This window comes from Triticum urartu, chromosome 3 (genome assembly GCF_003073215.2).
Source record: "Triticum urartu cultivar G1812 chromosome 3, Tu2.1, whole genome shotgun sequence".
NCBI classification, from domain to species: Eukaryota; Viridiplantae; Streptophyta; class Magnoliopsida; order Poales; family Poaceae; genus Triticum; species Triticum urartu.
In genome coordinates this window covers 214,362,043-214,434,131 of record NC_053024.1, presented here as the reverse complement: position 1 = coordinate 214,434,131, position 72,089 = coordinate 214,362,043, and the positions used below count along the sequence as shown (strand labels likewise).

The 72,089-nt window shown below is 48.1% G+C and overlaps 1 protein-coding gene across 1 annotated transcript; it reads right to left on the bottom strand.

The window, feature by feature from the left end:
* Nucleotides 1–31,431: 31,431 nt before the first annotated feature.
* Nucleotides 31,432–34,169, bottom strand: LOC125543653 (tonoplast dicarboxylate transporter-like). Its single transcript, XM_048707070.1, has 6 exons — nucleotides 33,637–34,169; nucleotides 33,056–33,548; nucleotides 32,866–32,909; nucleotides 32,655–32,750; nucleotides 32,041–32,551; nucleotides 31,432–31,911 (listed from the first exon to the last, which is right to left on the bottom strand). The coding sequence occupies exons 1-6, from the start codon at nucleotides 34,078–34,080 to the stop codon at nucleotides 31,877–31,879; spliced, it is 1,623 nt and encodes a 540-aa protein (XP_048563027.1). The 5' UTR covers nucleotides 34,081–34,169; the 3' UTR covers nucleotides 31,432–31,876.
* Between the last annotated feature and the right edge of the window lie 37,920 nt (nucleotides 34,170–72,089).

Below are 72,089 nucleotides of genomic sequence, written 5' to 3'. Positions count from 1 at the left end.
CTAGATCATACTAAAACTTTATGCTACTAGATCAAGATATTAACAAAAGGATCGAACTAAGAAAAATGGTAAAGATAGAGTGATGGTGATACGATACCGGGGCACTCCCCCAAGCTTGGCAGTTGCCAAGGGGAGTGCCCATACCATATTATGTCTCTTTGTTGGTGAGAAGGTTGGAGTTGTTGATGATGGACTTGTCGTCCCTCTTCCAAGTTCTTCCAAGGCATAGGCTCACCATCATAGAAAGATGATCGAGTCTCCTAGATCCTCAAATCTGCAGCCAAACTCATCCTTTTGAATCTATATTCATACTCACAGTTTTGGTTTTGCAGGTCATAGATTTGGGCTTGGAGGTGCTCGATCCTCTCGTGAAGCTTGAATATGGTCTCCCCAATGTTCTTGGCATCCAGCTTGTGGTTGTTGGTGAAATCCACGATCATCATGTGATTGGAATCGAGTCCACGCTCCACCATCCCCTGACACTTGAAAACTTCTTGCTCCAATGCCTCGAGCCTTGCCTCCGTGCTTCCGGTCTTCCTTGGTCCCTCAACATCATGGATGTGCAACAACCCCTCACGCATCTCAATGGTTTGAGGGTGTTGCAGCACTTCCGCGAGGTAGGGGTTGATGACCTTCTCGAAGAACTGGTCCTTGGGGTCACTTGAAGACGACATGATGACCTGGATCTGTCAGAAAAATAGCTCGAAACAAAGACAGGAGATTTTTGCGTGATACGGTGGTCAAAACCTTCTAGAGGTTATATAATGAATTTTTACTGACCAAAATACGTGTTGTGTAAGAAAATAGAGTCCGGAGAGCACACGAGGTGCCCACGAGGTAGGGGGCGCGCCCAGGGGGGTAGGGCGCGCCCTCCACCCTTGTGGAGCCCTCGTGTCCTTCCCGGACTGCTTCTTATTTTTCTATTTTTCTAAATATTCCAAAATGGAAGAAAATTGCCATTAGAACGGTTTTGGAGTCGGTTTACTTACCGTACCACATACCTCTTCCTTTTCGGATTCTGAAACGTTCCGGAAAGTGTCCCTTATGTATTCCTCCGGGGTTACGGTTTCAATAACATTGGTTTCAACATTTATAGGATTACCTGGGATATAATGTTTGATTCGTTGACCATTCACCACCTTCGGATTTGTGCCTTCGAAGTTGTTGATTTTTATGGCACTGGAACGATAGACCTCCTCAATAACGTAAGGACCTTCCCATTTAGAGAGAAGTTTTCCTGCAAAAAATCTTAAACGAGAGTTGTATAGCAATACATAATCACCTACATTAAACTCACGCTTTTGTATTCTTTTGTCATGCCATCTTTTAACTTTTTCTTTAAATAATTTGGCATTCTCGTAGGCTTGGGTTGTCCATTCATCGAGTGAGCTAATGTCAAATAACCTCTTCTCATCAGCAAGTTTGAAATCGTAATTGATCTCTTTAATAGCCCAATAAGCCTTATTTTCTAGTTCGAGAGGTAAGTGACATGCTTTTCCATAGACCATTTTATACGGAGACATACCCATAGGATTTTTATATGCAGTTCTATAGGCCCACAATGCATCATCAAGTTTCTTGGACCAATTCTTTCTAGATTTATTAACAGTCTGTTGCAAAATTTATTTGAGTTCTCTATAGCTCAATTCTACTTGACCACTAGACTGTGGATGATAAGGAGATGCAATTCTATGGTTAACATTATACTTAGCAAGCATTTTACGGAAAGCACCATGAATAAAATGTGAACCACCATCAGTCATCAAATATCTAGGGACTCCAAACCTCGGGAAAATAACTTCTTTAAGCATCTTAATAGAAGTGTTATGATCAGCACTACTAGTTGGAATAGCTTCTACCCACTTAGTAACGTAATCAACAACTAAAATATGTGTATGTCCATTAGAGGCAGGAAAAGGTCCCATATAATCAAAGCCCCAAACATCAAATGGTTCAATAACAAGTGAATAATTCATAGGAATTTCTTGACGTCTACTAGTATTACCAATTCTTTGACATTCATCACAAGACAAGACAAACGTACGGGCATCCTTGAAGAGAGTAGGCCAATAAAAACCGGATTGCAATACCTTGTGTGCAGTTCTATCTCCAGCATGGTGTCCTCCATAAGCCTCGGAGTGACACTTGCGTAGGATCTGTTCATGTTCATGCTCAGGTACACAACGTCTAATAACACCATCTACTCCTTCTTTATAAAGATGTGGGTCATCCCAAAAGTAATGTGGGCAGGGTGTGGCCCCCCTGTGGAACTTCCTGTGCTCATTATTTATTATATATTCTGAAAATGACTTCCGTGAAGTTTCAGGACTTTTGGAGCTGTGTAGAATAGGTCCCTAATATTTGCTCCTTTTCCAGCCCAGAATCTCAGTTGCCGGCATTCTCCCTCTTTATGTAAACCTTGTAAAATAAGAGAGAATAGGCATAAGTATTGTGACATAATATGCAATAACAGCCCATAATGCAATAAATATCGATATAAAAGCATGATGCAAAATGGACGTATCAGTAGATATGGTGAACTCATCTGGAACAATTTTGGTTTAAGGATTTTGGATGCACAAGCAGTATTCCCGCTTAGTACAAGTGAAGGCTAGCAAATAGATTGAGAAGCAACCAACTAGAGAGCGACAACGGTCATAATCATGCATTGCGAATAATTTACATTGAATACTAGCATGAGTAGGATATAAACACCCTGAACATAAATATCGTGAAGGCTGCATTGGTTTTGAATCAACTATATGTGTGAACGTGTGCCAAGTCAAACCACTTGAATCATTCAGAGGAGGATACCATACTAACATACTACATCAAAACCATTTTAATGCATGTTGACATTCAAGATAAACCATCATCCACTCGTTACTACTTAAGCATGGCATGAGAAAATGTAGTCTCTAATTGTCATCACAAACATTTTTACTCATAATATGTTGAATCATGGATACTGAGTTAAACATATTTACAAAAACAAAAACAAGAAGAGTTCATACCAACTTTTCCTTTCCCCGGCCACGTCATCAAATCATCATCATCATTGCCTTTCACTTGCGCGACTGAATGATGTGAAAATAATAATAGTGCAGGAGTGTCGTGCACTAAGCTAGAATCTACAAACATTTTATTCAAAGGATAAGACAAGGTAATATTGGCTCTTCGTTAGATTGCCAACAAAGCATATGAGGGCCACTCAACAATTTCATCGTGGTCTTCTCCCTCCAATGACTCAACAAAAAGAAAAGAAATTCATAGAAACATAGTGAAATATTTTTGGATTTTTTAGTTTTTCTAAAGAAGTAAACTAAAGAAGAAAACGAAAATCAAGAACAACTATTTACACGTGGTACTCCCAACAAACAGCAAAAAGAACAAACGAGAAATCTTTTGGGGCTTTCTTTTAATACTACGAACTAACTAACAAGAAAGAAAAACCGGAAAGAAGTGAGAAATATTTATGGATTTTCAATTTTTTTCAAAACACAAAATAAAACAAAAATAAAAGTAAGCATGAATATACAATGAAAGAGGATGAACACTGACAACTGGAATGAATGTGTGAACATGAATGTAATGTTGGTGAGAAATATGTACTCCCCAAGCTTAGGCTTTTAGCCTAACTTGGTGATCACCATCTGTAGTATCCATCAGGCCCGATAGGAAAGTGGCTAGGCTGCGACACTCGAGCATCCCAGGTTGTACATCGTTCTTCGTCGTAGCTAGCTCGTTCATGTAGGCAATGATATACGATGGCATGATGGTGTATCCATGCCTGGCATGAGAGTCAAACAAAGAAGGTGCAAGCAACAAAATAATATCACGAGTATCCTCACTAAATACCAAGTTATAATGAATGCGGTGAGGAGGCTTAGGGTTATCGAAAATGGTGATATATCATAGACTGGTGGTCTAAATAAATCCTGGGTAGCAAATAATCATTATGGCGTATATCGACAAGGAAACGTATCGCTTGGCGAGTAGCGTAAATACCACCATGAATGTTACCCCTAGTCCTGTTAGTGTGCAAGCGGCGTGCAATCCTAGACTATAATTGTTATCACCGTGAAGTGCACAAGAAAAATGGCGAGGTCGGGGGCACTGAGCGTACCACCTTCCTCCCTGGTAGTCAAGCATTTCCCTATGAATAAACCAAAGTAGTGCACAGCAAGAAAATGCAAACTAGTAACTCACGCTCTTGGCACGCCCCTATATTCTCCCACAGTTAAAGTACAAAATAAATCCTTGAACTCCTCTGGTCGAGGCTCCCTTGGTTCCGCATCAGAGGGAATCGAACATATCCCACAAAATTCTGCAAGTGGTATCTCAAAATTTTCAGCATATAAATCAAAGTGTACCATGCGAATATCTAGCCTAGGCAAGAAAATAGAAATTTTGCATAAAGGAATTTGTGAGGAGGTGGTACTGGTCATACTCATCTGCGAGGAAGTCGGTCAACCCATCATTTACAACGAATTGCGTAAACTTGGTGAAACTCGGCTTCATTCATGAAGGCGTTGTGTGGCCATTCGCACGGTCGAACCTTCTTCCTACGCGGAAGGTGAAGGTCAAGGTTCGGGGTACCTCCGGTGACTCCCTTGGTACTTCGGCTCGGAGAACCTCTCCCGAAGAAGTTCATTTTCCTAAGTACAAATTTCTAAAAAAATTGGATCACAAAATGATGTCAATAAAACTTCACAAGATTGATAGCGACTACTCATACAAGTGCCTATAGGCTATATCAAGCATTCAAATTACTTAGAACTCAAAGAATTCAATCAAGCTCATTTTCAGTGGCACCAATAGTAGCAAAATATAAACCACTAAAGCAAAAACTAATTGGAGAAATGGAAGAGTCACATACCAAAGAGCAATTCCCCAAAATAGTTTCAGAAATGGAGCTTCGAGCAATGAGATCGAAAATCTCAGGTTTGGGAGCAAGAACATGAGAGAGAGAGAGAGCAACCACAATTTTTTATGGAGGTAGAAGATGAAGTGGGCTGAAAAGATAAGTGAGTGGGGTCATGTGGACCCCATAAGGTATCTTGGCGCGGCCAGGGGATGGCCGCACCCTGTTGCCTTGTGAGCAACAGGGGCACCCCCTGGGATGTATTCAGTGCGAAAAAATCTTAAAAATTCTAGTAAAAATCACGTTAAAAAATTTACGATACTCTGAGCACTTTTATTTTTGTGCCACTTTTTATTGCAAGGATAATTCAAAAAACAGGATAATCATGGCATTTTACTTTATTAAACTACAAATAACATATAGAAAACTATAGGAATAGTAGGTTGGGCTTACTAAATTCATCGACCACATGCCTCTAAAAAGAATCCATTAATAAGGTTGATCAAGTCTTATTAACAAACTCTTTTTGAGTAACATGAAACCGAAGAACTTTCGTATAACACTAAGTTACCTCAACTAGGATATGCATCTCCCCAACAATAAGAGTTTCATATTTATTTTTGATGGTAGGAAGAGGGAATTTGAAACCTTCTAATAGTGACTATTGAATTTTTTTCAATATAGTTGATACCATTCACCGCACTTTGTTTCTTCAGAAAATAAAGTGTATGCTCATTACCATTGACATGAAAACTAACCTTGGTTTTGTTGCAATCAATAATAGCCCTTGCTATATTAAAAAGGGGTCTCCCGAGGATAATCAACATGTTATCATCCCCGGCCATATCAAGAATAACAAAGTCAGTTAAGATAGTAACATTTGCAACGACAACAACAGGCACATCCTCGCAAATTCCAATTGGTATAGCGGTTGATTTATCACCCATTTGCAGAGATATCTCAAAAGGTGTCAACTTATTCAAATCAAGTCTTATATATAAAGAGAAAGGCATAACACTAACATCGGCTCCTAAATCACATAAGGTAGTTTTGACATAACTTGTTTTAATGGAGCAAGGTATAGTAAGTATTCTCGAATCACCTAACTTCTTAGGTAGTTGATGCGTCTCCAACGTATCTATAATTTTTTATTGTTCCACGTTATTATATTATCCATCTTGGATGTTTTATATGCATATATATATATGCTATTTTATATTATTTTTGGGACTAACCTATTAACCTAGAGCCTAGTGCCAGTTTCTATTTTTCCTTGTTTTTGAGTTTCACAGAAAAAGGAAAAATACCAGACGAAAACTTTATGACAATTTTTTATGGACCAAAAGAAGCCCATGGAGTATCGAAGATGGACCAAAGGAACCACGAGGCATCCATAAGGGTGGAGGGCGCCCCCCTAGGGCGCACCCCCCTGCCTTGTCGTCGCCTCATGGACCCCCCTAACTTGTTCCCCCCGCCAAAAATTCCTATAAATATAGAAACCCTAGAAAGAAACTTAGATCAGGAGTTTCATCACCGCAAGCCTCTGTAGCCACGAAAAACCAATTGGGAGCCTGTTCCGGCACCCTGACGGAGGGGGAAACCATCAGCAGTGGCCATCTTCATCATCCCGGCGGTCTCCATGATGAGGAGGGAGTAGTTCACCCTTGGGGCTGAGGGTATGTACCAGTAGCTATGTGTTTGATCTCTCTCTACCGTGTTCTTGATTTGGCACGATCTTGATGTACCGCGAGATTTGTTATTATAGTTGGATCATATGGTGTTTCTCCCCCTCTACCTTCTTGTGATAAACTCTCTATGTCCTCTGTCCCGTTTAACCCCTTTAAGCTAACCTAGCTGCGATGGCCCTGCGACTAAGTCCTTCAGCTAGGGCATCTGCTGTGACAATTCCATGACAGTTGGCGCCCACCGTGGGCTGGCATCAATACCACCCCCAACAGATCTACAAGTTACACGCCTTTCTTCATGGTTTACTGAGCAGAGGCGGTTCTCCCTAGTGACATCCGTCACGACTCTCCCCGTGTGGCGGCTTATGTTGAAGCTGATAATGAAAAAGCACGTCAGGATGCTATTGACCTGTTAGATGAGGAATGTGACCTTGCGGCGGCTCGTTCAGCGATTTACCAGCAAGATCTGCGCCGTTATCACAGCCACTGGGTTAGAACTAGGACCTTTCAAGAGGGTGACTTGGTGCTCCGGCTTATCCAGGATCAAACTGATATGCACAAGCTATCCCCACCTTGGGAAGGGCCCTTCTTGGTCAACAAAAATCTGAACAACGGGTCCTACTATCTTATCGATGTTCGAGACCACAAGGCCTCACGCATGTCGGAGGAGGAGACCCGCCGGCCGTGGAATATTGCTCATCTTCGGCCTTACTACACCTGAGCCACCGGCTCTTGTGAAGTACATATTTTGACAATGTATATATTATGATGAATATTATAAAGCCAGCATCCCTGATAATTCAGGGCTTCTGTCGTTTCCTTTCTAAGAATATGAGTCTTTTATATAAAATCATAAGAGCATAACTCTGATTACCTCGGTAATCTGGCTATCAAGCCCATATTATTAGAGCATAGCTCTGATTACCTCGGTAATCCGGCTATCAAGCCCATATTATTAGAGCATAGCTCTGATTACCTCGGTAATTCGGCTATCAAGCCCATATTATAAGAGCATAGCTCCGATTACCTCGGTAATCTGGCTATCAAGCCCATATTATAAGAGCATAGCTCTGATTACCTCGGTAATCTGGCTATCAAGCCAATATTATAACTTCATATGAGCACATCTCTGATTACTTTGGTAATCCGGCTACCAAGCCAATATTATATGAGCATAGCTCTGATTACTTTAGTAATCCGGCTATCAAGCCAAAATTCTAAATGAGCATAGCTCTGACCTACTTGGAAGTTTACTGCCCGGGTTATAGGGACCAAAGAGAGTCTGTTGCAAATCATAGCTCAAACATAGGTACCTGGCCTTAACAGTTCAAAATACATCCCTTTGGGGCTCTTTGATTCACAGAACATAGTTTTGATAACCCTTGCTTGGTTTCAAATGCGAGGAATATGATGAACCGACGGTATGACCAAAAATATCACAGGTATGATATTTGGTTATTATTATATAAGGTTATCATTAAACCGGCCTTGGTTATGGACAGAGTAAGTCCCCAGTGGTTTTTATATGGGGTGTTGTGACCCTCCCTGGGGTGAACCGCCAGAGCACTTGTGATATGTTTGTGTGCAGGAAACATAGTAAATCTGATCTGCATATTTTATGAGATCATGAGCATAAGTGGCAGATCTTCAATTGACGGGTCAGCAGTGTTATGCAGACAAAATGTGCATGATGGCACAACAGATCAAAAGTTTTAACCAGCCTATTACAAGGCATACAATGGCCTGAAGAGGATAAGTGTTTTTAAGACGCAAGTATCAAGTTCTTATGGTTCATAAGCCAGTTCATGACTCCTCACGGGTTAAAGCCTCTAGGTCATCTTGTGCTTCTTCTTCTTCAGCTCCTTGATTATCCATCAGCTGGAAGTCAGTCATAGCCCAGTTGATACTGGTCAACGCTCTAAACACAACTTCATCATCAATAAGGTTGGATGGATCAATGTCAGGAGCGAAGGTGTGCTTACGAGTCGGCGGGATGAGATCCGTCTCCTAATGAATCAGCGCCTTCACCTTTTTATTATTAGCATCATAAGCCGCCTGATATTGAGATAAATTGGTTTATTCAGCCAGCCAGGTTGCTAACGAACGCATTGGTCTTACTATATCTGCAAAGTCATCTGCACTGAAGGGTGACCATCTTCGTTTACACTTGGGCAACCATTGTCCAGGTCTTCCGAATCAAGATCTGCTTGCCAGGCTTTGGCCCGGATTAAAGCAGTTAAAGCACCGGCTCTGGCGGAGGCTCGCTTAAACTCTCTAATCCTTTTGGGCACCACTGACAACCTTTCCAATGTATCTTTGATAAGAGTGGGTGGCTGTTTCTTGTGCAGAGTGGCAGCAATGGTCCATTGAGCGCCAGTATATAGTTGTTCTACAAGAGCGTAGACGACCTTCAACCTGATGCGCATGTCTGAGCCCAGCTTGACGCTCTGAGAGCCTGTGTCAGTTCATTTATTGATAAGCCGGCAGATGTTTATAATAGGTTCATCGGTATGAATGTAGTCGTGATCAATACTTAATGAAGATAGCCAATGACATGTTATTGATTTGCTGCTTTAAGCCGGACAGTTCACCAGTCACCAGCTTAAGCGCGGCTTCAGCTTCTTCTTCTCTCTTCAATAGAGCCGCCTTTTCGGTCTCCCAGCCATTCTTATCAGTGTTGAAATTTTGTTTAAGCTGCTCAATGCTCTCCAAAGCAGTTTTCAGTTCTGACTTGGCCTTGGATGTCTCGGATTGCTGACTTGTCATGTTGGACTTTAGATCATTGAGTTGTGAGTCCTTCTCAGTTAATTCAGCCTGTGACATGAGCACACGTGGAGAGTATTACAATCATTATCTTTGAAATCCCAAAAACAATACAAGTATTATCCTTGGCACTTGGGGGCTAATGCATATTGCTCTTTATAAAGACAAATCTTTGAAGTCCCAAGCACAATACAAGTATTATCCTTGGCACTTGGGGGCTAATGCCTATTGCTCTTTTTAAAAGATGAACTTATCTGATGACTTGGGTGAAATGATATAATCCAGTTTATCAAGATTATTGAAGTTTGATTTGTTAATGTTGGTAAGTCATGTTTTAACCTAATAAGTTTAAACCGGCCTTTGGGGGTTACAGATGCAAAGTTGAATCTTGATATTTCAAGTCCCAGCTTAGCATGATGATTAAGCCGGCCCTTGGGGGCTACTAGTGATGAAATATTTCTACTTTGCGACTATTTGAAAGTCTACAGCATATTCCATCATATCATACTCTATAGACTTGGTGGCTGATGGAGATATAATGGTGAAGAGAATTGTGATGGATTACCTCATAGCGTTCCTTCATCAAGTTGACTAAGCCGCCTACAAAGTCACGGCTTGTGTGTAGATGGTTTAAATAACCAGAATGGATTTCTTGAGCGCTAAATTGTGAATAGCTTTCCAAGTCCATTTTCCATTTGCCTTTATCAGCAGTGGAAAACTCTTCTTTGGCGTTGTGCTTGGACAGAGCAGTGGGGTTACCCGACGCAGTATACCCAAACCCAGTGACAACAACATTGTCAGTCTTTGCTTCTGAAGGCTTGATGGGACTCAGAGGATTAGGAATGACCGGCTCAACATCCATTTGATACATGGTAACTTCATGCTCCTCTGGTGGCGGATCATCAATAATATATTCAGCAATTGGATGAGAGAGTTCAGGTTGTTGTTGTTACGGCTCAGACGGGTTGGCATCGTCGGCCGGTTTATTCACTTTTTCCTTTTTGCTGGGTTTGGCATGGCCCCTAAAAATAAGTACATAGATGTCAGCATATTAGCCAATTATGAGGTTTGATGGATTAAATACACCCTTACCCAGGCACAGTCTTGAAGGCTGGGATCTGAGTTCCTATTGAGTCGCCGGAGGAGGAAAGAGACGTTCCCTGATAATTTGAATCAAACGCATTAAGAGGTTGACGGAAATGACCTGCTTTGAGATAATCTAAGTCAGAAGTGTTTGGAACCTCCGGTCGATGTTTGCGAGGTGCTGGGGTGTTGGGTAAGCCGGAGGATAACACTCCACCGCCACTATTCCGGGTTGTGCAGCGAACTTCATGTTGTTGCTTCTTCAAAAGAAAGTTGGGATCCAAGTGAGCTAAAGGGTGAGAAAATCTTAATTTCCGACTTGCTTGTCGAGTTTTCTGTGTTGGCAGAGGTTCTGAGCCGAAGGAGGAAAGAATAATTACCTCTGCATCACCTGCATGGCTGACTTCCGCTTCATCCTGATAACATTCATTGTCAATAAGATGTACAAAAAACGAGCCAAGGGAATCGAGTTCTACCTCCGACTCATCATCATCATCTTTCTCATCCAAATTGAACAGCTCGATAGTGTTGGATTTCTTCTTGGCAGGCCGTTTGGTGGCCTTAGTCTTTGTCCGGGTCTTCTTTGGTTTTTCAGGCATTTTTTTGTCCGAGAAAGGTGAGTTGGCCTATAAACAAATGGATAAGTATGAGCTAGCAGCAGAAACGAAGGTATGAGTTAAATAGAGGCTTGAAACTTACAGCTAGCGGCTTATTCAGAATACAGAAAGGACTCAGTCCGAATTGATTGCAGTCTTCCAAACTCTCATTCAATAGAGTCTTGGTCATATTATTGATATCTTCTTCAGTTATTTCGGTTCGACAATGGCGCTGAGAATCAGTTAGCTCGCCAGTATACTTGCACATTAAACCGGGCCGAATGGTTAGAGGCAACATTCTCCAGGCAACCCAACAACGAACTAGATCAATTTTGGTCAAGCCGTTGGCCATCAGAGCTCAGATTTTGCAATGGTTAGTACATATTTCTTCCGTTCTGCTGTACTAATATGATCCAGAAGAGGGTGTCTGCTGCTAAGCCGGCTGACGCGGTAACCCGGCAGGGGATTTTCCCCTTCTGGTGAGGTATCTTGGCAGTAAAACCAAGTCTGGTTCTAGTCCTTGGGGTGACTGGGCGGGTTAGCTGCGGGGAAGATGGCTTCTTTTCGGCGTATGGATATGCCGCCTAGTTCAAGGCTAGGTCCATCTGTGAACTCATTCTGCCGGTTAAAATAGTAGAACTCCCTGAACAGTTCCAAGGTGGGCTCCTATTGAAGATACACCTCGCTGAACACTTGGAAATTGCAGATATTTGAAACGGGGTTTGGACCGATATCTTGTGGATGTAGTTTGAAGAAATGCAGCAGATCACGGAAGAATCTTGTGCCGGGGGACTAAAGCTCCGGACCATATGATCCATAAAAACCACCACTTCACCATCTTTGGGCTCAGGGCGAGTTTTATTACCCGGAACCCTCCAGTGGATAGTTTCTTTCTTGGCTAAAATGCCAGTCTGAACGTATGTATTCAAATCTTCTTCCATCACCGGGGAAACAACCCAGTTGAAGGCGGTGACGGTCTTGACCATCTTCGAAAACAAGGTGCTAAATGAAGAAAACTTACCAGTTTAAGGTCATGCGATTAAACTGGATCATTGATTCAAAGGTAAGGTGCTATGAACAATTGACAGATTAAGTCGGGCGATGAACATTGAAGTACTGGCAGCTTAAAAGGGGACTAAGGGTACCTATCAGATTAATGATTTTGTTGTTAAGCCGGACAGAGTTTAACAGTCAAGATATACGTTGCAGAATTAAGATCATGAGCAAGCATGGTTAAGCCGGAGTTATATTGTCGGGTCAGGCAAAGTTCTAAAGTGTATGGTGGTGGTTTAACAAGATTTAGTGCTTTAAGATGGATCATGGTTTGCGGTATAAGCCTCCATAGCAGTTATGGTACTTCAGATTTGGCTAAGTGTTGGACAAACATATTTTACAAGATGGGGCGATAATTTTGGATCTACCACAATTCTGAAAAGGCAGTAAAATTCTAAACCTCAGGTGGCGACAGTGGAAAGTGTGGATGTTTCAATGAGATCATCCATGGGGATATGTTCTTCTAATGATAAAAACGAATACTAAAATTACTTCTCTGCAAGGTTTGTAGTCTATCCAGATTAAAAGCTGCTAAAGTTGAAAGAAACAGCGAAGAATAGTAAGAAACGCCAACAAACAAGCCTGAACCCTAATATAGATCTGAAGTGGAGGGGGTAAAGTGCTTACTGTTGCAAATGGACTGCGGTGGCTCGCCGGAGTTCTCTGGTCGAATCAGGTTGATGCAGCGGCCTGTGTTGTTGCAGTGGTTGGAGATCGCGGCGGCGGAGTTCGATCACTAGAGCGGCCGTGCGAAGGAGGAAGACAAAGGAGGAGACGAAGGGGAAAATGATAAAGACCCCGTGTCCCTATTTATAAGGGGGTGGTTGCAAGGCATGCGTGGGAATCGAGGAGGCCGAAATCGTCATATGGCTATATGGACGCCTTGATTCTCGGGACGTTTATTAAGATAAGGATCAATTAAAGATGTTCTGGGCCACGTATGAAGTTAATGTGAAGTGACGTCATGGTGGCTTAAGAAAATTCTGTGTGCTGACATCATGGTGGTTTATAGCAAGGTTTATCAAATAAAGGCGACACGAGATTTTGACAGGTCAGGTATTGAAGATTGACATGAACAAGTTCAAATCGACGTGGGGCCTAATGTTGGGGATATGACTATCGGGTATGAACCGCCCAGGAGGGGTCAGGTCATAGCACTGGCGGTTTATCAATGAAGATGGCGGGTCATATAAGCCTGTTGAAGGTCCAAGGCCCGGAAGAGACTTGAGGCTCGAGAGGATGAACCGCCATGTATGTATGACTTGTGTTGTAAGGTATGCGTAGTTAGTCACCGAGCCGGACACGTTATGTATGAGCCAGCCGGGAATCTGTGAACCGCCGGGCGCCAACCTGTGTATATAAAGGGATGACCCGACGACGGCTTAGGACAAGAAACAAGAGACCGAGAACTAGGTCAAGCGTATTCGCTCCCTGGTAATCGGAACCCTAGCAATACAATCCCAAACTGGAGTAGGCCTTCACCTTCACCGCAAGGGTCCGAACCAGTATAAACTCTATGTGTCCTTTGTCCCGTTTAACCCCTTTAAGCTAACCTAGCTGCGATGGCCATGTGACTAAGTCCTTCAGCTAGAACATCTTCTGTGATAATTCCACGATAGTATGACCATGGAGAAGTTGGAATACAGTAGATATAACACCAATATAAAATTAGAATGAGTTCACAATAGTACCTAAGTGGTTATTTGCTTTATTATACTAACTGAGCTTACGAGTTTTCTGTTGAGTTTTGTGTTGTGAAGTTTTCAAGTTTTGGGTAAAGATTTAATGGACTACGGAATAAGGAGTGGCAAGAGACTAAGCTTGGGGATGTCCAAGGCACCCCAAGGTAATATTTAAGGACAACCAAGAGCCTAAGCTTGGGGATGCCCCGGATGGCATCCCCTCTTTTGTCTTCAATCCATCGGTAAATTTACTTGAGGCTATATTTTTATTCACCACATGATATGTGTTTTGCTTGGAGCATCATTTTATTTTATTAGTATTTGCTTTCTGTTATTTATAGTAATGTTTTGCATCTTTCAGTTCAATTAAAAGGTCAAGTATAGCCTTTACCATGCTTATTTTGCAAGTCTATATGTTGCTGTTTTGAAAACAGGAAGTTTTCTATCATTGTCTGAATTCTTCTGGAAAGTTAGGATGTGATAAAATCTTGAAATTTTTACACAATGAGTAAAAACAAATTATCTATAGTGTGGTAATTTTTCAGAATTTTTGGAGTTAAAGAAGTATGATTCCTCTTGCATTCTTTAGAGACTATCCTGTTTAGACATATTGCTGTTGTGATTGCATTGTTTGCATATGTTTGCTTGTTTAATGATTCTATTTGAGGATAGGAGTGTTAAATATGCAGAGGCATTTAGTATGCAATGCCAAATTATAATTTTAGTGATTTTCGACAGTAGAGAATGATAAGGTTTAGCGTGCATTTATACTAACTTATCTCACGAGTTCTTGTTGAGTTTTGTGTGGATGAGGTTTTTAAAAATTAGGGAAACCGTGACATGAGAGGAATTAAGGAGACACAAAATCTCAAGCTTGGGGATTCCCAAGGCATTCCTAGTTAATATTCCAAGAACTCTCAAGCATCTAAGCTTGGGGATGCCCCAGTAGGCATCCCACCTTTCTTCTTCAAGAACTATCGGTCAGTTTTGGTTGAGCCTAAGTTTTTGTTCTTCACATGATATGTGCTATCCTTGAAATGTCATTTTATTTTATTTTGCTTGCTGCTTGAATAATATCCTAAGATCTGAAATTCTTAAATTTTAGAGAGTCTACACATAGTTTCATAATTATTCGACTACTCATTGATCTATATTTATATCTTTTGGAGTAGTTTGTCATTTGCCCTAGTGCTTCACTTATATCTTTTTAGAGCACGACGGTTGTTTTATTTTGTATAAACTTTTGAACACCCATGCTTCACTTATATTATTTTGAGAGTATTTAAACAGCATGGTAGTTTGCTTTGGTTATGAATTTAGTCCTAATATGATAGGCATCCAAGAGGGGTATAATAAAAACTTTCATATAAAGTGCATTGAATACTATGCGAATTTTGATTACTTATGATTGTTTTGAGATATAAAGATGGTGATATTAGAGTCATGCTAGTGAGTAATTGTGGATTGTAGAAATACTTGTGTTAAAGCTTGTGATTCCCGTAGCATGCACGTATGGTGAACCGTTATGTGATGAAGTCGGAGCATGATTTATATATTGATTGTCTTCCTTATGAGTGGCGGTCGGGGATGAGCGATGGTCTTTTCCTACCAATCTATCCCCCTAGGAGCATGCGCGTAGTACTTCGTTTCGATAACTAATAGACTTTTGCAATAAGTATGTGAGTTCTTTATGACTAATGTGAAGTCCATGGATTATACACACTCTCGCCCTTCCACACTTGCTAGGCTCTCTATTACCGCACAACTTTCGTCGGTACCATACACCCACCATATGCCTTCCTCAAAACAGCCACCATACCTACCTATTATGGCATTTCCATAGCCATTCCGAGATATATTTCCATGCAACTTTCCACTATTCTGTTTATTATGAGACGCTTCATCATTGTCATATTGCTTTGCATGATCATGTAGTTGACATCATATTTTTGGCAAAGCCACCGTTCATAATTCTTTCATACATGTCACTCTTGATTCATTGCACTTCCCGGTACACCACCGGAGGCATTCATATAGAGTCATATATTTGTTGTAAGTATCGAGTTTTAATTCTTGAGTTGTAAGTTAATAAAAGTATGATGATCTTCATTATTAGAGCATTGTCCCATGCGAGGAAAGGAGGGTGGAGATTATGATTCCCCCACAAGTTGGGATGAGACTCCAGACGAAAAAATAGGCCAAAAAAAGAGAGGGCCCAAAACAAAAAAACAAAAAAATGAGAGAAAAAGAGAGAAGGGGCAATGCTACTATCCTTTTTCCACACTTGTGCTTCAAAGTAGCACCATGATCTTCATGATAGAGAGTCTCCTATCTTGTCACTTTCATATACTAGTGGGAATTTTTTGTTATCGAACTTGGCTTGTATATTCCAACGATGGGCTTCCTCAAATTTCCCTAGGTCTTCGTGAGCAAGCAAGTTGGATGCACACCACTTAGTTTCTTTCTGAGCTTTCGTAAACTTATAGCTCTAGTGCATCCGTTGCATGGCAATCCCTAATCACTCACATTGATATCTATTGATGGGCATCTCCATAGCCCGTTGATATGCCTAGTTGATGTGAGACTATATCCTTCGTTTTGTTTTCTCCACAACCACCATATTTTATTCCACCTATAGTGTTATGTCCATGGCTCACGCTCATGTATTATGTGAAAGTTGAAAAGGTTTCAGAACATCAAAAGTATGAAACAATTGCTTGGCTTCTCATCTGGGTTGTGCATGATTTGAATATTTTGTGTAATGAAGATGGAGCATAGCCAGACTATATGATTTGTTAGGGATAAACTTTCTTTGGCCGTGTTATTTTGAGAAGACATAATTGCCTTGTAGTATGCTTGAAGTATTATTGTTTTTATGTCAATATTAAACTTTTGTTTTGAATCTTATGGATCTGAAAATTCTTGCCACAATAGAGAAGATTACATTGATGAATATGTTAGGTAGCATTCCACATCAAAAATTCTGTTTTTATCATTTACCTACTCGAGGACGAGCAGGAATTAAGCTTGGGGATGCTTGATACGTCTCCAACTTATCTATAATTTTTGATTGTTCCATGCTATTATATTATCCATCTTGGATGTTTTATATGCATTTATATGCTATTTTATATTGTTCTTGGGACTAACCTATTAACCTAGAGCCCAATGCCAGTTTCTGTTTTTTCCTTGTTTTCGAGTTTTACAGAAAAGGAATACCAAACGGAATCCAAGCTAGCTGACTTTATGACGATTTTTTATGGACCAAAAGAAGCCCACGGAGTATCGGAGATGGACTAGAGGAGCCATGAGGCATCCACAAGGGTGGAGGGTGACCCCCTAGGGTGTGCCCCCTGCCTTGTCGTCGCCATGTGGGCCCCCCTGACTTGTTCCCGACGCCAAAAATTCCTATAAATATAGAAACCCCCAAAAAGAAATCTAGAGCGGGAGTTTTGCCGCAACAAGCCTCTGTAGCCACGAAAAACCAACTGGGAGCCCGTTCCGGCACCCTGACAAAGGGGGAAACCATCATCGGTGTCCATCTTCATCATCCCGACCGTCTCCATGACGAGGAAGGAGTAGTTCACCCTCGGGGCTGAGGCTATGTACCAGTAGCTATGTGTTTGATCTCTCTCTCTCTCTCTCTCTCTCTCTCTCTCGTGTTCTTGATTTGGCACGATATTGATGTACCATGAGCTTTGTTATTATAGTTGGATCATATGGTGTTTCTCCCCCTCTACCTTCTTGTGATGAATTGAGTCTTGCTCTTTGCGGTGTCGTTATGTTGGATTGAGTATTGGATTTGAGAACACTTGATCTATGTCTTGCGATGGAATATTTGTGGTGACAATGGGATGTTCTATTGATTCACGTGGGGCATGTTTAGTTTCATGGCTCGCACCTGGCTCGTACCCGCCGTGCATTTTCCTCCCTGTTTGGTACGTTGCATGCCTCCCTGGGCCAGGCCCGACGGATGCAAAAAGAGGCTCACAGCCAGGCCGAGTGGAAACGTAGGTTTCGGGCGTTTCCGCGAGCCTGCATCCGCGGCTGCACCCACGCAAGCAAAGGGCTCGGGCTTGTCTGTCGGCCGCCTCCATTCACGGCGCTCTCCTCACTCATCTCCTCTCTCCCGCGACTCTGGATCTTGCCGCCCCTTCGCCTTTGTCCGCATCGCCGGCGTGCTTCCTCATGTTCGGTGGATGTAGAGATCCCCTCCTCCCCCCCCGCCATCTGTCCACATCCTTCACTTTCCCCTCCCATCCCCAGCTCTCTGGCGTTGGCGCTGCTCGGATGCGTGGGCAGATTGGATCGGCGGCCTTCCGTCTAGGGATGAGAAGGAAGGCAAGACGAGGCAGGTTCGCATGCTTGGGAAGGTCCACAGACGGGATGATGGTTGGCACCGATGCGTGCTTATCCCATAGCCTCCACTCTTCTTTTTTTATTTAGTCTGAGATCTGTCCCCAACCTCATTTCCTCCTATGGATTTGGTTTGTTTATATATTACATGGCTATTTATTAGCATGGATTAGGCTGCGATATGTCCCAAGCTCAAATTCCCCTAGGATTAGAGATGGCTGGTGATCAGCATTTAGGCTAAGATTTGTGTGATTTGTTCCTTCACAGATAATTTCTACATCATTTTTATGTAAATAGGTGCGGCACCATTGCTTATATTCTTTGCTAAATTTACCCAACAAAGCTCTGCAGATACTCCCACTGCTTCAAAGATGATTGTCACCGTTTCAACATGCACGCATAAGCATCTATATTCAAATTGCACATTTGTCATATTATTTGGCCTTATGCAGCCTACCAAAAAAAATCTGAGGCGAGCCTGGGCCATATCATGCGATACACCAAACACACATCTCAACTCCTTCTTGCACTAGCTCAACCAGGCCGGTCCAAGCCAAGCTCGTGCATGCAATGCAGCCTAGGTGCGCCCAGGGAACCAAACACGCCCTTGATGTATGTTTTGGCATTCAACTTGCGGATTCCCGTGGTGACATTGGGGTAATCTATGCATAGGGGTTGATGCACGTTTTCGTCCTATGTTCTCCAATAGAAACTTTGGAGTGATTCTTTGTTGCACATTGTGGGATTGTTATACGATCTAATTATGTTATCATTGTTGAGAGAACTTGCACTAGTGAAAGTATGAACCCTAGGCCTTGTTTCCAAACATTGCAATATCGTTTCCACTCAGTTTTACCACTTGCTACCTTGATGTTTTTATATTTTCAGATTACAAAAACCTATATCTACCATCCATACTACACTTGTATCACCATCTCTTCGCCGAACTAGTGCACCTATACAATTTACCATTGTATTGGGTGTGTTTGGGACACAAGAGACTCTCTGTTTTTTGGTTGCAGGGTTGTTTGAGAGAGACCATCTTCATTATATGCCTCCCACGGATTGATAAACATTAGGTCATCCACTTGAGGGAAATTTGCTACTATCCTACAAAACTCTGCGCTTGGAGGCCCAACACTAGTCTGCAAGAAGAAGGTTGCGTAGTAGACATCAGTAGTCCACCCTTATAAGAATAATTTGCAAGCATGGTGGAAATTTCAACTTCAGGTATCTTTCTTTTATTAGTGACAATATCTTTCATGTATTTAGCATATGGAGACATTTTCAAAATATCATTCAAACATGTGTGCAAAAATACAGGTCTAAGCATTTCGAAAAAGTGCACAAAATATTCCACATCCTTAGTAGTAAAAGGCATAGGTTTTTGAACCCAAGGTTCTCTTTCTTTACCATGTTTTCTAGCAATGAAATCACTTTTATCACATCTTTTGTTCGTAGGTGGTGGGTTATCAAGATCAACATCATGTTCTATTTCTACATCCTTATCAGGTTCTTTGTCATTGTCTGGTTGAGCATCAACATGAACATCATTATTTTCATTATCACTAGGTGGATGTTCATTACCAGATTGTGTCTTAGCATCAGAAATAGAAACATCATTATGCTTATGAGAAGGTTTTTCTACCATAGGTTCACTAGAAGCATGCGAAGTTCTACCATTTTCCTTTTTTTAGATCAACTAGGTTCATCAATATTAATTCTCCGAGAATCTTGGTTAATTCTTTTGGTATGACCTTCTGGATATAGGGACTCCTGAGTCATTCTACCTCCTCTAGTCATTACCCTAACAACATGATCATTGATTTTGTTGTTCATCTCATTAAGCAAATCATTCTGTGACTTGGAAACTTGTTCTAACTGGGTGTGAACCATGGATGAATGTTTACTTAAACCTCTAACATCATTAGCAATTCTAAACATCAAATCACTCAAACAATCAATCATGATGGCATTACATTTCAATTGATTGATAAAGATAGATCAAGACGCTTGATACGTCTCCAACGTATCTATAATTTTTGATTGCTCCATGCTATATTATCTACTGTTTTGGACATTATTGGACTTTATTATCCACTTTTATATTATTTTTGGGACTAACCTATTAACCGGAGGCCCAGCCCAGAATTGCTATTTTTTGCCTGTTTTAGGGTTTCGAAGAAAAGGAATATCAAACGGAGTCCAAACGGAATGAAACCTTCGGGAACGTTATTTTCTCAACGAACAAGACCAGAGAGACTTGGACCCTACGTCAAGAAAGGAAACAGCAGGCCACGAGGTAGGGGGCGCGCCTACCTACCCCACGCGCGCCCTCCACCCTCGTGGGCCCCCTGTTGCTCCATCGACGTACTCCTTCTTCCTATATATATACCTACGTACCCCCAAACAATCAGATACGGAGCCAAAAACCTAATTCCACCACCGCAACTTTCTGTATCCACGAGATCCCATCTTGGGGCATGTTCCGGAGCTCCGCCGGAGGGGGCATCGATCACGGAGGGCTTCTACATCAACACCATAGCCTCTCCGGTGAAGTGTGAGTAGTTTACCTCAGACCTACGGGTCCATAGTTAGTAGCTAGATGGCTTCTTCTCTCTTTTTGGATCTCAATACAATGTTCTCCCCCTCTCTTGTGGAGAACTATTCAATGTAATCTTCTTTTTGCGGTGTGTTTGTTGAGACCAATGAATTGTGGGTTTATGATCAAGTCTATCTATGAATAATATTTGAATCTTCTCTGAATTCTTTTGTGTATGATTGGTTATCTTTGCAAGTCTCTTCGAATTATCAGTTTGGTTTGGCCTACTAGATTGATATTTCTTGCAATGGGAGAAGTGCTTAGCTTTGGGTTCAATCTTTAAGTGTCCTTTCCCAGTGACAGTAGGGGCAGCAAGGCGCGTATTGTATTGTTGCCACCGAGGATAACAAGATGGGGTTTTCTTCATATTGCATGAGTCTATCCCTCTACATCATGTCATCTTGCTTAAGGCGTTACTCTGTTTTTAACTTAATACTCTAGATGCATGATGGATAGCGGTCGATGAGTGGAGTAATAGTAGTAGATGCAGGCAGGAGTCGGTCTACTTGTCTCAGACGTGATGCCTATATACATGATCATACCTAGATATTCTCATAACTATGCTCAATTCTGTTAATTGCTCAACAGTAATTTATTCACCCACCGTAGAATACTTATGCTCTCGAGAGAAGCCACTAGTGAAACCTATGGCCCTCGGGTCTATCTTTATCATATTGATCTCCTACTACTTAGTTATTTCCTTTGCTATTTACTTTGCCTTTATTTTACTTTGCATATTTATCATAAAAATACCAAAAATATTATCTTATCATATCTATCAGATCTCACTCTCGTAAGTGGCCTTATAGGGATTGACAACCCCTATTTGCGTTGGTTGCGAGGATTTATTTGTTTTGTGCAGGTGCGAGGGACTCGCATGTAGCCTCCTACTGGATTGATACCTTTGTTCTCAAAAACTGAGGGAAATACTTACGCTACTTTGCTGCATCATCCCTTCCTCTTCGGGGAAAACCAACGCAGTGCTCAAGAGGTAGCAAGAAGGATTTCTGGCACCGTTGCCGGGGAGGTCTACGCAAAATTCAACATACCAAGTACCCATCACATACCCTTATCTCCTGCATTACATTATTTGCCATTTGCCTCTCGTTTTCCTCTCCCCCACTTCACCCTTGCCGTTTTATTCGCCCTCTCTCTCTATTCTCCCTCTCTATTTGCCTCTTTTTGCCTACTTGCTTTCTGTTTGCTTGTGTGTTAGTTTGGTTGCTTGTAATTATGGCTAGTCCCTTATCTTCTTCGTTGTCTCCCGAGAATGAAATTCTAAACTTTAAGCAAATGGAGGGAGAAAATCTAAAAGATGCTTGGTATAGAATTTGCAATGCTCAAAATAGATCTACTAGGAAGCAATCTACTTCCGTTCTCCTTCGCAATTTTTATGTAGGCATTACTCCTTGGCACCGTTATGTTCTTGATACTATTACTGGAGGGAACTTTTTGGGTAGCCATACTTTTGATTCTTATAATGCTATGTTAGATTTATTTGGCTCACCCCCTCTCTTGGTTAATGGAACTATATTAACTTTGGAGCATGTAATGCAAAGGCTTGAAATTATTGAAAATAAGATTGCTACCATAGAGTTAATTGAAAATTAGGATAAAAAGATCCACAGCCGAATCTCTCAATATGGATCTAAAGTAGGAGTTACTTTGAAAGATATTAAAGAAAAGGAACCCATAGTTAATGAGAAAATAAATCACGATTCCGTTAGGATCGATAAACTTGAGAATATTATTACCAACTTGGAACCGCTTTTTCTTCCGTAAATAATTCTCCAAGTCCTTCCACTAAAGTTGCCAAGCTTATATGCGTTCCTAAAAATAAGGGTGAATCCCCTAGTAAGGATGCGGATATCAAATCTATAAGTATTCATCCCAATCTTTTTGCTATCATTAAGGAACCATTTTTTACGAATGAATTTTTTGATCTTGTGCCTAGAAGTTTGATAATTAATAAAAAGAAATAAATTCCTAAAGATGGTAGATGCCTCATTGAAGAATTGCCCACCAAAGATGGCAATACCTAGATCTATTCTTGCTTGTTATGCCTAGCTAGGGGCGTTAAACGATAGCGCTTGTTGGGAGGCAACCCAATTTTATTTTTATTCCTTGCTTTTTACTCCTGTTTAGTAATAAATAATTTATCTAGCCTCTGTTTTGGTTGTGTTTTTTGTGTTTAATTAGTGTTTGTGCCAAGTAGAACCGTTGGGAAGACTTGGGGAAAGTCTTGTTGAACTTGCTGTAAAAAAAACAGAAACTTTAGTGCTCACGAGAACTGCTGTCATTTTTATTTGGAACGTGCTATTTAGTTAATTCTTTTTGTAGATGATTAATAGATAAATTCCTCACGTCCAGAAATTTATTGAATTTTGGGGGTTCCAGATCTTGCGCTAGCTATAGATTACTACAGACTGTTCTGTTTTTGACAGATTCTATTTTTCGTGTGTTGTTTGCTTATTTTGATGAATCTATGGCTAGTAAAATAGTTTATAAACCATAGAGAAGTTGGAATACAGTAGGTATAACACCAATATAAATAAAGAATGAGTTCATTACAGTACATTGAAGTGGTCTTTTATTTTCTTTTGCTAACAGAGCTCACGAGATTTTCTACTTTAAGTTTTGTGTTGTGAAGTTTTCAAGTTTTGGGTAAAGATTTGATGGATTATGGAACAGTGAGTGGCAAGAGCCTAAGCTTGGGGATGCCCATGGCACCCCCAAGATGATCTAAGGACACCTAAAAGCCAAAGCTTGGGGATGCCCCGGAAGGCATCCCCTCTTTCGTCTACTTCTATCGGTAACTTTACTTGGAGCTATATTTTTATTCGCCACATGATATGTGTTTTGCTTGGAGCGTCTTGTATTATTTGAGTCTTTGCTTGTTAGTTTACCACAATCATCCTTGCTGTACACACCTTTTGAGAGAGACATACATGATTTGGAATTTGTTAGAATACTCTATGTGCTTCGCTTATATCTTTTGAGTTATATAATTTTGCTCTAGTACTTCACTTATATCTTTTAAGCACGGTGGTGGATTTGTTTTATAGAAACTATTGATCTCTCATGCTTCACTTAGATTATTTTGAGAGTCTTAATAGCATGGTAATTTTCTTAAAATCCTAATATGCTTGGTATACAAGATTAATAATAAAACTTTCTTATGAGTGTGTTGAATACTATGATAAGTTTGATACTTGATAATTGTTTTGAGATATGGAGATGGTGATATTAAAGTCATGCTAGTTGAGTAGTTGTGAATTTGATAAATACTTGTGTTGAAGCTTGAGATTCCCGTAGCATGCACGTATGGTGAACCGTTATGTGATGAGGTCGGAGCATGATTTATTTTTTGATTGCCTTCCTTATGAGTGGCAGTCGGGGACAAGCGATGGTCTTTTCCTACCAATCTACCCCCCTAGGAGCATGCGCGTAATACTTTGCTTTGATAACTTGTAGATTTTTGCAATAAGTATATGAGTTCTTTATGACTAATGTTGAGTCCATGGATTATACGCACTCTCACCCTTCCACCTTTGCTAGCCTCTCTAATACCGCGCACCTTTCGCCGGTATCATACACCCACCATATACATTCCTCAAAACAGCCACCATACCTACCTATTATGGCATTTCCATAGCCATTCCGAGATATATTGCCATGAAACTTTCCACCGTTCCGTTATCAAGTTGTAATTGTTGAGTTGTAAGAAAAATAGAAGTGTGATGATCATCATTATTAGAGCATTGTCCCAGTGAGGAAAGGATGATGGAGACTATGATTCCCCCACAAGTCGGGATGAGACTCCGGACAAAAAATAAAAGAGGCCAAAGAAGCCTAAAAAAGAGGCCATAAAAAAGGAGAAAATGCCCAAATAATAAAAAATGAGAGAAGGGACAATGTTACTATCCTTTTACCACACTTGTGCTTCAAAGTAGCACCATGATCTTCATAGTAGAGAGTCTCTCATGTTATCACTTTCATATACTAGTGGGAATATTTCATTATAGAACTTGGCTTGTATATTCCAATGACGGGCTTCCTCAAAATGCCCTAGGTCTTCATGAGCAAGCAAGTTGGATGCACACCCACTTAGTTTCTTTTTGAGATTTCATATACTTATAGCTCTAGTGCATCCATTGCATGGCAATCCCTACTCACTCACATTGATATCTATTGATGGGAATCTCCATAGCCCGTTGATACGCCTAGTTGATGTGAGACTATCTTCTCCCTTTTTGTCTTCTCCACAACCACCACTCTATTCCACCTATAGTGCTATATCCATGGCTCACGCTCATGTATTGCGTGAAGATTGAAAAAGTTTTGAGAATGTCAAAAGTATGAAACAATTGCTTGGCTTGTCATCGGGGTTGTGCATGATTTAAATATTTTGTGTCGTGAAGACAGAGCATAGCCAGACTATATGATTTTGTAGGGATAACTTTCTTTAGCCATGTTATTTTGAGAAGACATAATTGCTTTGTTAGTATGCATGAAGTATTATTATTTTTATGTCAATATGAACTTTTGTCTTGAATCTTTCGGATCTGAATATTCATACCACAATTAAGAAGAATTACATTAAAATTATGCCAAGTAGCACTCCGCATCAAAAATTCTGCTTTTATCATTTACCTACTCGAGGACGAGCAGGAATTAAGCTTGGGGATGCTTGATACGTCTCCAACGTATCTATAATTTTTGATTGCTCCATGCTATATTATCTACTGTTTTGGACATTATTGGGCTTTCTTATCCAGTTTTATATTATTTTTGGGACTAACCTATTAACCGGAGGCCCAGCCCAGAATTGCTGTTTTTTTGCCTGTTTTAGGGTTTCGAAGAAAAGGAATATCAAACGGAGTCCAAACGGAATGAAACCTTCGGGAACGTGATTTTCTCAACGAACAAGACCAGAGAGACTTGGACCCTACGTCAAGAAAGGAAACAGGAGGCCACGAGGTAGGGGGCGCGCCTGCCTACCCCAGGCGCGCCCTCCACCCTCGTGGGGCCCTTGTTGCTCCACCGACATACTCCTTCCTCCTATATATACCTACGTACCCCCAAACGATCAGATACGGAGCCAAAAACCTAATTCCACCGCCGCAACTTTCTGTATCCACGAGATCCCATCTTGGGGCATGTTCCGGAGCTCCACCGGAGGGGGCATCGATCACGGAGGGCTTCTACATCAACACCATAGCCTCTCCGATGAAGTGTGAGTAGTTTACCTCAGACCTATGGGTCCATAGTTAGTAGCTAGATGGCTTCTTCTCTCTTTTTGGATCTCAATACAATGTTCTCTCCCTCTCTTGTGGAGAACTATTCGATGTAATCTTCTTTTTGCGGTGTGTTTGTTGAGACCGATGAATTATGGGTTTATGATCAAGTCTATCTATGAATAACATTTGAATCTTCTCTGAATTCTTTTATGTATGGTTGGTTATCTTTTCAATTCTCTTTGAATTATCAGTTTGGTTTGGCCTACTAGATTGATCTTTCTTGCAATGGGAGAAGTGCTTAGCTTTGGGTTCAATCTTGTGGTGTCCTTTCCCAGTGACAGTAGGGGCAGCAAGGCACGTATTGTATTGTTGCCATCGAGGATAACAAGATGTTTTTTTTCATATTGCATGAGTTTATCCCTCTACATCATGTCATCTTGCTTAAGGCGTTACTCTGTTTTTAACTTAATACTCTAGATGCATGCTGGATAGCGGTCGATGAGTGGAGTAATAGTAGTAGATGCAGGCAGGCAGGAGTCGGTCTACTTGTCTCGGACGTGATGCCTATATACATGATCATACCTAGATATTCTCATAACTATGCTCAATTTTGTCAATTGCTCAACAGTAATTTGTTCACCCACCGTAGAATACTTATGCTCTCGAGAGATGCCACTAGTGAAACCTATGGCCCCGGGTCTATCTTTATCATATTGATCTCCTACTACTTAGTTATTTCCTTTGCTATTTACTTTGCCTTTATTTTACTTTGCATCTTTATCATAAAAATACCAAAAATATTATCTTATCATATCTATCAGATCTCACTCTCATAAGTGGCCTTATAGGGATTGACAACCAATATTTGCGTTGGTTGCGAGGATTTATTTGTTTTGTGCAGATGCGAGGGACTCGCGCGTAGCCTCCTACTGGATTGATACCTTGGTTCTCAAAAACTGAGGGAAATACTTACGCTACTTTGCTTCATCATCCCTTCCTCTTCGGGGAAAACCAAGGCAGTGCTCAAGAGGTAGCAACGCTTAATTGGAATTTCACAAAGCACATACCTTGATAAAGTTTTGAAGAAGTTCAAAATGGATCAAGCTAAGAAAGGGTTCTTGTCTGTTTTACAAGGTGTGAAGTTGAGTAAGACTCAATGCCCGGCCACTGTAGGAGATAGAGAGAAAATGAAAAAGTGTTCCCTATGCTTCATCCATTGGTTCTATTATGTATGCAATGTTGTGCACCAGACCTGATGTGTGCCTTGCTATTAGTTTAGCAGGGAGGTACCAAAGTAATCCGGGAGTGGATCACTGGACAACGGTCAAGAACATCCTGAAATACCTGAAAAGGACAAAGATATGTTTCTCGTTTATGGAGGTGACAAAGAGCTCATCGTAAATGGTTACGTCGATGCAAGCTTTGACACTGATCCGGACGATTCTAAATCGCAAACCAGATACGTGTCTATATTGAACGGTGGAGTTGTCAGTTGGAGCAGTTCTAAACAAAGCGTCGTGGCGGGATCTACGTATGAAGCGGAGTACATAGCTACTTCGAAAGCAGCAAATGAAGGAGTCTGGATGAAGGAGTTCATATCCGATCTAGGTGTCATACCTAGTCCATCGGGTCCAATGAAAATCTTTTGTGACAATACTAGTGCAATTGCCTTGGCAAAGGAATCCAGATTTCACAAGAGAACCAAACACATCAAGAGACGCTTCAATTCCATCCGCGATCAAGTCCAGGTGGGAGACATAGATATTTGCAAGATACATACAGATCTGAATGTTGTAGACCCGTTGACTAAGCCTCTCTCATGAGCAAAACATGATCAACACCAAGGCTCCATGGGTGTTAGAATCATTACTGTGTAATCTAGATTATTGACTCTAGTGCAAGTGGGAGACTGAAGGAAATATGCCCTAGAGGCAATAATAAAGTTATTATTTATTTCCTTATTTCATGATAAATGTTTATTATTCAAGTTAGAATTGTATTAATCGGAAACATAATACATGTGTGAATACATAGACAAACATAGTGTCACTAGTGTGCCTCTACTTGACAAGCTCATTGATCAAAGACGGTTAAGTTTCCTAACCATATACATGAGTTGTCGTTTGATCAATGGGATCACATCATTAGGAGAAAGATGTGATTGACTTGACCCATTCTGTTAGCTTAGCACTTGATCGTTTTTGTTTACTGCTATTGCTTTCTTCATGACTTATACATGTTCTTAGGACTATGAGATTATGCAACTCCCGAATACCAGAGGAACACTTTGTGTGCTACCAAACGTCACAACGTAACTGGGTGATTATAAAGGTGCTCTACAGGTGTCTCTGATGGTACTTATTGAGTTGGCATAGATCAAGATTAGGATTTGTCACTCCGATTGTCGGAGAGGTATCTCTGGGCCCTCTCGGTAATGCACATCACTATAAGCCTTGCAAGCAATGAAACTAATGAGTTAGTTGTGGGATGATGCATTACGGAAACGAGTAAAGAGACTTGCCGGTAACGAGATTGAGCTAGGTATTGAGATACCGACGATCGAATCTCGGGCAAGTAACATACCGATGGCAAAGGGAACAACGTATGTTGTTATGCGGTTTGACCGATAAAGATCTTCATAGAATATGTAGGAGCCAATATTAGCATCCAGGTTCCGCTATTAGTTATTGACCAGAGACATGTCTCGGTCATGTCTACATAATTCTCGAACCCGTAGGGTCCGCACGCTTAACGTTCGGTGACGATCGATATTATGAGTTTATGTGATTTGATGTACCGACGGTAGTTCGGAGTCCCGGATGTGATCACGGACATGACGAGGAGTCTCGAAATGGTCGAGACATAAAGATTGATATATTGGACGACTATATTCGGATACCGAAAGTGTTCCGGGTGATTTCGGAGAAAACGGGAGTGCCGGAGGGTTACGAGAACCCCCCGGGAGAAGTAATGGGCCACATGGGCCTTAGTAGAGACAGAGAGAGGTCCGGCCAGGGCAGGCCGTGTGCCCCCTCCCCCTATGGTCTGAATTGGACTAGGGAAGGGGAGCAGCGCCCCCCTTTCCTTCTCCATCCCCTCCTTTCTTTCCCCCTCCTAGTAGGAGTAGGAAAGGGGAGTCCTACTCCTACTAGGAGGAGGACTCCTCCTCCTGGCGCGCCCTGCAAGGGCCGGCCGGCCTCCCCCTTGCTCCTTTATATACGGGTGCAGGGGGCACCCTAGGACACACAAGTTGATTGTTCTAAGCCATGTGTGGTGCCCCCTCCATCATAATCCACCTCAATCATATCGTAGCGGTGCTTAGGCGAAGCCCTGCGTCGGTAGCAACATCATCACCGTCATCACGCTGTCGTGCTGACGGAACTCTCCTATGAAGCTCTACTGGATCGGAGTTCGTGGGACGGCATCGAGCTGAACGTGTGCTGAACTCGGAGGTGCCGTACGTTCGGTACTTGGATCGGTCGGATCGTGAAGACATTCGACTACATCAACCGCGTTCTCATAACGCTTCCACTTACGGTCTACGAGGGTACGTGGACAATACTCTCCCCTCTCGTTGCTATGCATCACCATGATCTTGCGTGTGCGTAGGATTTTTTTTTGAAATTACTACATTCCCCAACAAAGATTACCAGCACTAGCATTATCTTGAGCATCTTGTGGATGTTGAACAAAGGGACCTAGAAAGACATGTTGATTAGGATGAGAATGTGCTTTCTCGGGAATGGGGTGGGGATTTCCATTGGCTGAGATGGGGCCTTCATATGGAGGACCTTCGCCAATTGGTTTTTGATGTACAATAACCACATGAAAGGACCAGGATTCACCAAGAAAGCTTTCAGTGCATGATAACAATACTAGCGGGTATATCCATTAGCTCTTAAACCTTCACTTTAATCATAATCCCTGCCTCACTACTTCTCCTTTCATCCCAAGCTAGCAGGATAGCAAAGGACTTGACTGCATTATGGATTTCAATCAAGTTATGCAGATCTACATGGAAAACCGCAACGAAGAGCCAAGATTCTCTACTAGGATGAAACTTCCTCCAATTTTTCCTTCATCATGCTTCTCAACAACTATGAAAATGTCATCATATCAATGCAGACTGTTGGCTACAAGACCATCACGGACGAAAATGCTTTGAAACTAAACAAAGGCCCGCCCCATGGGACACTTCACAGTCTTATGAAACCCAACCCTCTTATGCATAGTGATGAACCCGAAGAGAATTTCTCTTACATTGGCAACATAAACTTGCCCTTCTAGCATGGGGAGGAATGAAGCAATCGCCAGGGTTTCATGTCGCCTATGAATGTGCCCGCAAACCACATGGACGCGCGCCGGACGGTCTTCAACTTGCACATCTTGATGGTTGTCAAGGAGAAAGGGGGAGGATCGAAAGGGAAGTTAGACACGGCTGGCTGAGAGTGGTGATTGTCGTCTGCAGCTTGTGGTTGGAGCGGCGGAGTAGGGGCAAGGCCGCGGAGGAGGCAGGGTGGTGCTCAAATGGGAAGCAGGGGGTATGAAGAACGTTTGTAGAATGAGCCCTACTGAGTAAATGTTGAGCCTTTGATCTTGAGAAATCCGCCACCAGACAGAATTCATTTAGTTTCCTTCCTTCGATGAAGTTTACCGGAATGCCAAACTTCTTCCAGATCAAGTCCTCGAAAGACAATCCTTGTTCGAACTTTAGGTCAGAAAGCGCCATCATTTGGGAGAGTGGTCGATGCAGCCGGGATGGCCGGTAGCGATATGGTGGCCGCCATGTCCTGAGTGGACCACGGTGGTGGAGATGGCGTTGGCCGCCGCGACCGAAGCGGCCTACGGCGGGGCTATGGGAAGAGCGGCAATACTAGATAATGTCAAGTTGTCAACTAGTGTCTCGTGGGCGTTGTTCATGTAGGAATCGCCACGTACCTAACATTACTCTTAGTGCAGCTGGTCTGGCAACTTTTTTTATTTGAAAAAATATGCTTGTATTCAAATCATGACATAATACAAAGTTCTTAACCCGATCAAGCACACCCTAACACACGTGTAAAATACTAGAATAAGAGAGACCACCCTAAAACAACCAACAAAACGCGAAGACCTCCGAAGCTCTGTGTCATCATCCCTGAACCTTGCGAGGAGACCCCTGAATACAATAATCTGCATTCAGACCCAAGCAGGTCCTCATATTCAACCATGACATAATAACTGCCATGCTGCTCCCCCACTTTTTTGCTTCGGTGCCAAAAAGACAAGGACACACATGTGCATCCAACACGCCTGCACGAGCCTTCGCTGTCTGTGGCTTTGAGTACCACTATATGTGCCCCTTCCGGATGGAAGAGAACTAGGATCCGGTGGCGCCACGGCCGGGCCAACTTCCCGGGCAAAGCGGGACATTCCTCACGCAACAGCACAAAGAAGAAGAAAGAACAACAACAGAAAATCATTCCGACGAGGAAGAAGAATCTTCTTCTCCACACAACCACCACCCATCCAAGAACATCTGAGAAATTATAATTCAGTACACATCTCTGACCCCTCTCTGAGGTGATCCATATAGATGTTGAAACGTGCGTGGGATTGGAACAGTGTACAACCACATGAGGCAATGTGGAGTCCCAATCTAGTGCACAGGGGCACTGTTCAAAAAACACATGAGGCAATGGTGTTTGCTATACATAGTGTATGCTCCTTGCGTCCCAAAATAAATGTTAGTATAAAGTTGTACTAAGTTTGAGACACTTATTTTGAGACGAAGGAGTGTTATATGATAGTACAACCTAAACATCCTACTACACAGTCTGTTGTCTAAAAATGTACAGGAGAACTCCTTCCCCCTCTCATAGCAATAGGCCGAGCTCCTGTTCTTTCCAGGCAAAGTGGATAACCAATTCTACAATTTGAAAAGCGCAGAGCACTTGAATTTTGCTCGAGTTCCTACAACTTCTGATCCATGCCAAAAACCACAGAACCTGCACAAGACAAAGAGAAAAAGGGGGAGCAAGTAGTAAGTACAGGAGCAGCAGCAGTAGGCAGCAGTTTTTTCCTTTGTCATGGTCAGTGTTAATGTCAGTGTTAGGACTGCAAGTTAACTTGGATACCTAGAGTTGGCAGTAGGACGGCGAGAGTTGCAACGCCCACCACTTTGATGGGTATTCCGGTGAGCACCATGTCCTTGATGGTGATGTAGCCGGTGCCGAACCCGACGACGTTGGGCGGCGAGGCGGTGGGCAGCAGGTAGGACAGCTGCGCGCCGACCGTACCGGGGACCATGAGCAGCAGCGGGTGCACGCCGATGGTGTTTCCCAGCTCCGCCAGCAGCGGCAGGACCAGGGTGGTGGCCGCGTCGTCTGACGTGAACTCCGTGATGACGGCGCTGAAGACGCACGCCACGGGCGCGATCACCAGCGGCGGCGCGCCCCTCAGGAATCCCAGCCCCTCCGAGAGTATGTCCGTCAGGCCGCTCGCCTTGAAGCCCTCGGCGATGGCGAAACCCGCGCCGAGGAGGAGGATGATGTTCCACTGCAGCTTCCGGCACTTGCCCCAGTCCATGAGCTTCTCGCCGCCGCCCTTGCCGTTGGGGATTATGAAGAGCAGAGTGGTCATCATGATCTGCATTAGTAAGACGATACAGCATATCCAGTGAGCACGTGCCACATATTTGTCTGGTCAAAACTCGAAAACTGCATGCAGGATCATGCATCGGTGCTCTTACGGTGACTGTTCCATCCCCGACTTTGCCGTGGAAGAGGACTCCCCACCCAGGGATGTCGTTCGTCAGGCTTCTCGTCATCCACAGCACAATTAGGCCCTGCACCAATTCATTTTCACTTCGTTTATTTTTGCTCAATAAGACAACCATAATGGCGTGTTAATTTTTTGGTTCAGAACTTGAGGTACAATACAAACAGATTGTAGAAACATACTCCAAAAACGGCTAGAACCATCTTCTCTGCAAAAGCCATTGGACCTGCGGAGAAGAAAGCAGAACAGCCATCAGATAACAGGTTAATAATAAGTTTAACACTGACCAGAAAGCCAAAGAGTTGACCACTGACCAGAACATGTGAAGCAACATGGTTTGACCAAGCTAGAAAAGAAAGAGAGAGCACGTACCAAGCAAGCTGAGCTCCCTCCTGAGATGGGTCCTGTCGAGGTAAGCCGACAGCGCTCTTCCGGTGTTGCTGGAGCAGTACATGAGGCAGAGCGTGACCCAGAGCGCCGCGAACAGTACAAGCGCGACGGGGAAGCCGAAGGACATCCAGGAGCTAAAGGTGATGGGCCGCTGCTCGGGGAAGTAGGTGGACCACATCCCCACCAGGATGATGTTGGCGCCCGTGCCCGTCAGCGTCGACATCCCGCCGATGGTGGACGCGTACATGACGCCGAGCACCACCGCCTTGGAGAACCGCCGGACCTCGTGCGCGTCGGCGGACGAGGACGCCGCCTGGCCGCGCGGGAACCGCTGCAGGATCCCCGTCGCCACCGGCATCATCATGACGGTGCAGGGCGTGTTGTGAATCCACATGCTGATGAACATGGTGGTGCCGCAGATGCCCAGCAGCAGCAGCGGCGGCCTCACCGGGTCCCCGCAGAAGAGCGACGTGATCTGCATGCGCGTTATACAACCTTTATTATTAGTTCGTTTTTCTTCAAGTAATCGTTCGTTCGACGATCGATCGATCGAGCGTGCGTACGTTGAGGGCGAGGCGGCGGTGGATGTTGTAGTGCTCGATGGCGAGCGCCAGGATGAAGCTACCGAGGACGAGGGAGATGACGTCGTCCATGTAGGCCTTGGCGACGGCGTCCGAGGAGGAGATGCCGAACGCCGGGAAGAGGAACAGCGGCGCCATGGACGCCACGCCGAGCGGCACGGCGTCGGTGAGCCACCAGATGAACACCCACGCCAGCACGCCCAGCATGTTGCGCGCCGCGGCGCGCCCGTGGCCGAAGTCCACGAATGCGCAGATGAGCGCCGACGCCAGCGGCCCCGCCGCGATCGCGAGGTACTTGTTGGCGAGCAGCGACGCCAGGGCCGAGCACGAGCGCCCGTCCGTCCTGCCGTCGTCATGCAGAGGCAGCAGCGGCGTCGACACGTCCTCCATCGAGCTCTCCCACTGCTGGCTGCACCGCCGATCCATGCGCCGACCGATCGCTCGATGGAAATGCACTTTCGCGTTCTCGGTCGGTTCTGTTGCTTGCCGCCTCTTGATGTCCAAAAAGGTTTGGGTAGTCTTTCTTATAGGCGCGGCGCGGCGCGGGAACACAACTCAACTCTGTTCGGACAACTCAAATGTTGTTATCACGCACAGTGCTGGTTTACAAGTACTGTAGTCAAAATGGCGAGCAACTGTGATAGGCTCATACAAGGCGCCACGTCGGACGCAATATTCAAGTGGCTAGAGAAGAGCCCGGCTTGTCTGCTCCCTCCTTATGCTTCCATCGATGCTCCCACTTCATTTTATGGTTTTTTTTTCTTTCTAATCTAATCATCCCCTGATTTTAAAGGCGCGGGGCTAGGCCTTATTTTGTTCCAATCAAATCAAGCCACGTACGCGGAAGCACGGATGGGCACACGCCGGTGGAGCAGGCAAGTCTCGTCCAATTTTCTCTGGCGCCTAGCAAGAGCAGGTTCTGTCAGGCAGCCGCCGCGCTCGTTCCCTCTCTCTCTCTCTTTCTCTCGCTCTCGATGAACTCACAAGAGACAGTGGTTTTGCGCAGCGCACAACTTGCTGCTTTTCCCGTTTTCTCTTCCTCTTATTCAGTAAGGCAACAACTGTCTCGACCGATTCGCACGCCACAACCCCGTTCCTTCGAACGTGCCATCCCACGTTCACGAAGAGGGCGTGCTCACCGCGGTCACCTCCTACTCCTACTCGCGCACGGCACGCACAAACCACGGCCATGCACCTTATTACATGCAAAGCAAAGCTAAAGAACCGGGGAAACCGGCTCAACTATGATCGGTTCAGGGTTTAACTAACATTGGCTCCCTACACCCTTGTGACGCCTGGATAATTAGACTACAGTAATTCCACGCTAATGATGCCACATCACCTCGGTTACTGTTACTAATCTCGCGATGGTTCAAAAACGGTTCGAATTCAAATTTAAAATCAAGTCAAACAATTAAAGTTTTCAAAAGTCAAAACTAAAATGTTCTTAATGTGGCAAATAAATCATGGATATTATTGATGGAGTAACAACATCTTTATAAAATATTTAAATACCCTAAAGTGATTAAAACAACATCAAAACAATTAGTTATACTCCTAATATATTTTACCAAATACTAAACTATTTTTATTCTGAGGTAAAACTTCTTAGAACAGTGGATTAATTTGACACACTATTTTTGGAGCTATTTTCATATTTTACTAAACCAAAAATATAGTGCAACTAAAATAAAACAGAAAGAAAATGAGAAAACAACAACAAAAGAAAAATAAAAGCCCCACCCCTCGCTGGGCCTCGGCCCAGCTGGCCACGGGGCTAGCCAGGCCGCCCAGCCGGCCCACTTGGCCCGGCCCCCCCACTCACTCCCTTATCCCCTCGCAACCGGAAACCCTAGCCCGATCCACCACCACTCCTCCTCGCCTCCTTCCCACGATCCAATCTGGATCGGGGACGAGACCCCCACTCGCCCCACCCCGCTCGCCCCCCCTCGCTCCCCCCGATCTGGATCGGGGGAAAAGGCGCCCCGACGCCGCTCGACACCCCCCCGCTGCCGTCGCGCACCATGGCGCCTCCGCCCTCGGCGTCGAACCCCGACGCCGCCCGGTTCTGCCTCGCCGTCGCCGCCGCCGCACTGCCCCACGTCTCCCGCCGTCGCCAGCGCCATCCTCCTCAAAGCCGCCGTCCTGCGTGGATCTGGACTGGGCCGTCGACACCCCACGTCTCCCGTCGCCTTCCCGACCCCGTCTTCCTCCCTCGACGGCCTGCATCCACTCCGACGTCGTCGTCCCCGTCCTCCTCCACGACTCCCACTCCCCCGTCCCTGCTCCTCGATGTGAGCTCCGCCTCGCCCCTCCCCTCCTCTCTGTCCCGCACTCCGTCGCGTGCACCGCGCGACCCGGCCGCGCCCGACGCATGCTCGCCGCGGCTGGCTTCCCGCCCCGCCCGTGGTCTTGCTCCCCTGCTTGCCCGCCGCACCGCTCGCGCGTCCTCTGACCCGATGCGGCCGCGCCCTGGCCGTGCTTGCGCGTGCCCCCGCGCCGGCCCGCGCCCTCTTGGCCTCGCCTCTGCCACCCCGCGCTGTGGCCTCGTGCTCGCCTGCGCGCCCTTCCCCGCTTGCCTCCCGTCCCCGCGTGCCACTGCGTGTTGGCCAGTGCCCGCCGCTGCCATCCCGCCGGCGTCCCCCTCCGGCGAGCAACCGCGCCGTGCCGTCCCCTCGCCTTGGTCGTTGCTCGGGCTGCGGTCGTGCCCGCAGCAACCGTTCGGGCTATGCCCGATAACCGCGTGCCCGCTAAGGCCTCCCCAGGCCTATGACATGTGGGGCCCTGCCCCCAGAATGTTTTAATAAAAAAGGAATTAAAAAATAAAATAATTAAATAAACAATAATAATTAAATTAATGAATTAATTAAGCTAATTAATCATAATTAGATTAACCTAATTAACTAATTAGTTTAAATAAACAGTACTTAGATTAGTTAAACACTAATTAGGCTAAACAATCAATGACATGCGGGACCCACACATAGTTGACCGAGTCAACTACTCAGTTGACTGCTGATGTCAGCATGATGTCATGCTGACGTCATCTTTTACTATTCTGGATAATGTTAAATTAAATAATTAATTCCGAAAATTAATAAAACTTCAGAAAATCATTTTAAAATAAACCGTAGCTCGGATCGAAAAACTTTGTACATGAAAGTTGCTCAGAATGATGAGACGAACCCGGATACGCAGCCCGTTCGTCCGCCACGGCACCCCTACATGTCAAACTCGCAACTTTCCCCCTCCGGCTCCTTTTGCCCGAAAACACGAAAACACCGGGGATACTTTCCCGGATGTTATCCCCCTTCACCGGTATCACTACTACCGCGTTAGGGGGCCTCCTAACGTCGTTACTTGTCATGTCATGCATCACTATGGCATATGCTGCTTATATATTTATTGTTTCTCCCCCCTCTTCTCTCGATAGACACCGAGGACCGACGGCCGGCTGGCTACCCACAGTACGACTTACGGTGGTTGACGACCCCTCTCTCTTGCCAGAGCACCAGGCAAGCCCCCCCCTTTGATCACCAGATATCGCCTACTCTCTTCTATACTGCTTGCATTAGAGTAGTGTAGCATGATACTGCTTTCCGTTATTCCTATCTTGATGCATAGCCTATCCTTGTAACTACTGTTGTTACCTTACCTGCAATCCTACATGCTTAGTATGGGATGCTAGTGTTTCATCAGTGGCCTACACTCTTGTCCGTCTGCCATGCTATACCACTGGGCCGTGATCACTTCGGGAGGTGACCACGGGCATATACAATATACTTTACACAGTTACCTTACCTGTGATACTATTCGGAGATGGGGGCTGAAGGGGCAGGTGGCTCCATCCCGGTAGAGGTGGGCCTGGGTTCCCGACGGCCCCCGACTGTTACTTTGAGGCGGAGCGACAGGGCAGGTTGAGACCACCTAGGAGAGAGGTGGGCCTGGCCCTGGTCGGCGTTCGCGGATACTTAACACGTTTAACGAGATCTTGGTATTTGATCTGAGTCTGGCCACTCGCTTATACGCACTAACCATCTACGCGGGGACAGCTATGGGCACTCGACGTCGTGGTATCAGCCGAAGCCTTTGTGACGTCAGCGACTGAGTGGCGCACGTCAGTTACCCCTGCACCATAGGATTTAGACCGGCGTGCTGACCTATCTGTTGTGCCTAGGTAGGGCTGCGACGTGTTGATCTTCCGAGGCCGGGCATGACCCAGGAAAAGTGTGTCCGGCCAAATGGGATCGAGCGTGTTGGGTTTATGTGGTGCACCCCTGCAGGGAAGTTAATCTATTCGAATAGCCGTGATCTTCGGTAACAGGACGACTTGGAGTTGTACCTTGACCTTATGATAACTAGAACCGGATACTTAATAAAACACACCCTTCCAAGTGCCAGATACAACCGGTGATCGCTCTCTCACAGGGCGACGAGGGGAGGATCATCGGTTAGGGTTATGCTATGCGATGCTACTTGGAGGACTTCAGTCTATTCTCTTCTACATGCTGCAAGATGGAGGTGGCCAGAAGCGTAGTCTTCGACAGGATTAGCTATCCCCCTCTTATTCTGGCTTTCTGCAGTTCGGTCCATCGATATGGCCCTTTACACATTTACCCATGCATATGTAGTGTAGCTCCTTGCTTGCGAGTACTTTGGATGAGTACTCACGGTTGCTTTCTCCTTCCTTTCCCTCTATCCCTTCTACCTGGTTGTCGCAACCAGATGTTCGAGACCAGGAGCCAGACGCCACCGTCGACGACAACTCCTACTACACTGGAGGTGCCTACTACTACGTGCTGCCCGCTGACGACGACCAGGAGTTGTTTAGGAGGATCCCAGGCAGGAGGCCTGCACCTCTTTCGATCTGTATCCCAGTTTGTGCTAGCCTTCTTAAGGCAAACTTGTTTAACTTATGTCTGTACTCAGATATTGTTGCTTCCGCTGACTCGTCTATGATCGAGCTCTTGTATTCGAGCCCTCGAGGCCCCTGGCTTGTAATATGATGCTTGTATGACTTACTTTATTTGTAGAGTTGTGTTGTGATATCTTTCCGTGAGTCCCTGATCTTGATCGTACATGTTTGCATGTATGATTAGTGTACGATTGAATCGGGGGCGTCACAACCCTGAACCACTACTGGATTTGAACCACACCAATTTCTTCTCGGAGTTCGTGAAACTTGACACGCTCGAGTGCCTTCGTCAGGATGTCGGCGAGCTGTCCACTGGTGCCGATGAACTCAACCTCAACACGCCCGTCTTCAACACATTCGCGCAGGAAGTGAAACCTTGTGTCGATGTGCTTACTGTGATCATGGAAGACGGGGTTCTTGCTGAGGGAGATAGCTGCCTTGTTGTCGATCTTTAGCATGACATGTTCGGCCTCTTCGTTTTTCATGTCACCGAGCAGCCGCGCGAGCCACACGCCCTGGCAGGCCGCCGTTGCGGCGGTGATGTACTCTGCTTCGCAGGTGGACAGGGCCACCACTCGCTGCTTGTGTGATTGCCAGCTGATCAGACTCCGGCCGAGGAAGAAGAGGACGCCGGTCGTGCTCTTGCGGGTGTCGACGTCGCCAGCCATGTCGCTGTCGCTGAAGCCCACCAGAGTTGCCTCGGCCGCCCCTCTGGCGTAGAAGTAGCCGTAGTGCTGTGTCCCGGCTACGTACCTGATGATTTGTTTGACGGCGGCGAGGTGCTCCGTCGTCGGGGCCTCCATGAACCGGCTCACATAGCCGACAGAGTACGCTATGTCTGGGCGCGTGTGCACCAGGTAGCGAAGTGCACCAACGACGCTCCGGTACGCCGTCTCATCCGTGGCTAGTGCAGAGCTCACCCTGCTGAGCTTGAAGCAAGCTTCCATGGGGGTATGAGCAGGGTTGCACCCCACCAGGCCAGCCTTCTCGATGATCTTGCCGGCGTACGCTGCCTGGTTGAGGGAGATGCCGTTCGCCGTCTGCTTTACCTCGATGCCAAGGTAGAAGCTCAATAAGCCCAGGTCGTTCATGCGAAATTGCTTCTGCATCTCCTCCTTGAACTTGCTGATCTCGTCGTCGTTGTTCCCTGTGATGATGAGGTCGTCCACGTACACGCCGACGAGCAGGCGTGCTGTTCTGTTCCCGCGTCCATAGACTGCATGCTCCGACGGGCTCCTGGTGAACCCGAGTCCGAGGAGGCAGCGGTCCAGCTTGGCGTTCCACGCCTGCGGAGCTTGTCGCAGACCGTACAGAGCTTTGTCCAGACGGAGCACCTTGTGTTCTTCCCCGTCGATGGCGTAGCCCGGTGGCTGCGTCACGTACACTTCCTCCTTCAGATCGCCGTTGAGGGAGGCGCTCTTCACGTCCATGTGGTGGACACGCCAGCCCTCGTGCGCGGCGAGGGCGACTAGTAGGCGAACGGATTCGAGGCGTGCCACGGGAGCGAACACCTCCTCAAAGTCGACGCCCTGCTTCTGGACGACCCCCTTGGCCACCAAGCGCGCCTTGTGCTTCTGGACGTTGCCGCTGGCGTCGTGCTTGAGCTTATACACCCACTTGAGCCCAATGGCCTTGTGGCCTGCAGGCAGCTCAGTGAGCCGCCAGGTCTTGTTGGCGATGATCGATGCCATCTCCTCGTCCATGGCGCGGCGCCATGTTCCTTCTTCCTCTGCTTCTGCAAAGGTCCTGGGCTCGTCGATCTCGCCAAGATAGAGCTCGTCCTCGTGGGCCAGCATGACGTAGTCCTCGTACTGCCGGTTCGGCTGCACGATCCCGTCGCGGGCGCGAGTCGTCATGCGATGTTGTTGGTGTTGTGGCTCTTCATAGTGCTCTTCAGTGTCGCCGGCGGGCTCGGCCGCGGCGACTGGACTTGTAGGGGTGGCGCGTTGCGGGCCGGGGGAGCCCGTGCCGCCCGTGCTCTCCTCCTGTGGCGCCTCAGAGTCTGCCGCGGCGTTCTTCTTCAGTGACGCTGTGGCATCGTCAGGTTCTGTGTTCGCTAGAGGACGCGACGTCGTACGCATCACGGTGTAGGAGAAAGTGTCGACGATGAACTCCACTCCTGCTGGTGCCGCATCGTTCGCCTCCCAGTCCCACCATGCGCCCTCGTCGAAAATCACGTCGCGAGAGACGTGCACACAGTTGCGGGCTGGGTCGTAGACGCGGTACGCCGCCGTCCCTGGTTCGTACCCGAGGAGGATCATCGGCGTGCTCCGATCATCCAACTTCGCGGCATGGGGTTTCACCACCTTGACATGGGCGACACAGCCGAACACATGTAAGTGGCTCACATCGGGCTTGTGACTGTGCCATACCTCGTAGGGTGTCCTGCCGTCGACGCTCTTCGTCGGTGATCTGTTGAGGAGGTACACGGCGGTGGTGACCGCCTCCCCCCAAAACCGCGCCGGAACCCCCCTCGCCTTCATCAAGCTCCTCGCGGCGGCGACGATCGTCTGATTACGCCGCTCCACCACCCCATTTTGTTGCGGTGAGTAGGGCGCCGTCAGCTGGCGCCCCATGCCCTCCTCGGCGCAGAACGTGGTGAACGTGGCGGACGTGAACTCCCCTCCACGGTCCGTGCGGAGCAGGCGCAGCTTCCGCCCAGTTTCCACCTCAGCTCCGGCCTTGAAGTGCTTGATCGCCATCGCGGCTTCGTCTTTAGTGGTGAGGAGCGTGAGCCACATGTAGCGGCTCAGATCATCGACGAGAAGGAGGAAGTAGCGCTTGCCCCCGGCCGTGGCCGGCGCTATCGGGCCGCACAGATCACCGTGGACCAGGTCCAGCGGGTCATCTGCTCGCCACTTCGCCGCTTGCGGGAATAGAGCCCTCCTTTGCTTCCCCGCCAAGCAGCTGTCGCAGAGCTGCTGGGCGTGCTCGATCACCGGCAGACCCCGCACCATGTCGTGCCACGAGAGCCTTCGGAGCGCGTCGAAGTTGAGATGCCCGAAGTGTTCATGCCATCTCCAGGCATGCTCCCCGGCATGCGCGGCGAGGCAGACCGGCTGGGTGGCGTCGAGGGTGACCACATACAGGCGGTTCCGGGCGCGTTCGACTCGGATGAGGAGTCGCTGCTGCTGGTCGCGCAGGCACAGAACGCCATGCTCGATGAGGACCTGGCAGCCGTTCTCGTCGAGCTGGCCGAGGCTGATGATGTTGCTGCGGAGGCGGGGTATGTAATACACATCAGTCAGGGCTCGATGCTCACCGTTGCGGCATGCGAAGATGATCGTGCCGCGTCCTTGGATCTCCACGACGGATCCATCCCCAAACTTGACTGTGCCCGCAATGCCGGTGTCGAGCTCGGAGAACACGCCCTTGACGCCGGTCATGTGGTTGCTGGCTCCTGTGTCGAGGAACCAGACGTCGTCGGCGTGGGCCTCCCTGGAAAGGAAGGCCTGGTCCTCGACCAGCGTCACGCTTGTGGGCGCGCCCGTAGCCCGCCCGCTCGTCGGGGCGTCACCGTGCGCCGCCTGAGCCGCGTCCGGCAGCTGCACCGTGGCCATCAGCAGTGCGGGTCCCCACTCGTGGAGGGTGCAGGCCCTCGCCAGCAGGAGCCCCGCGTCGTCGTCGTCGATCCTGGCAAGGTTCGCCCTCGGTTGGAGCTGTGGTTGGGCCGTCGGTGGCTGCGCCGACGTCGGCTGGCCCTGGCCCTTTCGCTCCCGTCGTGGTTCCTTGCAGTCCCTGGAGAAATGCCCGAGCTTGTTACAGTTGTAGCATTTCACCTTCGTCATGTCGCGCCCCCGGCGCTGTCCGTTGCCGCCTTCCTGCGGCTTGCCCTGACGTTGACCGCCGCCCGATGAGCCTTGCCCCTGCTCCAGGTGGCCCTTTCGGGCGTTCCACTCCTGTTCCGTGAGCAGGAGCTGCTCGCCGTGGCCTTTTGCGTCGACGCCGTAGCATTCTTCGATGGAGCGGAGGCGGCCGACGAGCTCCTCCACTGTCAGGTTCCTGAGGTCGAGGAGGGTCTCGATGGCGCAGGCGATCTGCGTGTATCGGGCCGGCACGACACGCAGAAACTTCTGCACCACACGCACCTCCTCCACGTTGTCGCCCAGCGACCGAAGATTGTTGACGAGGGTGGTGATGCGCATGGCGAACCCGTCCAGGGTTTCTCCGTCCCTGAACGTGATCTGCTCGAAGTCAGACCAGAGACGCTGCGCCGTGGCCTCTCGGACGCGGGTGACGCCCATCCGCATCGTGCGCACAGCCTCCCAGGCCTCGTAGGCGGAGTTCTTGACGGCGAGAACGCCGTGCATCTCCGGGGGCACAACCCGGATCAACGCGGCGAGCGCCGCCATGTCCTCACGGTCAGTGACCATACCTTCGCCAAGCATGGCCTCCCAGAGGCCCTGCGCCGCAGGTTGATCTGCGTGACCAACGTCCACTCGATGTAGTTCGTGGAGGTCAGGGTAGGGTAGACGATCGTGTCGCCGTGACCGGCGGCCTCCCGGATCACGCGCTCGTGGACGACCACCTCGCCCGCGTTCCTCCTGACGCGACTGCGCCCGCGGCTCCGGCCCCGCGTCTCAGTGCGCGCCTGTGGCGTTGCCTCCCCGCCGTGTGCCTGGGCAGCTGTGGCTACAGCCTCATCGGCGGCGGCCTCTCTGCTGCCCGCCATGGTCCCTCGTCGACGGTGGCTCTGATACCAATTGTCAGGCAGCCGCCGCGCTCGTTCCCTCTCTCTCTCTTTCTCTCGCTCTCGATGAACTCACAAGAGACAGTGGTTTTGCGCAGCGCACAACTTGCTGCTTTTCCCGTTTTCTCTTCCTCTTATTCAGTAAGGCAACAACTGTCCCGACCGATTTGCACGCCACAACCCCGTTCCTTCGAACGTGCCATCCCACGTTCACGAAGAGGGCGTGCTCACCGCGGTCACCTCCTACTCCTACTCGCGCACGGCACGCACAAACCACGGCCATGCACCTTATTACATGCAAAGCAAAGCTAAAGAACCGGGGAAACCGGCTCAACTACGATCGGTTCAGGGTTTAACTAACAGGTTCCAGCTGGGATGTTTCTGCTGCGATGACGCGTCATGCAAGGCGCCACGTCAGATGCAAGTTAGTACTGGGACGGGCTGAGCTTTTTCGCTGGCGCCTATCCAGAATCCCAAGTTCCAGATCGCTACCCGTTGGACTAGTTAAGAGATCGGTTACTGTGTGGCAATGATGAGGACCGAGCACGCAGTCGATTTGGCGCCCAGATAAGCACGATCGGGCGTGAGTAGACGGATAAGACTCCAACCGAGGTCACGGCCATTTGTGTTAAAATCAGCCCTTGAGGGCCTCAAGAGCTGGCGGCGGTTGGTGCACGAGGCGACCAGCCGGCGCCCGGCCTTGCCGTCCTGACGGCGACGAGCCGACAAGTTGCTCCACTGTACGGTGAGATCTTATCCGGACATGTCAACGTTCACGATCGATACGACCATTTTTAATCCCCTTCTTGTCATGCATGTTGCAGCATTCCGCGCACGCTATGACGTAGGTTCCGTGTTGTCTGCTTCTCTTCCACGGCTCCATCGTCGACGTTTCGCTGAGCCAGGTCGTTTCCCCTCTTTGGTGAGGTTTTGCATCACCCCGCGAGGACTCAGGGGCCTATATGTGTGAGAAATCGACTGCTTGGAAAACAAAATTCAGGCAACTAATGTTTAGGAAATGTGGATAAAAATTAGTGCACGTCCGTACCCATCCAAACGCCCACTTTCGTTGGGCCACGAAGGCTTGTGGCTGGTCTCGAGATGACCTTTGCCGGCCGGCTAGGCCCCACTGCTCCGGGCCCTGCTGGTGCTGGCTGCTGGTGGTCGGATAAGCCCAGCCGACGGAACAAGGTTGCCAAGTATTTTCTTCTCCCTTCCCCGTTAATGCAGTCGCCAAGCGAGCTTAAGGTGGCGCCTCCCTGAGATGCAGCCCGCGCCCGCGCCCGCACGGCAGATCTTTGCAAGCAATCTTATGTTACTTGTCGTGCGTCATTTTTTTTTTCTTGAATATGCATGAGTGTGCGTATTATATTATAAAGAAGGAATCAGGGTAAAAAGCCCGTCCACATTAGTGTTACTTTTCTTTTTTTCGCGAATACGCAGAGGATGCGTATCTTTGCATTGATAGAAGAAGAGTCAAACAACAAGGGATTACATAGGCTCACTAAGCCATGTACACACGGGGGCATGGAAGTGAACTAGAAGTAGAACAGACCTGCGGGTGCTCAGCCCCACTAGCCTACAAAGCTATCTCTCGGGGATTATGTTGTGCAGTCCAGTGGCGCCAGCCTTGGCCCATATGCGCGCCCATCTCTGATGATGTCGGAGAGCCAGGAGGTGGAGGGCTGCTCGCCAACAAATATGCAAGCGTTTCGGTGTTTCCAGATCCACCACGCGGTAAGGATGATCAGGGAAGCCATGCCCTTGCGAGCCGGGGAAGGTGAGCGGTTGCAGAACGTCTCCCACTAAGTGTAGAAGTCAGTGTCGCAGTCCGGGATGTCAGCCGTGGAGCGAAACCAGCTTAGGATCTCGTGCCAGATTTGTCGCGAGAAAGAGCAGCCTGCGAGGAGGTGTTGCATGGTCTCCTTCTCTTGGTCACAGAAGGCGCAGAGGTCCTCGTGTGGTAGGCCATGTCTAGCGAGACGCTCGGCTGTCCAGCAACGGTCTTGTAGAGCCAGCCAGATGAAGAATTTCACGTGAAGAGGAGCCCACGGTTTCCAAGTTAGCTGCCAATGTGGGTCCTTGCAGGCACCATGGAAGAGCGCCTGGTAGCAGGAGCTTGCCGAGTAGATGGAGGAGGAGGTCCAGCGCCATCGCAGAGAGTCAGGCGAATCCGAGAGGGCGACGTGACGCACGCAGCGCCAGAGGTCGACGTATTGGACCAGAGCGGCGGGTCCCAAAGCGCCCTGGATGTCGCGGACCCAGGAGCGTTGAAGAAGTCCATCATGGACGGTGCGGGCCTTGCGCCGCCTCCGGGTCACGCGCGCGAGGACGAGCGGCGCAATCTCGGCGACGGATCTGCCATTGATCCAGTGATCGTTCCAGAACATGCAAGTGTGGCCGTCGCCAAGCGTCCAGGTCGTAGAAGCACGGAAGATGGCGGCGACTGCGGGGTCATGAGGGATGTGCAGGTGGCTCCATGGTCGCGTCGGGTCGGTGTACTTGAGCCATAGCCAACGGGTTCGCGGCGCAATGCCAGCGCGCTACAGATCACGGACGCCGAGGCCGCCAAGGGAGAGAGGGCGGCACACTCTCTGCCAATTGACCGAGCATGGTCCACCAGAGGCATCTTTACTTCCCGCCCAAAGAAAGCTGCGGATGATGCGGTTGGCCATCTTGAGGATGGAGGAGTTGAAGGCGGTGGCGGTAAGGAAGTGCGTGGGGATAGCACTTAAGACATGACGGAAAAGGGCGAGCCAGTCACCAAGGGAGAGGAGCGAGGCCCGCTAAGTGGAGAGCTTGCGCTCTAGCTTGTGGACGATCGGCATGAGGCTCGTAGTAGACGGCTTGCGGATGGACAAGGGGAGTCCCAAATATTGGATTGGGAATTGCTTCACCGGGCATTGCATCTCGGAAGCGGTAGTCGGGATGTCCTCGTCGTTGCATTGGATGGGGGTGGCCGAGCACTTTGCGGTAGTTAGTCTGCAACCCAGAGGCAACCCCAAAGACCCAAAGAAGCTTGCGGACGGCCGAGATGTCATGATGGTCAGGGCGTCAAAAGATGACGACGTCGTCGGCGTAGAGGGAGATCCTGGAAGCCGTGTGCCGCATGGTTAGCCGCTGGATGAGGCCAAGCTCGACGGCCCGGATGAGCATAGAGTTGAGGACGTCGATGACGAGGGTGAAAAGCATCGGGGACACCGGGTTGCCTTGACGGAGGCCACAGGCATGATCGATCAGGGGGCCCGGGTGGTCGTTGAGCATGACACGAGTGGAGGCGGTGGATAGACGTATCGAGATCCAGTCGCACCAGCGTTGGCCGAACCCAAGGTGTTGAAGGGTCTCGAGGAGAAAGGGCCACGAGACATTGTCGAAGGCACGCGCGATGTCAAGCTCCAGAAGCATGCGGGGCACCTTGAGATCGTGGAGGAGACGCGCAGTCTGCTGGACAAGCAGGAAGTTGTCATGGATGCATCTGCCGGCGATGAAAGCACTCTGGTTCGTCGAAACCATGGCCCCAAGCCGAGGGGCGAGCCGCAGGGACAACACCTTTGCAAATAGCTTTGCAATGAGGTGGATGAGGCTTATGGGGCGGTAGTCGGATAAGGCAGCGGCGTCCGGCCGCTTGGGCAGAAGGGTGAGGAGCGCTTCATTTAGTTTTTGGAACCCACGCCCATTGGCGGTGTACAGCTTGTCGAAAGCCTCGCAGATGTCGCGCTTGATGATGCCCCAACAGGCACAAAGGAACTCGGCCATGAATCCATCCGGGCCGGGAGCCTTTCCGGTCGGTAAGATTTTAACGGCCCGCCAAATCTCCTCCTCAGAGAAAGGCTCTTCCAGGTCAGATAGGTCGAAAGTTGCCGCGTGCAGGAGGGACTGGTCCAGGGAGAAGGCGCGCTCATTCGATGAGCCAAGGACACCGGAGAAGTAGTCGAAGGCCGCCTCGGCCATGGCGGCGTGCTCGGTGACCAGATGGCCGTCGACGCGGAGGGAGGAGATCAGTGTGCGCTGCTTCCGGCACGAGGCATGAACACTGAGGTAGGAGAGTGGGGAGTTGCGGAGCCAAGATATGCGTGATCGCTGGCGCTTGATGGATCACTCGAGGGAAGCCAACCCTAGGTATGCGCCTTTGAGCTTGCACCTGAGCCACGTCTCGGACGGGGAAAGCGGCCGGAAATCCTGTGCGGCGTCGAGGCGGGCAATCAACTCATGCGCGACTAGCAACTGCAAAGAGACGCCACCAATAGTAAGCGCGCTCCAGCGCTGAAGGTGCCGCGCCGTGGCCTTAAGGCGAGCCACCAGGCGTCGGAAGGGGTCTGTCTCCGGGGCGGTCGAATTCCAGGCCTCCGAGACCGTGTCATGGAATCCTTCGAGCTTCGGCTAGAAACTCTCGAAGTGGAAACGGCGCGCCGCGGTGGGGCGAGCGGCGCAATCAACAACCAACGGGAAGTGGTCGGACGCCGCGGAAGAGAGGCAGTGCAAGAGGCAATGCAGGTGGGCGATCTCCCATCCGGACATGCAAAGAATCCGGTCATTCCGCACGAGGGTAGGCGTATCACGTTCACTGGACCAAGTGTAGCGGCGACCGTGCATGTACATGTCGCGGAGCTCCTCATCGGCAATGAAGCGCCGGAATCTACTCATTACACGGTGGTTCAGGGTCGGGGTATTCTTGTCAGCGGCCGAAGCAATCATATTGAAGTCGCCGCCGAGGAGCCAAGGCCCGATGCGCGCCTCGCGCACCTCCTGGAGGTCGGCAAGAAATTCTAGCTTGGCCTCGTCGTCTTGAGGGCCGTAGACACCTGTGAGCCACCAATGGCCGGTGCCATCAACAGGGGTGACCAGGGCGGTAATATGGTGCTCGCCAATGAGGGGATTAGAAAGGGAGACGTGGGATCTGCGCCATGCAAGGAGCACGCCACCGCGAGTGCCCACGGCGGGAAGGAAGAAGAAGTCCTCATAGAGAGAGCCGAGGGTATCGAGAACAATCGAATCCGAGACATGTGCAAGCTTAGTCTCCTGCAAGCACACGATAGAGGGGGCGGCAGCGGAAATCACACTGCGGACGGCCGTCCATTTGGCCCTGGAGTTGAGGCCGCGGACATTCCAAAAAATGATTTTGGGGTTGCAATCCATTAAAGAAAAATGGGGGGGGGGCCTTGGGAGACATGGGGCAAGCTATCTATGCTAAGCCTCGACTAGGCGAGGCGCTGCGCGGGTGCACGAGGCCTCCTCCAATGCACGTCCAGGGAGGTTCCAACCAAAGAAATCCGCAAACGCCTCGAGCACATCCTCCGCCAAAGGTTTCTCGAACAGGTGAGCGTATTTGTCGAGTGTGTCCCGCGGGATGGGCGCGCTGTCATCCTTGATCAGCCCCAGGCGGCGAAGAAGAACCCGTTTGGCTTTCATCTCTGAGTCAAGGCCCTGGTCAGCCTTGGCAATCTGGAAACTCCGACGGGGGGTAAAGTTCGCGGGCAGCTCGCGGCGACGGCGGCGCGGTGGCGCCGTGAGGATGGGCTGGGAGCGGACGGAGATCACGTCCACGAACACAGCCAGGGAGTTGGAGCTGCTGTCTGCAGTGGCATGCACGGCGACAGAGGATGCGGCACCAGGTGACGAGAGGGAGGCCGACGCGCAACTGGGATCCAAGGCAGGCGAACGGTCGTGCATGGGAGAGACATCTGGGGGCGGGCCACATGCAGCCAATGAGGCGATCGGGGCGCGCGGGGGATCCGCGGGGCCCGCCGAGGCGGCGTTGTCGGCATGTGAGGGGCCAGGAGAATCTGCAGCTGGAGCAGGGAATGCGTCGGGCTCGGTCACCGGGATAAGCGAGTTCGTCGGTTGGCCGAGCAACGGATCCGAGGCCGCGACCAGATCGCAGGTGGGGCCAGGTGAAGATACGCCTGCATGTGTGTCGGCAGCTGCCCGTTGGGCGGAAGGCACAAGAAACGGTGCAGGCGCATCCGCCGTGGCAGGGACGACATGCAGGGGTGGGGCCACAGGATCAGGGAGCATGGGCGGGGTCGCGTGGTCCGCGCTGGGGGATAGGCAACGACCACGGGGGGGGGGGGGGACTGGGTCGTCCACGCCGTTCAAACCCGAGGCGGGCCGAGGCACCAGGGGGGCCAACACAGGCTCGACAGCTGGCGGCGGGACACGCGCAGTCTGCGAGTCATGGTGGGCCAGAGGTGATGCAGGGACAGCGGGCGCGCCCAATCGCAGGCGGGCGAAGACCCGCGTGACGTCGGCCACGGCACCGGGGTGGGCCCCGAGGATGCCAACCCAGAACCGGCATGGCGGGGGCGCATGCGCACGGCGTCGTCGTCGTCGGCGGCCACAACCATCACCCGACGGGCGAGCCGCGCTGCAGCAAGCCGGGGGGAACACGTGGTGCTGCGGCCAGCTTGGGGGGAGCGGTGGGGAGTCCGGCGCATGGTCGAGGTCATCGGACTCCGGCGGCTGGGGCGATGGCAGCGGCGGCCGGCGGAAGTCGACGCATTCCGTGACGTGAATGCGAACAGGGAACCGGGCCAGCCCCAGGGCGAGGCGCTCCGCGCGGTCCGGGTCAGCATCAGGCAGCACCGCATCCTCGTCGGGGAGGAGGAGCTCGGCGGTGCGCGGGATGGCGTCGGGGTTGAGCGTCCAGGCGGTGAACTTGAAGACGGACATGTCGGACATGTTTCACGTCTCGGGGGCGAAGGTTCTCCACCTTGCAGAAGGGCGAGAGGAGGGTCTCGGCGGAGGACCGCAGCCAGGCGTGATTGGGGATGCCATAGAGCTCGAGGAAGACGAGGAAGCGCGCGGTCACCGGCTCGGAACCGGCCGTGCGGCCCCAAGGATGAAAAATGAGGCGAAAACGGCGTGTGCGCACGCGGCCAGCGAGAGCAACACGACGGCGCGCCGCGGGGTCGGGGAACCTGACCAGGAAATCCTCTGATGCGTGCTTGTAGACCGAGAAGTCAGCCTCGGCGAGCCCGAACTGGGAGCGAAGGACGGCAGCGACCTCGTCACCGGACACGCCCGAACGACAGCCGGCCACGGTGACAAGGAGGGCGCGCTCCGCGGCGATGACCTCAGGGAACCGCGACAGGTAGCAGAAGGCGGCCGCCGGGCGGCGCGCCGGGTGTTCGGAGAACAGGGTGGCCTGGGAGGAGGCAGAGGCCAGCGGCGACACCGAGCGCGAGGGAGCCGACGGCCCGGAAGACATGGGCGGCGGTCGGAAGACTTAGGAGGTGCGGACAACGTCTACACGGCCCTCTCAGACAACGTCGTGCGTCACTCGCCCGAGACACATAAGTTACTTCGAGACCAGTCTCCATCGCGATTCTGTTTACTCGCTCGGTTTTACTTGTCCGCTCTCTGACAAGACATACGTACACCAGCATTGTTTCTGACAAATCTAGTCTAGAGCTTGAGATGCAACGACTATTCTAGTCTTCTTGCCGGTGCGATCGAGTCGTACGTACGTGCTGCCGCATGAGACGTTATCGTTCCGGCCGACACGGTGAGGCTGAGCTTGTTGCGTGGTAGTACATCTGCTCCTTTTGTGTGTGTGTGGCTGGCAAGCTTGGCAGGTCAGTTTTTTTCTTCTTCTTTCTATCCGCGGCCTTTTTTCAGAAAAAAAAGGGTATACCGTATGTGCACGTGGACAAGTCAGAGCGAACGTAGGAATTATGTTGCGTAACGGTTCGCTAGTAACTGCTCGCCTTGGGGATTAGTTTGCACTTTCTACCATCGACATCGCATTAAGTCATGTGGTAATCCGTACACGTTAGGAGCTTGACCTGTTCGGTATCACACGATTAGTGATCTAGAAACTCTTACGTATATTTCTTTACGGAAGGAATACAGGTTAGGAGTACTAGTACGAGGCTTGCACAGATGCATGCCTACACAGTTGCACTGCACTGCAGCGACACATGCGTGGCATCAAATAGAAGCCAACCAGCCGCCGATCGATTCCGGTCCATAATCCATGGCACGTAGCGCCTGCTGAATAGTGACATGGCAACTCCTGTATATTTCCGTCCGAATCCGAAATGATCCACCGGCTCACTTCGTTCGCTGCCCTGCCTCCTCTTGCCACGAGAGCGCGCCACGGCCAAGAGTCGATGCATTATCCTCTGTCACGTCACGAGGTGTACACATATTCCCTGCTCAAGCATAGGTTGGATTGTGTCGATTCATAACGAAAAAGCATTGCAGAGACCGAGCTTCACATAGCTCTTTATTTTTTTTTCAGCGAAAAATACTATTTTCACACATTGAAAAAATCTGAAAAAAAGTCTATACATACATGTGTATTTGTACTATACACGTATGAAATTTCATAAACATATATGTTTTCATGTAGTGTATATGAAAAAGATAAATACACAGATTAATATAGGCTATATCTTTGTTGTTTTTATGTCAGATATTTATCTTTTTGTGTAGCACGCAAATAACTGAATTACATGATGAAACTTTTTACCTACTTGACAAACATGCATATGTATTTGTATAATTTTTTTTGATATTTTTTGAAACTTTTAACTATATTTTGAATTTTTTTTGACAAAACGGGCTCAATGGAGCTCGGCCTCTGCAACGCCGCACTCCGATTCATAAGCTAGATCCATTGAAAACAATAGCTTGTAGCACGACGTGACCCGGCCCGACGGGACGTGCACGCTTCTACTCCTCTTGTATGTGATCGTACGTATGACATGTAAACGTATAGTCAATCTGTCTTCTTCGAAACAGGCTCTCACCCCGATTTATGAGCTTTGCTACACCCACATAATGTTACGTGGTGATTTGCTTACGTACAAGATGTGGCCAGTTTTAACTGCTGCTACGTATAGTGAGACACGGGCTGATTGATTAGCTAGAAAGGAGGTCTACGTATTACGTAGGTGTAGCATTTTTGCCGATTTATATATAAAACAACAACCCAATCAAAGTACATGGACAAATAATACAAGTGACGAGGAAACCTTCTTACAAAGCAGATTCAAAGAACAGATCACGCAGAACGCATGCGACTATGTTACCAGAACAACAAAACAGAAAGATCAGAGTACAGAGCAGGTGGGACGGAATAGCATATGCTTCATATCTACTAATCCTATCCTGGCCCTTTCATATGGCTTGGGATATTATCAAAGTTGATGTCATGGCGGCGCTTCACAAGCTGGTTCTTAACAATGGCCATGGCTTTGGTCGGCTTAATCAGGCGCTTATCACTCTCATACCAAAGAACCCGGAAGCATGTCGTGTCAATGACTTCAGACCTATCAGCTTGGTGCATTGCTTTCCTAAGTTGGCCTCGAAATTGATGGCTAGCAGAGTGTGCCCGCGGATGGGAGAGCTGGTGAGCATTAATCAGTCTGCTTTCATTCGTGGTAGGAAGCTTCATGACAATTTTTTGCTAGTCAGGCAAATGGCAAGAAGACTGCATCAAAGGAAAGCTAAGGGCGTGCTGCTTAAGTTGGATATCGCTCGTGCTTTTGTTTCCCTATCCTGGCCCTTTCTCTTTGAGGTGCTTCGTGCTAAGGGTTTCCTGGAGAGATGGCTTGATTGGTTGGCAACCATGCTCACTACAGCCAGCTCGAGGATCATGGTGAATGGATGTCTGACTGACAAATTCATGCATGCTTGTGGTCTTAGACAGGGAGACTCGATCTCTCCACTGCTCTTCGTTATTGCTATGGACACACTCACGGAGATCATAAGCAAGGCGCATGAGCTCAGAGTTTTGGAGAATCTGAACGGTTGCAAGGCCTTGCAAAGATTATCCTTATACGCTGATGACGTGGTGCTATTCATTAGACCGTTCCGGACATATATTGCTTTTGTCAAGAATGCTCTCTTGATCTTTGGAGAGGCCTCGGGACTGCATGTTAATTTTGCCAAATCTTCAGCAATTCTGATCAGGGGTGAGGAGCAAGATGAGGAGGTGGTCAGAAGCGCGCTACCGTGGAAGATTGATCATTTCCCGTGCAAATATTTGGGTTTACAACTGGGGATCAAACAATTGACGCGTTCCGAATGGCAATGCATGGTGGATGGAGCGCTCAAAATCTTACCAGGGTGGCAAAGAGGCCTAGTTACACGTCTGGGAAGGCTGATCCTAGTGCAACAAGTGATGAGGGCGCGGCCCACGCATCACCTAATTGTGGAAGAGGCGCCGAAGTGGGCGATCGAGAAAGTGGATCAGGGCTGTCGAGCGTTCTTCTGGGCTGGTTCTGATGCAGTCAGTGGCGGAAAGTGCGCGGTATCTTGGTGGAGAGTGTGCCGCCCTAAACAGCTGGGTGGTCTGGGCATTCTGGACCTCAGTAAACATGGTCTTGCCCTTCGGCTCAGATGGGAATGGCTACGGAGATTGGACGACAGCAGGCCATGGCAAGGACTGAATCTCACATCTAACAAACAGGTCCAGCACGCGTTCAATAGCCTGGTGAAGTGGGAGCTCGGAGATGGCACGAGGATTTTGTTTTGGAAGGATAGATGGGTACACGGCTACATGATCGCTGAGATTGCCCCTGGCCTGGTCGCTAAAATCAAGACGAGGACTGTCAATGCGCGGCTGGCCAGCGCGGGTCTGCTCCAGCATGCATGGCTCAAGGACTTGCCGGAGAATCTATTGACAGAGGAGCTGATGCAATTTATAAAGCTTTGGGATACACTAGTGAACGTCCATATTTCTCCTGGCAGTGGAGACAAGGCGATCTGGGCATGGCATGAATCTGGCAACGATTCTGCGGCGACGGCTTATCGGATGCTCTGCGTCGGTGGAATTAGTTTTGAACCCGCAACCGCCATATGGAAAAAACGGGCCCCCCTGGCTTATAAAATTTTCATGTGGCTTGCTATCCAAAACCGAATCTGGACGTCGGATCGGAGGCTAAGGCATGGGTTGCAGGACACGACATCCACGTGCTTTCTTTGTGACCAGGAGGAGGACAATGTAGATCATCTCATGATTCAATGTGTCTTCGCGCGACAGGTCTGGTACCAATGCTTTGCCAAAGCTGGAGTTGATCCCAACCTGAGCCCTTTGCACCATGATTTGCTACAACAATGGTGGATGAATGCGCACAAGCAGGTTAGCTCTGCGGACAAGAAGGGCTTTGACGCATTTGTCATGTTGATCTGTCGGATGTTATGGAAGCAAAGGAATGCTAGGGTGTTTCAATCCGGTGCTATTTGCGATGAGCTCGCGGCGGTGAACCTAATCTTTCAGGAGCTACACCTCTAGAAGTTAGCGGGAGTGCAAGGAGTCCAACGTTTTTGCGAGTAGTCCGCCTAGGATAGGGGAGTGGTTGGGTGGGATCGTCGTTTGTGATGATCTAACATACAATCTCTTGTAAATATTTGTTCTCTCTTCTATAAAGCTAAGGTACGCCTTTGGCGTACTCTTGAAAAAATATCTACTAATCTTACAGAGCAGGTGGGACAAATGGGTGTGACCTTCATATGTCTATTAGCGAGCGTAACCCGGCATGGGAGTGTTCCATGTAGTGTATGCCATAGAATTTTTTTAACTTTTGCTGGACAAGCTAACTTCCAGATCTTCTCCCAAATAGGGTTAGCTATGGTTCGCCCCGTCCCATTTAGAGTATTTTAACTTGATGTCATACTAGCGGTTCCACTCCACGGAATAAGCTGACCGAACCAAAAACATACCATTTTTCGTATAATTTCAAGCAATGAAATCCGGCATATCATGTTACGAGAGTGGAATAGAGAGAAAGCAGCACATCGATGGGCCACATAGTTTGTCTAATTAATACCTAATCTAAGAGCTTGTTCGGTAATGATCCAGCTCTCTGAATCCTCAGCTCCAGCTCCTCCACCCAAAAAGTTGCTCCTTGTAAAAAATAGCACTAGAAAAATCTGTTCGACATGCAGCTCTGCTCCCGATTCACTAGGACCGATAGAAACGAGCAAGTCAGCCGTGCCCACTCGAACCGTTTTCACTTGGCGGCGGCACTTCTTTTGTAAATCGTACCAACTCCATGATTTCCTGATTTGACATCCTGCAAATTGCCGCTTCGCATAAGTGCACAACAGCCTGCTCCACTCCGGATTTACAACTCTGTGTTGGGGAACATAGCATGCAATTTTAAAAAAATTCCTACGATCACGCAAGATCTATCTAGGAGATGCATAGAACCGAGAGGGGGAGAGTGTGTCCATGTAGCCTCGTAGACCTAAAGCGGAAGCGTTAGGTTAACGCGGTTGATGTAGTCGAACGTCTTCACGATCCAACTGATCTTAGTACCGAAAGTACGGCACCTTCGAGTTCAGCACACGTTCATCTCGATGACGTCCGTCGAACTCTTGATCCAGCAGAGGGTTGAGGGAAAGTTTCGTCAGTACGACGGCGTGGTGACGGTGATGGTGATGTGATCCGCGCAGGGCTTCGCCTAAGCACTACGACGCTATGACCGGAGGAGTAAACTGTGGAGGGGGGCACCACACATGGCTAAGATACAATTGATGTTCCTTTGGGGTGCCCCCACCCCCGTATATAAAGGAGGGGAGGAGGAGGCGGCCAATCAGGAGGGGGCACACCAAGGAGGGAGTCCTACTAGGATTCCTAGTCTTAGTAGGATTCCCCCTTCCTATTCCGGAGTTGGAAAGGGGGAAACGAAAGGGAGAGGGAAAGGGAAAGGGGGGCGCCGCCCCCTCCCCTAGTCAAATTCGGACTGCCATGGGGGGCCACCCCTTACGGCCCTCCTCTCTCTCCACTAAGGCCCATCTAAGCCCAATACTTTCCCCGGGGGTTCCGGTAACCCCCCGGTACTCCGGTAAAACACCCGAATCACTCGGAACCATTTTGATGTCCGAATACTACCTTCCAATATATGAATCTTTATCTCTCGACCATTTTGAGACTCCTTGTCATGTCCGTGATCTCATCTGAGACTCCGAACAAACTTCGGTCACCAAAACACATAACTCATAATACAAATCGTCATCAACCTTAAGCATGCGGACCCTACGGGTTCGAGAACTATGTAGACATGACTGAGACACATCTCCGGTCAATAACCAATAGCGGAACCTGGATGCTCATATTGGTTCCTACATATTCTACGAAGATCTTTATCGGTCAAACCGCAATAACAACATACGTTATTCCCTTTCTCATCGGTATGTTACTTGCCCGAGATTCGATCGTCGCTATCATCATACTGCTACCTCTTGAGCATGCGTTGGTTTTCCCTTGAAGAGGAAATGGTGATACAGCAAAGTAGCGTAAGTATTTCCCTCAGTTTTTTAGAACCAAAGTATCGATCCAGTAGAAGACTACACGCAAGTCGCCTAGTACCTGCACAAACAAACAAGAACCTCGCAACCAATGCGATAAAGGGGTTGTCAATCCCTTCACGGTCACTTGCGAAAGTGAGATCTGATAGATATAGTAAGATAAATATTTTTGGTATTTTTGTTGTATAGATTGAACAGTAAAGATTGCAAAATAAATGACGACAGAAATAGCTAGTTGACGGGGAAATAATATGATGTAAAGTAGACCCGGGGGCCATAGGTTTCACTAGTGGCTTCTCTCAAGATAGCATAAATTACGGTGAGTGAACAAATTACTGTCAAGCAATTGATAGAAAAGCACATAGTTATGATGATATCTAGGAATGATCATGAACATTGGCATCATGTCCGTGTCAAGTAGACCGAAACGATTCTGCATCTACTACTATTAGTCCACACATCGACCGCTATCCAGCATAAGAACAGAGTAACGCATTAGGCAACATGACATGATGTAGAGGGATAAACTCAAGCAATATGATATAAACCCCATCTTTTTATCCTCGATGGCAACAATACAATATGTGCCTTGCTGCCCCTGCTGTCACTGGGAAAGGACACCGCAAGATTGAACCCAAAGCTAAGCATTTCTCCCATGGCAAGAAAGATCAATCTAGTAGGCCAAACCAAACTGATAATTCGAAGATACTTGCAAAGATATCAAATCATGCATATAAGAATTCAGAGAAGAATCAAATATTGTTCATAGATAATCTTAATCATAAACCCACAATTCACTGGATCTCGGCAAACGCACCGCAAAAAGAATTACATCGAATATATCTCCAAGAACATCGAGGAGACCTTTGTATTGAGATCCAAAGAGAGAGAAGAAGACATCTAGCTAATAACTATGGACCCGAAGGTCTGTGGTAAACTACTCACACATCATCGAAGAGGCTATGGTGTTGATGTAGAAGCCCTCCGTGATCGAATCCTCCTCCGGCAGATCACCGGAAAAGGTCCCCAGATGGGATCTCATGGGTATAAGAGTATATATAGGCGAAAGAAGTAGGTCAGTGGAGCTGTGAGGGGCCCACGAGGGTGGGGGCGCGCCTGGCCCCTGGGCGCGCCCCCCTACCTCGTGGCCGCCTCACTGCTTCCTTGACCTCCACTCCAAGTCTGCTGGATTGCGTTTGTTCCAAAAAAGGTCCTCGCGAAGGTTTCATTCCGTTTGGATTCCGTTTGATATTCCTTTTCTGCGAAACACTAAAATAGGCAAAAATCAGCAATTTGCACTGGGCCTTCGGTTAATAGGTTAGTCCCAAAAATAATATAAAAGTGCATAATAAAGCCCATTAAACATCCTGTAGCGACCCGACCTCAAACGGTCAAGTCTCTGTGTGTGACGCCCCCGATTTAATCGTACACTAATCATACACGCAAACGTTACGATCAAGATCAGGGACTCACGGGAAGATATCACAACACAACTCTACAAATAAAATAAGTCATACAAGCATCATATTACAAGCCAGGGGCCTCGAGGGCTCGGAATACAAGAGCTCGATCATAGACGAGTCAGCGGAAGCAACAATATCTGAGTACAGACATAAGTTAAACAAGTTTGCCTTAAGAAGGCTAGCACAAACTGGGATACAGATCGAAAGAGGCGCGCCTCCTGCCTGGGATCCTCCTAACTACTGCTGGTCGTCGTCAGCGGGCATCACGTAGTAGTAGGCACCTCCGGTGTAGTAGGGGTCGTCGTCGACGGTGGCGTCTGGCTCCTGGGCTCCAACATCTGGTTGCGACAACCAGGTAGAAGGGATAGAGGGAAAAGAAGGAGAAAGCAACCGTGAGTACTCATCCAAAGTACTCGCAAGCAAGGAGCTACACTACATATGCATGGGTATCAAATGGAGTAAGGGTATCATATGTGGACTGAACTGCAGAATGCCAGAATAAGAGGGGGATAACTAATCCTTTCGAAGACTACGCTTCTGGCAGCCTCCGTCTTGCAGCATGTAGAAGGGAGTAGACTGAAGTCCTCCAAGTATCATCGCATAGCAATAATCCTACCCGGCGATCCCCTCCTCGTATCCCTGAGAGAGAGCGACCACCGGTTGTATCTGGCACTTGGAAGGATGTGTTTTATTAAGTATCCGGTTCTAGTTGTCATAAGGTCAAGGTACAACTCCAAGTCGTCCTGTTACCGAAGATCACGGCTATTAGAATAGATTAACTTCCCTGCAGGGGTGCACCACATACCCCAACACGCTCGATCCCATTTGGCCGGACACACTTTCCTGGGTCATGCCCGGCCTTGGAAGATCAACATGTCGCAGCCCCACCTAGGCACAACAGAGAGGTCAGCACGCCGGTCTAAACCTAAGCGCCCAGGGGTCTGGGCCCATCGCCCTTAGCACACCTGCACGTTGCGTGGGCGGCCGGAAGCAGACCTAGCCTAGTGGCGTTCCAGTCCAATCCAGCGCGCGCCGCTCCGTCGCTGACGTCAAGAAGGCTTCGGCTGATACCACGACGCCGGGATACCCATAACTACTCCCGCGTAGATGGTTAGTGCGTATAGACCAAATGGCCAGACTCAGATCAAATACCCAGATCTCGTTAAGCGTGTTAAGTATCCGCGAACGCCGACCAGAGCCAGGCCCACCTCTCTCCTAGGTGGTCGGAACTTGCCCTGTCGCTCCGCCTCAAAGATCCACTCGCGGGTGCTCCTCAAGCCGACCCGTCTTTAGTCACCACATGTATCATGTATAAAGTATATAGTATATACCCGTGATCAACTCCCGAGTGATCACGGCCCGATAGTATAGCATGGCAGACGGACAAGGATGTAGGGCCACTGATGAAAAACTAGCATCCTATACTAAGCATTAGGATTGCAGGTAAGGTAAAAACAGTAGTAGCAAGGACAGGCTATGCATCAGTATAGGATTAACGGGAAGCAGTAACATGCTACACTACTCTAATGCAAGCAGTATAGAGAAGAGTAGGCGATATCTGGTGATCAAAGGGGGGGCTTGCCTGGTTGCTCTGGCAAGAGAGAGGGGTCGTCAACTCCGTAGTCGTACGGGGTAGCAGCGGCGTCGGTCTCGGTGTCTAGAGAGAGAAGAGGGGGAAGAAACAATAAATATAATGCAAGCATATGCATAGTGATGCATGACAAGACAAGTTACGGCGTTAGAGGTGCCCTAACGCGGTAGTAGGTGATACCGGTGAAGGGGGATAACATCCGGGAAAGTATCCCCGGTGTTTCGCGTTTTCGGACCGGTGAACCGGAGGGGGAAAGTTGCGAGTTTGATAGGTTAGGGATGCGTGGCGGACGAACGGGCTGCGTATCCGAATTCGTCTCGTCGTTCTGAGCAACTTTCATGTACAAAGTATTTTCATCCGAGCTACGGATTATTTTATATTAATTTTTAAAGATTTTAAATCATTTTCTAGAATTAGCATAATTAAATTAATTTAGAAATTGCATTTATGATGTCAGCATGACATCAGCATGATGTCAGCAGGACCAAAGGTTGACCAGGTCAACCCTGCAGGTGGGTCCCGTATGTCATAGGTACAATAACCTAATTAATCTATTGATCAGTTTAATTACTTAATTAGGTACCTAATGTTTAATTAGTTTAATTAAACAGGATTGATTAAGTTAATTAAGTCAATTAATTAATTAACATTTTTATTTACTTATTTATTTATTTATTTAATTTTAAGTTCCTTTTTTTTAATCGTTCTGGGGCGGGGCCCCCTTGTCATAGGGCCAAGGCCCTTAACGGGCATACGGGTAGTGGTTCTCAGCGCAGCGCGGAGGCGGGCGACAGCCCACCCAACAGGGCGATGTGGCCAGCGGGGAAGGGGGCCGGCGCGTGACCCATCGCCGGTGACCGTGGCCGGAGCGGGGCGGTACGGCGAGGGGTTGGCCGCGGCGCGGGCCAGCAGCGCGGTTGGGGGGGCGGCAGAGCCACGGCAGCACGGCAAGAGGAGGGCTGGGGCTTGCCGAGGCCGTGGGCGGTGCGGCCGGACCAGGACGACCCGAGCAGGGGCTCGTCGACGCAGGCAAGAGCGCCACAGGTGCGGTGGTCAGGGAGTGGGGAGGCGCCGGCGACCTCGTAGGCGGAGCGCGGCGATGCGGAGCGGTGGCGATGCACGGCAGGGGCGCGGGCGAGCAGCAGCAGGGCGTCGGCCACGAGCAGAGGCAGGCGGGGGTGGGGGTGTGGCAGCACAGGCCGGTGGCCATGGCGAGCAACGGCGTACAGCAAGGGGACGGGGGCGGCGGTGACAAGCGCGAGCGCGCGAGAGAGAGGGAGGGAGCGAGGCGCTGCTCACTGGGGCCGTAGGGGACGGGGCAGTGGGCTCGGGGGCGGTCGGGGAAGACCGGCGAGGAGGATGAGGAGGCGGAGTCCGGCGAGGGCGAGGGCCGTTGTGGAGGGGGACGGGGACGACGTCGACGTGGGGGAGCAGGCCGGTGGGGAAGGGCGCCGGCGAGGTCCAGGCGGGGAAGGGGAGGCGACGGCGTTCGGCGGCGATGAGGGCGAGGCGGCGGCGTGCGTCGACGGCGTTGGAGACGAGGAGACGAGGACGACGGGGGCGGCACCGTGGCGCTGGGGAGGCGGTTAGGCGACGGAGAGGAGGGGCGAGGACGGCCGGGCGACGGGGAGACGAGCGGCGTCGGGCCGATGGGATCGGGGGGTTCGCCCCGATCCAGATCGGGCAGAGGAGGGAGAGAGAGGAGTGCGAGGGGGGGAATGGGGATCGTGCTAGGGTTCGGTGCCCCCACGGGGTTATAGGCCAGGGGAGGGAGTGGGCCGGCCTGGCAGGCCACTGGCTGGGCCGAGGCCCAGCTAGCCTGGGTTTTTTTTGTTATGTATTTTCTTTTCTTTTATTTATTTCCTTTTCTGTTTTGGCTAATTGTTTGGGCACCATATGAGTTTTGTAAAATATGAGAGTTGGCCCACAATTCACATCACAATATATCCTACCACCAAAAACTAGTTTGGGGTAATTATCATTTCATATTTTTTTTTTATTATTAAAAAGGTTAGTAAATAATGTTTTCAGCCACTGTTTGAGGTCGTTTAAGTCACTTATCACATTTCAATAATGTTGTATACAATTTTATCATAGCCTCTGATTTATCTACTATTTATTGAACATTTTAGTTTTAATATTTGAAAATCTTTTATTGTTTGCTTGATTTTGATTTTGAATTTGAATCGGTTTCGAACTAACTCGAGATTAGCAACTATAAACGAGGTGACGTGGCATCATTAGCAGAGGGTCACTGTAGCTTAATTACCCGGGCGTCACAATTCTCCTCCACTACAAGAAATCTCGTCCCGAGATTTAAGCGGTGGAGTAAGGGGCGAAGGTGTTGGTAGCGAAAAACCTAACGAGTCTTCTTGGTCTTGGCTGCCCTTTCGAAGAGGTTGATCCCTTTCATTGATGTCTTCATTTCACTGCTTCAAGTCACCATGATCAATTTGTCATCCTTTCTTCGGGATCTCCATCGTACTTACGAATAGGTAAGGGGCAGCTCTACAACGATAGGATGTTACAAGGGAAAATCTTCTGGGGGTTTCCCAAGTATGAACATATGAGTATCTCTCGAGTTGAACAAATGAAACACACCGAGAGCAAAGTAAGACGGTGCAATAAAAAGTTTCAAGCGGATAGGCAATCGTTCATTGCCTGAAACGAAGTGTGAAAGGGGTTCAGAGCAATGGGAATAAGTATTGCGTCTGATACCAGATTGATGATCTCATCGGAAGGTGGCTCGTGAATTACACACGAGGCCACGCGTGAGGAATAACTTTGGGAACAGGGGGTGTACAGGAGAGTCAGGTTTCGATCCTGTGGAACTGTGGGTTATGGGCCCACCATGTGGGTTAAAAATAGGAGCGGTGACATTTCGCACGGTCACAATAGCAAGGCATGTCAGAGGGTAGCCTATCAGTTATGTCGGCACAATGTCGGTACCAGGGGCGAGGGACGAAGAGAACCATCTTCCCGCTCGTTGAACGAGGCGGACCAATAGGCAAAGTTCTCGTCCATCGGTGGTGACCGGAATGCTATCGACAATTTCAACAGGGTCTTACTAACACGGTTGTACACCAAGGTGTTTACATAAGCAGGAGAATATTACTGCTTAGATCATATATTTCACCAATAAGGTTAAACAAAATAATGGAAAGGAAAAGGTGATCATCAGATTTAAACAGAACAATGGAAAGGAAAATGTGATTATACACATATTTCAAGGGTATATTCTCCCCAAGGACAAGCAGAACATATTATCCATGACAGGATAAAATGTAGAAAACTCCTTAGGTAGGGGAGAGAAATTTCATGACATTACCCGTACATCGGTGTTTGGATAATTGAGCAGGAAACATTTAGCATTGGGCTTCAAATGGTCTTGTTGAAAATTCAAGTACCATAGGCATGCTCCGAGAAAGCATTGACATGGTCATCAGTTGAAGATCAGACTTTGGAAACACAAAGGATCCATCAGGAATAACTTGTAGAATAAGTCTTACAATTTCCTCACGGAAGAATGGATAACCTTGCTGAAAAGGAATCTATAACAATATGGCCAACCGGCCAGGTGTGCTAGGCACGACACCACCTTATCGGGTCACATAAGACCAATGTTATAACTCTTGGAAACATGTTCCAACCATCATATCTGACCGAGATTCAGATCTGATTGGTGTCAGGATAACTCAGACTCAGGAGGCCCGAGGAGAAAAGGTGCGACACAAATTGTCAAGATGACATTGTAAGATTCTCGGGAATTGAACTGTGGAAGCAAGTTCCGAATCATGAGTTCATTATTAAATCAAGGATAGAATGAGGTGGCTGATGAACTCAGCGACAATTCATCGAGATTTCCAAAAGATGGATTTCCACAATTATGTGAACAAGGAAATATCATTTGTCAGATCAAATGATATAATGATGTATGATCGAGGGAAACATGCTCAACTGAACAATGATAGAAGGGTGCACTCAGGAATCTGGACTAGGTAGCACGATCAATGTTTGAATGATGATTCAATAAGCAATAGAATTCTAATGAAACTGTAGACCAATAACTTCAAAGCAATAGGGTTGCTAGAAGTTTAGAATTTACACATCACAGACCATTTGTCGGTATTCCGGTTAGAAACAACACGGAGACCAAGAAATGAACACAAATGGCGAGAGATATTACTATATCAAGATTTCTCAAGAGGTGGTAAAATTACCACGACATTCTTGACACAAAAGGTGGTAATATTCCAAGGTAAAGAAGGACAAATGCTGGATAGCAAGGAACTCAAGGTATAACACAAAACATGAACAAGTTTGTGTTGGAGGGAAGGCAATAAAGTGGCCGATGATAACACAAATCATCGGGGGCAAGGACGGTATTTCTCATCATGAATTCAGTTGATACCCTTGAAGAGCTCAGAATGCTGATGATTAAAATTAGTACGATAATGATGCATCCGTTCAGGCTAGGGCAGACATGGAGTATTAAACATGTAAGCGATGAAGATCTCTAATCCTCGTTGAATCGATTCCGTTATCGTTGTCCTTGAGTGTTTCATAACTCAAGGCCCGTGAAAAATTGGAGTCCGTGAGAATGTAATACCTGATGAAGAACTCATAAGAGGTTATGCAGTTCCATGATAATCTCGAGATACCCGGGGGGTAATGCTCGATGATAGATCAAAGTAGAGATTGGACTAGGGTATTGCTCTGCAGAAGACAAATGCTTAAACTAGCACGAGAAATGTTATTTAAAGGAGAACATGGTCAGAACCACGATTGCAAAAGGCCAGATCCCAGAGATAAGATGAACTTATACCAAGGGAATAATTAATTTAAGAAAAGCTTTAATGAAAAGATCTACATCGTGTCCATGGGCATGAACACAAAGTTCAAGGTCGACTCCCACTTCTTCAATATATAACCTTCCATTCACTTTTCGCTTTGATAAAGGCATTAGTGTTGAAAGTTTTATCTGGTGAAATACCAGATGAGTATGACTCGTGAAAACTTCCGAGTTCACACATATAAAGGAAGGCATAGGGTCAACCCGTTAGGGTATCGTGGAAACATATAACACAAGCTTCAATAGTAAATACGACCAGCTCGAAAGCAGAGCATGGTTGGCCAAGCAGATGATACCATTTACCAAGTGCATTATGTATCAGGTAAAGAACTCACAAGAATTTTGGTTGTGAAGGACATTGTCGGATAATAACCCGACAATGGGTATGGCGATCCACAACGGGGCTGATGTGAGTATCGGTACTCAATCAGAGGAGGAAGAATGCAAATGCATCGATTTATAGAACATTTGAATAATTCAACATCTAAATAGCAAAGTAATTATGATTTTCAAATCAAGGGATCAGGAGCAAAAGCTCTGATCAAGGATGGATAAGTCAACTAGACTTAGGGGTAAGATCGATGGCAATCTGATTGGCCAAGAACCAGCTCATGTTCGAAAGACGTCTGAGCCGGAAGATAATTTATAAGGATCAACTGATGATTGCGTGCATTCACACACATATAGAATCAACGGACTTAAAATGATAGTGACAAAGGCTGCCCATAAGATTACTATACTTATGGGATTAACCATAATGCAAGTAAGCAAGAATTTCAAGAGCAAAAGGCTCCTGAGGATTTCCGGAAGACCGAATGGTATTTCGATGACCATTGTGAAACACATGAACAACTGGGAGATGAGCGGATACTCGATAAGTGCGAGAATTATCCGTAGGGGTATTCAGGTGACAAAGAACAACAAGGCGGTAAGCTCAAAGGATTATCGAAACAACGACGAGTATTTCGGGGTATCTTGTAATAATAATACTAACTGGGATTAAAAGTAAGAACGACAGGTGTAAGTATTTATCCATAGGGATTTTTCGGTGGTAGGGAATTGCAAAAGCAATGGCACAAAGTTTCGGGAGAACATCGGAGAGTATTATCAGAATCTTCTGTTGAGGTAGTCGATCATCTGTAATGAAGGGCTCTCCGGAAGAAAGTGATAACGAGATCCTAATGTTAGATTTATCAAAATTCATTTAACCCGAATAGAAGAGAGTTCAGAGTCCCAGAGTAAGGATCGAGGAGTAAAAGATCCTAATACCACCCAGATGGCGACGTGGGCCCGTAAGGCGCACAGCCAAGTTAGTATAAAGTTTTTGCAATGTCTAGACTCGACTTCGGCCAAGGAGTGTGGAAGGGGGGTTCCTACAGGCAGTCGGCTCTGATACCAACTTGTGACGCCCCCGATTTAATCGTACACTAATCATACACGCAAACGTGGACGATCAAGATCAGGGACTCACGGGAAGATATCACAACACAACTCTACAAATAAAATAAGTCATACAAGCATCATATTACAAGCCATGGGCCTCGAGGGCTCGAATACAAGAGCTCGATCATAGACGAGTCAGCGGGAGCAACAATATCTGAGCACAGACATAAGTTAAACAAGTTTGCCTTAAGAAGGCTAGCACAAACTGGGATACAGATCGAAAGAGGCGCAGGCCTCCTGCCTGGGATCCTCCTAACTACTGCTGGTCGTCGTCAGCGGGCATCACGTAGTAGTAGGCACCTCCGGTGTAGTAGGAGTCGTCGTCGACGGTGGCATCGGGCTCCTCGGCTCCAACATCTGGTTGCGACAACCAGGTAGAAGGGATAGAGGGAAAAGAAGGAGAAAGCAACCGTGAGTACTCATCCAAAGTACTCGCAAGCAAGGAACTACACTACATATGCATGGGTATCAAATGGAGTAAGGGTATCATATGTGGACTGAACTGCAGAATGCCAGAATAAGAGGGGGATAACTAATCCTTTCGAAGACTACGCTTCTGGCAGCCTCCGTCTTGCAGCATGTAGAAGGGAGTAGACTGAAGTCCTCCAAGTATCATCGCATAGCAATAATCCTACCCGGCGATCCCCTCCTCGTATCCCTGAGAGAGAGCGACCACCGGTTGTATCTGGCACTTGGAAGGATGTGTTTTATTAAGTATCCGGTTCTAGTTGTCATAAGGTCAAGGTACAACTCCAAGTCGTCCTGTTACCGAAGATCACGGCTATTAGAATAGATTAACTTCCCTGCAGGGGTGCACCACATACCCCAACACGCTCGATCCCATTTGGCCGGACACACTTTCCTGGGTCATGCCCGGCCTTGGAAGATCAACATGTCGCAGCCCCACCTAGGCACAACAGAGAGGTCAGCACGCCGGTCTAAACCTAAGCGCCCAGGGGTCTGGGCCCATCGCCCTTAGCACACCTGCACGTTGCGTGGGCGGCCGGAAGCAGACCTAGCCTAGTGGCGTTCCAGTCCAATCCAGCGCGCGCCGCTCCGTCGCTGACGTCAAGAAGGCTTCGGCTGATACCACGACGCCGGGATACCCATAACTACTCCCGCGTAGATGGTTAGTGCGTATAGACCAAATGGCCAGACTCAGATCAAATACCCAGATCTCGTTAAGCGTGTTAAGTATCCGCGAACGCCGACCAGAGCCAGGCCCACCTCTCTCCTAGGTGGTCGGAACTTGCCCTGTCGCTCCGCCTCAAAGATCCACTCGCGGGTGCTCCTCAAGCCGACCCGTCTTTAGTCACCACATGTATCATGTATAAAGTATATAGTATATACCCGTGATCAACTCCCGAGTGATCACGGCCCGATAGTATAGCATGGCAGACGGACAAGGATGTAGGGCCACTGATGAAAAACTAGCATCCTATACTAAGCATTAGGATTGCAGGTAAGGTAAAAACAGTAGTAGCAAGGACAGGCTATGCATCAGTATAGGATTAACGGGAAGCAGTAACATGCTACACTACTCTAATGCAAGCAGTATAGAGAAGAGTAGGCGATATCTGGTGATCAAAGGGGGGGCTTGCCTGGTTGCTCTGGCAAGAGAGAGGGGTCGTCAACTCCGTAGTCGTACGGGGTAGCAGCGGCGTCGGTCTCGGTGTCTAGAGAGAGAAGAGGGGGAAGAAACAATAAATATAATGCAAGCATATGCATAGTGATGCATGACAAGACAAGTTACGGCGTTAGAGGTGCCCTAACGCGGTAGTAGGTGATACCGGTGAAGGGGGATAACATCCGGGAAAGTATCCCCGGTGTTTCGCGTTTTCGGACCGGTGAACCGGAGGGGGAAAGTTGCGAGTTTGATAGGTTAGGGATGCGTGGCGGACGAACGGGCTGCGTATCCGAATTCGTCTCGTCGTTCTGAGCAACTTTCATGTACAAAGTATTTTCATCCGAGCTACGGATTATTTTATATTAATTTTTAAAGATTTTAAATCATTTTCTAGAATTAGCATAATTAAATTAATTTAGAAATTGCATTTATGATGTCAGCATGACATCAGCATGATGTCAGCAGGACCAAAGGTTGACCAGGTCAACCCTGCAGGTGGGTCCCGTATGTCATAGGTACAATAACCTAATTAATCTATTGATCAGTTTAATTACTTAATTAGGTACCTAATGTTTAATTAGTTTAATTAAACAGGATTGATTAAGTTAATTAAGTCAATTAATTAATTAACATTTTTATTTACTTATTTATTTATTTATTTAATTTTAAGTTCCTTTTTTTTAATCGTTCTGGGGCGGGGCCCCCTTGTCATAGGGCCAAGGCCCTTAATGGGCATACGGGTAGTGGTTCTCAGCGCAGCGCGGAGGCGGGCGACAGCCCACCCAACAGGGCGATGTGGCCAGCGGGGAAGGGGGTCGGCGCGTGACCCATCGCCGGCGACCGTGGCCGGAGCGGGGCGGTACGGCGAGGGGTTGGCCGCGGCGCGGGCCAGCAGCGCGGTTGGGGGGGCGGCAGAGCTGCGGCAGCACGGCAAGAGGAGGGCTGGGGCTTGCCGAGGCCGTGGGCGGTGCGGCCGGACCAGGACGACCCGAGCAGGGGCTCGTCGACGCAGGCAAGAGCGCCACGGGTGCGGTGGTCAGGGAGTGGGGAGGCGCCGGCGACCTCGTAGGCGGAGCGCGGCGATGCGGAGCGGTGGCGATGCACGGCAGGGGCGCGGGTGAGCAGCAGCAGGGCGTCGGCCACGAGCAGAGGCAGGCGGGGGTGGGGGTGTGGCAGCACGGGCCGGTGGCCATGGCGAGCAACGGCGTACAGCAAGGGGACGGGGGCGGCGGCGACAAGCGCGAGCGCGCGCGAGAGAGGGAGGGAGCGAGGCGCTGCTCACTGGGGCCGTAGGGGACGGGGCAGTGGGCTCGGGGGCGGTCGGGGAAGACCGGCGAGGAGGATGAGGAGGCGGAGTCCGGCGAGGGCGAGGGCCGTTGTGGAGGGGGACGGGGACGACGTCGACGTGGGGGAGCAGGCCGGTGGGGAAGGGCGCCGGCGAGGTCCAGGCGGGGAAGGGGAGGCGACGGCGTTCGGCGGCGATGAGGGCGAGGCGGCGGCGTGCGTCGACGGCGTTGGAGACGAGGAGACGAGGACGACGGGGGCGGCACCGTGGCGCTGGGGAGGCGGTTAGGCGACGGAGAGGAGGGGCGAGGACGGCCAGGCGATGGGGAGACGAGCGGCGTCGGGCCGATGGGATCGGGGGGTTCGCCCCGATCCAGATCGGGCAGAGGAGGGAGAGAGAGGAGTGCGAGGGGGGGAATGGGGATCGTGCTAGGGTTCGGTGCCCCCACGGGGTTATAGGCCAGGGGAGGGAGTGGGCCGGCCTGGCAGGCCACTGGCTGGGCCGAGGCCCAGTTAGCCTGGGGGGTTTCTTTTTTTTTGTTATGTATTTTCTTTTCTTTTATTTATTTCCTTTTCTGTTTTGGCTAATTGTTTGGGCACCATATGAGTTTTGTAAGATATGAGAGTTGGCCCACAATTCACATCACAATATATCCTACCACCAAAAACTAGTTTGGGGTAATTATCATTTCATATTTATTTTTTTTTATTAATAAAAAGGTTAGTAAATAATGTTTTCAGCCACTGTTTGAGGTTGTTTAAGTCACTTATCAAATTTCAATAATGTTGTATACAATTTTATCATAGCCTCTGATTTATCTACTATTTATTGAACATTTTAGTTTTAATATTTGAAAATCTTTTATTGTTTGCTTGATTTTGATTTTGAATTTGAATCGGTTTCGAACTAACTCGAGATTAGCAACTATAAACGAGGTGACGTGGCATCATTAGCAGAGGGTCACTGTAGCTTAATTACCCGGGCGTCACACTGTGCTTCAATGTCATCCCTGGATCGGTAATGCTGACACACACAATACTCGAGGATTTATAACAGAGTAGCAATCACACAGTTATTACATCGAATGTCTCCAAAGAGAACTTATTACAATAAATATGGCTTAAGGCCATCTAATACGATAACAGCGGAAGGCTTGGAAGATAGAGTGAGTCCATCAACTCCAACGGCATAACTGAGCTATACGGCAACGACCTAACGAACCTTACTCCTCGTCTGAAAAGTCTGCAACATAATACGTTGCAGCCCGAAAACGGGTCAGCACATGGAATATGCTGGCAAAATAACACAGTAGAGCAAGAACAGAATAATGCTATCACTACATGCATATTTGGCGGGTGGAAAGCTCTATGGGTATAGTTTTTGCGAAAAGCCATTTTTTCCCTACAACAAAGGAATAGATTTTATTTAACTATCATGGTAGTTGAAACATCATTGAGAAGGTTCCTCCAACTCAATCCCAATTAAAAGTAATTATCAACCCAACAATATTAATTTAAGAGTGATGAGATACTTAAGATACTCCAAGTACTAGATACTCAAGATGTCCATAACCAGGGACACGGCTAACCATGATTAGTTTGTACACTCTGCAGAGGTTTGCACACTTTTCCCCACAAGACTCGATCGCCTTCGTTGAATTTCTCGCACTACATGGTGTTTGAGAAACGGATGACCGAGACACAGTTTTTCAGGAACATTAACTCTCTACTCCGGGCAGACCATACCAAACCTACAACCCACTACCTGCTGATCCACCTCTTCAAGAGCTTCATGTAACTTACTCAACTATGCTAGAGCCCATAATAGCTTGTGGCTGCACACGGAGGTTTCTAGCATGAACCATCTCAGTTCCCTTTGAGTCTGGGTGGCGGTCCATAGGAAGATCATACGGGTACTCCGGGATTTCCAAAAATACAGGCAACACTGGGTACTCCAGGTGCCTGAATCCACCCAGATGTGTATTTAAGTTGCCACCTTAAGTTGAACCATTAATTAACAATCTCACATCTGTCATGGATTTCACTCACCCAAACCACGTCTACGAGCATAGCGTAGCAATATAAGCAACGCGTATAAGTAACTCTCAAGGGTTTGAATGTAACAGGGCAATAGGTTCTACCTCATCAACTACTTCCCAACCCACAAGTTAATGACATCCTAACCATGCAATGTTTGAGGATTGGAACTAATGCATAAAAACTGGGTGATAAAGGGGTATGATCAAAGTGTTACTTGCCTTGCTGACGATCCGCGAAACCTAGGGACTCCAAACAACACGCTTCGCACTACGGGAATTCTGTCGCAAGCAAACAATAGCATACATAAGCAATCAAGCAAGAAGCACGGGTAAAACGCAAATAAGAAGATCTAACCAGAAAGTTCAACTTAAGAACTCCGGTTTGCAAAAAGAATCAAATCGAACGGAGCAACAAAACTCAAACGGCAAAGAAAACAAGATTCATTTACTAATCTGGACCTAGTTCAAATTTTAAAGTAGCAAAAGCTTGTTCAAGTTGGTTAAGCGGAAAGAGGGTCTCGAGACGAAGATCTAGGTGCTTGAATCGCCTGATTCCGCAAACGAGTGAAAAGATAAACTAGAACGAAAATTGGATCAGAAATCGCGATCAGAAATAACCGCGGAAAAATGCGATAAAAGAAAACTGACAAACAGGCTAACGAACGAGCGTTCGTTGTCTGTAACTAATGAGTGAAAACCGTTCGTTAAAATGAACGTACGGACGAACGTCCGCTAAAAAGAAAAACCGGGGAAAAAAACCGGCGAACCGAAAAAAACGAACTAGGGTTTTCTTTAAAAAACTGGATCGGTTTTCTTTTTAAAAAACCGGCGGCTACCTCGTCGGTCCGGCGAGACACGGCGGCGATGGCGGGGTGAGGCAGCGGCGGCGGCGCGGCGCGGCAAGGCGGCAGGCGCGGCAGCAGGCGGGGCGAGGCGGCGGTGGCGGGTGGTGGTGGCGGTGGGGTGGGGCGGGTATATAAAGGGGAGGGGTGCCTTGGGGAGGGGGCAAAGGGGCGGCGGGGCGGAGTCCTAGTCGGACTCCGGTCCGGGGCGGCGTGGCGGCGTCGGTCTCCTGAGGGAGACGGCGTCGCGGGGGAGGTGGGCCGGCGGCTGGGCTTCGGCCCAGTTAGCCACTGCTCATTTCTTAAATAATTCCGCCGAAACTAAAAAAAATCCTAGGAAATAAAATAAAATTCTAAAAATGCCAAAACAAATTTTCACCGTCTAAATAAAATATTTAGAACGAGATGAACATTTTCTTGGCCCTAAAA

What these genes read in the sequence shown, in the direction of transcription:
- LOC125543653 (XM_048707070.1), bottom strand. Translation starts at nt 34,080, where the DNA reads ATGGATCGGCGGTGCAGCCAGCAGTGGGAGAGCTCGATGGAGGACGTG. An exon ending in ACCGCCGCCTCGCCCTCAAC is followed by an intron (nt 33,549 to 33,636) that starts GTACGCACGCTC and finishes ACGCGCATGCAG; the next exon opens with ATCACGTCGCTCTTCTGCGG. An exon ending in CGTCCTACTGCCAACTCTAG is followed by an intron (nt 31,912 to 32,040) that starts GTATCCAAGTTA and finishes TGTCTTGTGCAG; the next exon opens with GTTCTGTGGTTTTTGGCATG.